Raw genomic sequence first — 72,089 nt, forward strand, 5'->3', positions numbered from 1 at the left:
GGACACCTCGCTGTGCGAAGAACATGGTTTGTCTCAAGCACCCTCAGCTCCGAGTTGCTGAACTGAGTGCCTGGGTTGAAGCATCACAGATTATCAGGGAAGGGGGACAGTTACTGTATATGCTGCTCAAGGAGGTAGTCACAGGCCTAGTATCAAGACTGATTGGTCAATTATTTGGAACAGGAAGTTGTGACAAATTTGGGCAATCACAGTGTACAGAGATTGAGGAACCTTGACCCTTGCCTTTACCCAGACTGTGCTAAGTACTTGCCTCCTGGGCGTATGAAGACAAATACTTCAGGGTGGATGGACAAACTGACAATGGCACCAGGGTGCAGGAGACCATTGAAGTGTGCAGAGTGTAAAGGTGTGGCTGGGAGGCAGTATAGACCAGAGGATAGAGCAGTAGTGAGCAGGAGTTATGTAGGTTTGAATACTTTCCCAGATCCAGGATTAGAGACACCTCCTTGAGGCTGAAGGTGAGCGTGAAGTGAGAAGTGAAGAACCCATTATCATGATACATGCAGGAGTCAACAGGGGTGATGTTGTGCTATGAGGTTTTCAAGGGTTGGGGACATTGGGAACCTCAAAGGTAATAGACCTGGTGTTGTTGTGTGAAATATACACCAACATGGCAGATTAGAGAATTAAATCCATGGCAGAAAGAATGGTTTGACTCAAGGCATGCTGGCATCAATACCACAGAGAGAAAGAGCTCTCCCAGTGGGAAGTAGTTTACATAAACTGCTCTGGGATCAATGAGATGCTAATCATGGTGAATCACAAAAAGCTGTGTGGCATGGTGATTCAGTGGTTTAGCGTTGCTGCCTCACAGCACCAGGGACCTGGATTCGATTCCAGCCTCGGGTGACCGTCTGTGTGGAGTTTGCACATTCTCCCCGTGGGTCTGCGTGGGTTTCCTCCGGGTGCTATAGATTCCTCCCACAATCCAAAGATGTGCAGGTCAGGTGAATTGGCCATGCTAATTTGCCCATAGTGTTAGGTGCAATAGTCAGGGCAATGGGTCTGGGTGGGTTACTCTTCGGAGGGTCAGTGTGGACTTGTTGGGCCAAATGGCCTGTTTCTACACAGCAGGGAATCTAATCTAATCTAAGCTGTGGGTGGAGCTTTGATTGAAAAGAGAGGTGAGAGTGGCAGATAAGCAGCAAGTCTGATATCTAAAAGGTAAACTCAAGGAGGGAGAAATATTTTGAGTAAAGTCAAGATAAATTGGAAATGAGAAGGCAGAGAGTTCAATAATAAGTAGTGCATCAGTGATTAATGGTTGTGAAAAGATTACATAAGGCCTGTTAATGTGAATGACCATCAGCAATCTGCTTCATATAGAGATAAGTAGTTTTGATCTCATCTCTGCTGAGGAGATGTGGTTACAAGGTGACCAAGTATGGGAAATAAATATTCCAGGGAAGACAAAATTTTGAAAAGACAAGCAGCATTAAAAAAACAAGGAGGCAAATCCCTGATGGTAAAGGATGAAGTTGCAATATTCGTGTATGAGCAATCTCTCGCTCTGCCCTGGCAGTTGTTATATTATTGGTTAGAGCATTACAAACAGGGAAGAGTTTACAGCAATGACAATGCAGTTACTATGGGGGACCTTACTCTTCATAATTAATTGGGAAATGTACTGGAATTTGTAGCATGCTTTCATGAAACAGTTTCTTGAAATAATACATTGTGGAACCATTTACACATAAAGATGTTTTAGATTTACTAGGTGCAGTGAGATAGAGATTTAATTAATAACATCATAGTAAAGGACAATCGAATAATACCAATGACACATTTGAATTCCATATCAGTTTTGTAAGTGGTGTGTGTTATGATTCCAGCTGGTGTCACTACTGGATATGTCAGATCCCAGAACAAGATCTAGTTTGATAGATAATATTTTGATTTTTATTAACATGCCAATCTTTCAGTGTACCACAGGTAGACAAGGCTGCAGTTCTATTTGTAACAATAACAATAAATTTATTATACAAAAAGAAATAAAAACAAACTAAGGCATCTAAATCTAACACAGTTTGAAAAATTTCAATGGAGGTCATGGCCAAATAAAATCCCACTACTCCCCAGCGCTTTATAGTTCATCAAAAACTAGAGACATTTCTATGCAATGTTTACTTGAGTTTTCTTACTTGGATCCTTACACACCTGAGGGTTTCAGTTCTCTCAGTCTTTTAATGACTTACATAATTCTACTGAACTTACCTGGTATGGATGTTTTACAAACAACATTCACCTGTAGTGAACTATCCCCTTAACTCTTTTCTAGGGGAGAAGGTGTTTGCTTCTGACCTCAGTCAGGACTCCTTCAAATGGCCCAAAAATGTTTTGAACTGAATTTTTAAAAAGTGAAATAATTAGATAAAATAAAAAAGTGCCCATTCTAGTTAGAATTTGTGTTATTGTCACATGTACTCAAGTACAGAAGTACAGGAATACAGTGAAAAGCTTACAGTGTCTCCCCATGTTGCACCATCTTAGGTACAAAGTACCCAGGCACAGATCTTTGTTACAAACCAGAGAAATAAAGAAAATAACTTACATTACCTACACAGTTATTCATAGTACAAGTTAGAAAAATAGGAAAAGTGTTAAACAGGTAACCATTACAGTTGAAAGAAATGGCTTAATGTTTTCTCTCAGGTTGTAAGCCACCACAATATGGAACAAGAAATCCCATTAACACTCCAAGAGGCAAAAATTGGTTTCAAGACTGACCAACGTTTTTTTAAACCTGTTCATAAAAATGGACCAACATCCATATGTCACGAGTTTAAAACTGTAAAAAGGAGAACATATAAAAACCACACACCTTATAAAGCTAAATACCTAGAGATGAACAAGATGGCTAAGGTAATTTTAATAGAGACAGGAATAAATGATTTTAACTAAAGAGTGGTACTCAATTAAAGGAACACTTCAAAATGCTCAAATTTTAAAATTATTTTTAAATATTCAAAAATCTAATTCCTTTAGAAATCAAAAGCTCATTTATGCTTACCAGGAAATTTCAGGTCAGAAGTCACACGACACCAGGTTTTAATCCAACAGGTTTATTTGAAATCACAAGCTTTCAGAGCGCGGCTCCTTCATTGAGTGAAGTGAAGGGGAGCACACAGGCATAGAATTTATCGGCAGAGAGATCAAAAGATCATACAAATGGTGTGAGTGGAGTATCTGCAGGTGATCAAAGGTGTCAGACAGTGTGAGTAAAGTGAATAGCAAGTGAAAGGATGACCTATAATCCGATTAACAGAGAAATAATTGCAAACAATTAAAAATAAGATGGTGCTGGAGACGAACTGAATAGCTGGAATAACATGATAGGTGTAAGACTTACATGATGAGGGTCTAGCCAAATTAACAAGTACAGTGGTGACCCCGGAATCCAAACAATCCGAACAAGTTGTTCGAACAACTTGGAATCCAAACAATTATTTCGAGAAAATTTTGCCCTAAAATCCAAACACATTTTCAGAATCCGAACACCACGTACTGTTCAGGTCGCATATTGTTTGTTCAGTTCATCCCGGGAAGTAGTCGTGAAAGTATCTCTCGTGTGTCCATCACTAGTTTACCTCGTGTTTCCACCTTGATTTGTGCTGGGTTTTTTTTTATTATCACCCTTGTTCATTCACCATGGCACCCAAGAAGAGCAGTGAAGCAAATAAGTGCATTCACCATTAGCACTCCTCACTAAGGTAAATGAAGTTATTTTCATGTTAGTACATTTATTTCTTGCTTTTATTATTATTACTTGATATTTAGGTCATTTACTCATCTTATTTCACCTTAACCATGTATATTTGCAGTTAAAAGTGTCTTGAAAAATTTTTTTTGGGTCCAGAAACGGATTAATTCACTTTCCATTATTTCTTCTGGGGAAAATAGTTTCAGGATCTGAACTTTTCGCAATCCGAACAGCCTCCTGGAATGAATTAAAATCGGATTCCGAGTCACCACTGTAATCCAAAACAAGGTGGACAGGAAATTTAAGGGTAGTAGTAAGTTAAACAAAGAGGCTTATTATATTGTTACAATTCACTAGAGGAATGCGCTGAAAATCAAATCGCTTTGTCACAAAGGTTAAAGATTCCATTAAAAGGACTTAAAATTCCCTAATTTACCTGGTTTTTAGACACATGAAAACAGAAAGAACATAACACATACTTAACGAGAATAGCAATTTATTACTATAGTCAATCCTAGCTCCAGCTGAGTGTTTAGGAACAATTAACATATAACTCTGCAAGTTAAAGCTCAAACAGACAAGTGGTCTCAACTCCACAGACCAAGCAGCTACTTGTCGCTGGCCGTATTGTCTTTTGCGCACAACACCAGGCTCTACTTTGTCTGCAGTAACCTCCCTTCCCTTCCCCACCAGCTTGAACAAGCAGCACTTACAATGGGTGGCAGGTTACTGCTTTGGAAAATGTCAGCAGTCCCTCAAAAATCCTTGGCTTTTCGAACAGTCACTTGCCCATTTCAGCCATGATCAAACACACGGAAAAATAAAGCACAGTTTTTTGGTGTTCTAAAAAATAACTGTCATTTTGTGGATTCAGAAAGTTTTAGAAAGCAGAAGAAAGATTACCAAAAGTGGTTGAAAAGGTGAAAAAAATGAGCTAGAATTTTTTTTAAAAGTCTGATTGCAGCTAGATGCTTAGCTGTTTAAAACCTTTATTGAAAACTTGGACAAAATGAAAGAGAAATAATGTATCTACGTTTGCTGATGATACAATATTTGGTGGGAACGTAAGCTGTGAGGAGGACACAAATCAGCTAAAACAGGTAAACACCAGGCAAGTGAATGGGCAACAATACAGCAGATAGAGAATAATATAGGAATTAAGTCTGAGTTTTGTTTTGTTTTGGGAATAAGAAGGGAAAATTAAAATTGGTTTTAGAAGGCATGAAACATAAATGTTGATGCTCAGAGAGAAGAGCAAAGAGACCTTGTGGTGCAGGTGCATGGTTCCTTGAAAGTGGAGTCCCAGGTAGACAGAATGGTGAGGAAGGCGTGTGGTACATATGCTTTAATTGGTCAGAACAATGGTTATAGAAGTGGAGATGTCATATTGTGCCTGCATAGGACATTGGTGAGCACACATTTGGAACACTGTGTTCAATTCTGGTCTCCTTGCTGTAGGAAAGATGTTGTTAAACTTGAAAGGGCTCAGATAAAGGATGTTGCTGGGGTTGGAAGGTTTGAGCTATAGGGAGAGGCTGAATAGGCTGGGGCTGTTTTCCCTGGAGCATTGGAGGTTGAGGGGTGACGTTATAGAGGTTTATAAAATCATGAGGGGCACGAATGGCATAAATACACAAAGTCTTCTTCTTGGGTTGAGGGAGCCCAGAACAAGAAGGCATAGGTTTAAGGTGAGAGGGGAAAGATATAAAAGAGACCTAAGGGGCAACGTTTTCACACAGAGGGTGGTGCATGTGTGGAATGAGCTGCCAGATAAAGTGGTGGATGCTGGTACAATGACAGCATTTAAAAGGCATCTGATGGGGATATGAATAGGAAGGGTTTAGAGGGATATGGGCCAAATGCTGGCAAATGGGAGTGAAGGGTTTGTTTCCAGGCTGTATTTCTCTAAGACTATGACTCTGAGTGTATTTACTCATACAAGGGACACTACCAGCTAATGTGCAAGTACAGCAGGTAGTTTCTGCAAGGGAACATTGAGTTCAAAAATATCCCTGCAATTGAATAAAGCATTGATGAGTATCATGTGCTGTTTGGTCTCTGTGCTTAAGAAAGAGTATATTTGTAGGAGAGGTCTTTCAAAGAGTGGTTCCTAAAATGCTAAGATTATTCTATGATCAGAGGCTCGGTAAAATGAGTTTACATTCTCTGCACTTCAGAAGAATGAGGGTGACCTGACTGACACATACAGGATCCTGAAGGAGTTTGACAGGATGATCTTTCTCTGGGTGGGGAACCGAGAGCTCAACAGCACAGGCTCAGAAGAAGGGAGTGATCATTCAGTACTGAGATGAGGAGAAATTTATTCATTCAAAGGCCTGTGAAGCTGTGACACTCGCAACAGCAGAGAGCTGTGGATGCTCCGTTATAGAGGACATTTAAAATTCTGATCGATAAGTTCTTGATTTCTCAGGGTATAGAGGAATACAGGGACTGGGAAGGAAAAGGAAAGTTGATGCACAAGGTTAGCCATAAGAACATAAGAACTAGGAGCAGGAGTAGGCCATGAGGCCCTTCGAGCCTGCTCCGCCATTCAATAAGATCATGGCTGATCTTTTCATGCCTCAGCTCCACTGACCCACCCTCTCACCATAACCTTTAATTCCTTTACTGTTCAAAAAACTATTAATCTTTGCCTTAAAAACATTAAACGAAGGTAGCCTCAACAACTTCACTGGGCAGGGAATTCCACAGGTTCACAGACCTTTGGGTGAAGAAATTCCTCCTCAATTCAGTCCTAAATCTGCTCCCCCTTATTTTGAGGCTATGGCCCCTAGTTCTAGTTTCACCCACAAGTAGAAACAACCTCCCTGCTTCTATCTGATCCGTTCACATCATAACTTTATGTGTTGCAATAAGATGCCCCCCCCATTCTTATTGAAAGGTGGTGCAGGTCTGAGGGACTGAATGCTTCTATTTCTTCCATTTATATGTTCTCAACTGGCCTGGAAATGATGGGCTGAATGGTCTCTTCCAATGCAATATAACTCTGTGGCGTTATGAAACGCAATGATTGAAAAGAGAAGGACAGTTGCAGCAGCGATGCTATTAAAAAATGTTTTATATTGATCTGGAGTTACTTCAAAGTGCAAACTGATCTTTGTTTCATATCGCCAGAGCATTGTGGCCATGGAATCACTGCTGATAACTGGCCTGAGTTATCACTACAATGTTTTCACCTCTAACTGATGCCAAGTGGCCGTGCTTCCTGCAGAGTGATCTACTCACAGCGTGCTGGGATTTTTCATCCTGGAGACAGAACGGCTGCTTTCAAAGAGACGTTCGGTAAGAGATCAACTCTGCATCACATCACGTGTAGGAGCCTCAGGGTTTTATCTCCCTTCCCTTTGCTCCCAGGTTTGCTGAGCGTCCACCTTCATTCCACTGTCTCCAACATGAGCTCTGAGCCAGTCGAACACCAATACCTGCCCTACCACCTGTTCCTGACCCACCAATGTTGGAGTCGTCACTCTCCAAATTTGGAAACATATCGCCATTTCCGTCATTGTCGCTGAGTCAAAATCCTAGGCACTGTGGGTCAACCTACAGCACGTGGACTGCAGCAGTTCAAGAAGGTAGCTCACCACGACCTTCTCAAGAGGCAACTGGACAGGCACTGTGGGGCCCAGCCAGTGATACCCACGTCCCACGAATGAATAAAGACACACTGTGGCCCAGTGCGATACATGTTCTTTACTGGTGACTGACTGGCTGTCATAGAATCATAGAGTCATAGAGTCATACCGCATGGAAACAGACCCTTCGGTCCAACTCATCCATGCTGACCAGATATCCTAACCTCAGCTAGTCCCATTTGCCAGCACTTGGCCCATATCCCTCTAAACCATTCTGATTTGTCTACCCACCCAGCTGCCTTTTAAATGTTGTAATTGTACCAGCCTCCACCACATCCTCTGGCAGCTCATTCCAGACACGCACCATCCCCCTTAGGTCCCTTTGAAACCTTTCCCCTCTCATCTTAAAACTATACCCTGGCACTTGGCACTCCAGTGTGGAATGTAAGCAGAGAAGAAATTGCATTGGCACAGCAGGTGGGCATGGTGTGGAATGCACTGCCTGTGGTGGAGGCAGTTCAATTGATATACTCAAGGGGAACAGTGGAATACTTGGATAGAAATAATGTGTAGGGATATCGGGAAAAGGCAGGAGACTGGCACCAGCCATTGATGATCTGGTGCAGGCACGATGGGCTGAATAGTCTCCATCTGCTCAGTAACTATTCTGTAAATCAGTTATAACACAATCTTCGGGTTGGGTGTAGAGGATGGGGTGCAGAAATGGAAGACAAGCTTTTCTGTCACTATTTGCTGTTTCTCTCTGAGTGGAATAATAAATATATATTTGGGAATAATTTCCTGTTGGGCGTGTAAATTGAGAAACAAAATGGTGACCCCCAAGGAAGGGTGAAAGTGGGAGTGTCCATGTATGGGGATGGGGTTGTTGGGGAGGAAGGGTCAGCAAAATGGTATGGTCCAAAAGTCTCCAGCTTTGAGTCTCAGACCTCATTGCCATGGAGCTGGAATGATGACACAGGCCACCACTACAGAGAGGCCCTCAGGTAAGTGAGGTCAGTGTTCAGTGAGGAACAGACAATAGAATACAGGGCTTGGCATTAGGCTACTAAATGATGCCTCATGTTTGCAAATATCCAATATGGCGGATGGTGCTTTTCCTAAAGCAATTGAATGGCTTCTCTCCTGCTTACATTTTGGAACCATAGTTGGCCTCAGAGTGCCTTGGAGTTGCTGGTCCGTTCACCAAGCTAGTTCATTGCTTTGCAAACTTTTCATCCCCCCAATTGGGTGACATCTTCAGTGCTGTGTTGCCTTCAGATTAAGCACTCTTGTGCCTGTAACTACATGTTGCACTTCCCTGGTTGTGTCTGAGCCCAGAACATAGGGATTGCATTCATCAGACAGGCACAAACATGGCAAACACATAATTTAAGAGAAACATCTTCTCACAGAGAATGCCAAGAATGTGGAACTCATAAATACAAGGCTGTCATACATGAGAGGGAGGCTTAAAGCATGAATGAGAGAGGAAGCGAATAGAGGGGCAGAATGGAAAGAGGTCATGAGTCTGGGAGGACCCTCATGGAGAGAACAAACAGCAGCAATAATGTGCATTGAGAATGTGTCCATCACAAGCAAAGCCATCATATAGTGCTCCATAGAAGCATTAGCCAGTAGAAGTGGAGACTAGCAACACCATGTTGATATTAGGGACAAATAGCAAACAACTTGATAAAGAGGTACATTGGAAGATTAATTAAAGGAGTGAAGCTCATGCAGAGACAGGGAACTGAGTGATAGAATTCCTAGCCTTAGGTCTAGCCAACTGAAGACACAGCCTCATGGTGCTGTGATTTGAATTGCCGATACACGAGAGGCCAGAGGTAGAGGAGAGCAAATATCTCAGAGCATTGTAGGGCTGATGGAGAATACAGACATTGGGAAGGTCATTGGTGTCGAAGGAGATTACAGTGAGAGGGAGTGCTGTTGGTGCTGAGGAGGTTACAAACATAAAGATTGTTGCATGAGGTTGCAGAGATGGGAGGGGTGGAGGAGCTTAAAGACATTGAAGAGATGGAAATAATTGTATGAGGATAGAGAGATAGGGAGGGGTGTGGGGGTTGGTGAAGGTGACAGAGAGAGGGAGGGTTGTAGGGGCTGGAGGAGGAGACAGATATAGGGAGGGATGTAGGGGCTGGAGGATGGTATGGAGAAAGAGAGCGGTGTAGGGGCTGGAAGGGGTTGCAGAGATAGGAGGGGTGTAGGATCTGAGGGGGTGTTAACGAGATTGGGTGGGGTGTAGGGCTGGAAGAGGTTACAGAGATAGGAGGGGAATATTGGCTGGTGGGGGTTACGGAGATAGGGAGGGGTATAAGGGCTGGAGGACATTACAGAGATAGGGAGGAGTGTAGGGGCTAGAGGAGGTTACAGAAATAGGGAGGAGTGTAGGGGCTGGAGGAGGTTACCGAGATAGGGCGAGGTGTAGGGGTGGAGGAGTTTACAGAGATAGGGAGAGGTGTAGGGGCTGGAGGAGGTGACAGTAATAGGGAGGGATGTAGGGGCTGGAGGTGGTTACAGAGGTAGGGAGAGGTGTAGGGGTGGAGGAGGTGACAGCAATAGGGAGGGATGTAGGGGCTGGAGGAGGTGACAGCAATAGGGAGGGATGTAGGGGTGGAGGAGGTGACAGAGATAGGGAGGGGTTGCAGGGTCTGAAGGAGGTGATAGAAATCCAAATGGTTGATACAACTGTTATGGCTTGGAGAATTTCTTTAAGACATTGTACCTGATTCAGGCTCTTACCCATTGCACAGACAGTGTTTAGGCAGTGATTACTCTTAAACCGAATCTGGATCTCCAGTTAAACAGAGGACACTTCTAGAACTATGGGTACAGTGGTTGGATGGTAAGATTAATTGGAGAGGTCTATCAATGAACTAACTTATGCAGGCCGAATGGCCTCTGCCTGCACTGTTAGATACCATGAGTATTGTGTGCAGTGTTGGTCACTTTTCAGGAAAGGTGCACTGTTTATGGAGGGAGTGCTGCAGAGACTGATCCCTGGCCTAGTGAACTGTCCTGCGGGGAGAGTATGAGGAGACTGGGCCCACATCCACTAAGAGTTGAAAGGAATGAGAGACAACCTCAGTGAAGCAGCCAACATCCTTCAAAGGCCGGGCAGGATTCATGCAAGAAGGATGGTTCCCCTGATGGGCCTTTCTGGATGAGATGAAGAGAAATTATCTTCACTAGAGAGTTTGGTGGATCTATGGTACACTGTACCCCAGGGTGCCATGGAAACTCAATCATTCAATATGGTTAAGACAGAAATTGATCGTGTTCTGGTACTAAAGGACATTGTGAGCTGAAATGGCAATGGGGTAGGTGATCTAAAATGTTTGAGGGACCAAATGGCCTCATCTTGCTCCCATGATTATCATTACAGCAAGAATCGTATTGCTCTCTCTGCTTTCCTCTTATTCTATCGCATTCTCCATCTCTCTCCCTTATCCCTCCCTTTGAATTGAATTAGCCTTATTGTCACATATCTCTCTTTCTCCCCCTCTCCACATTTTCTTTGTCTTCTCCTCCCGAGCCTCTCCCCTTTCTCCTTCCTCTCCTCTCTCTCTGTCTCTGTCTCCAGGGCTGGATTTCTCTGCAACCTGGAACCTTTCTCTCTCTCTCACACACACACACACTCAAACGTTGTCGCTCCAGTGACTGAGCTCAAAGCGTTAGGACAGCAAATGATTTGTTGGCTGTGTGTAGGAAAGTGTTAACCCGTGGACCATGAAACACCGAGGGGCAACAACAAGAGAGCCAGAGCAGGATATTGAAAGTTGACCAGTTTCTCTTTGTTCCACATGGTGAAGCCTGGGGCAGTGTATCCTGGGCTGGGGGTAGTCTCGCCTGCTGTCCTGTATCCCCCCGGGATTGATTTCCTCCCTTTGGTTTCTCCAGATCAGCTTTTTAACCTGGCAGGTGGTTCATAATGTGACGCTCCCAGCTCTCTCGGTGTGGGAGGGTAATTGCTATTAACAGATAGGATTACTACAAGAGGGAGGGACTGTTAGCGAGAAGGAGAGAGAGTTTCCTGTCTGCGTGAACTGCCTGAACTCAAACCCTGCAGTAAACTCCGCAAGATGCGGACGTGTTAAGCTGCCTCCCAATCTTCTACAGAGACAGAGAGCTGCATTATCCTGGCCCCGGCAACAATACCTTGGTGCTTTTATCTGACAGCTTATGTGGAGATGAATTTCTTCACCCTCTCCGTCCTGGTGCTAACACTCCAGCCGCCTCTCACTCCAGAAGGTAAGTCCTAACAGCTTTGCAATCTCTACCTTCCGGGAGCGAGAGGGGATCGTAATCGGGAGGGAGGGTCGCAATAGATGCAACTGTCCCCTCAGCCCTCAAGATAGACAGAGTGAAGGTGACACCAGCGGCAGAGCATTGCCTCAACCTGAGATTACATAACACACGCACACACAAACATAAATACAAGAAATGTTGTAGAAGGAATAGGTGCTGACATTATTTTCTGCTTCAGCTTTAACAGATTATCCATATGTGTATATACCAGAATGCAGGTGTTTATGTCAGCCCACCACCTTTTCAATTGACTCTTCCATCTGCTTGACTATATTTTTAAAAATCTACCTTTTTTTAAAAATCTTTTAATTAAACTTCAGTTCGTTTACGTTAAAGTACCTTCTGGTTCCCTTGAGCACAGGAGTAAAGATTTCTGCATCCCCCTCTCCACCCCCATCCCCTTGGAACAAGATATATCTCAAACAGCAGGCAGCTGCAGGGGGAGCTTTCAAAGCCGTCAGTACCAGAGATGAAAAGCTGATCGTGTTTCCTCAACAGGTGAAACTACTTCATTACCATTCCACATAACCTCAGGAATGTGACTGGGAGAGACAGCTCCTGGCATGGACTAGCTGCTTTGGTCAGTGTGGGATCTGCTGCCTGCAGTACTCTGGAACGACGCCCCTGATATAGTGACCAGTGTGCCTGTCAAATGGTCAAACAGAAATAGCACACTGTCATTGAGAGGGTGAGAACATGCTGTGGACAGTATGTTTCACAAAGGCGCTGCTGATCAAATCTACTGTGTGCACTGTCTGTTGGCCCCAGTTTCTTCCTAATTCACTCACGAGGTGTCAGAGCCAATGATAAGCCCAACATTGGTTGCCTATTGCTTTGAGAAGGTGGTGGTGAGCTGCCTTCTTGAATCCCTGTACTGTAGATACACCCACAATTCTGTTAGGGAGGGAGTCTTGACCCAGCCACACTGAAGGAATGGGGATATATTTCCAAGTCAGGATGATAAGTGGCATGGAGGGGATCTTGCATGTGGTGATGTTCCCATCTATCTGCTGTCCGTTCCCTTACAGATGATAGAGGATATGGATTTGCTGTATGCAGACCCTTTCAGATGGTACACACTGTGCATCTCTGGTTGAGGGAATGGATGTTGAGGGAACTGGATTAGATGCCAATAAAGTGGGCAGCTTGGTATTGAGCTTCTTGAGTGTTGCTGAAGTTGCAATCATTCAGAAAAGTGGACAATATAGCACCACACCATCATTACCATCTTCCAGCTGGTGGACTGGCTTTGGGGAGTCAGTAGGGTGTGTTAATCACACCAGGTTCCTAGCCTCTCACCAGTTTTCATGGCCACAGTGTTTACATGGCTAATCCATTTGCATTTCTGGTCAATGGTAATCCCAAAGATGCTGATAGAGAGAGGTTCAGTGATGGGAATGTCAATGGGAGATGGATAGATTCTGTTTTATTGGAGAGGCCCATTGCATGGCACACATATGGCACGAATATTCATTGACACCTAGCAACCCATGGTTGCTTATTTCAGTAAGGCATTTGATTAGATTCCCCATGGTAAGCTCATTCAGAAAGTTAGGAGGAATGGGATACAGGGAAATTAAGCTGTGTGGGTTTAAAATTAGCTGGCTGAAAGAAGACAGAATGGTAGTGGATGGAAAGTATTCCACTTGGAGGGCGCTGACCAGTGGTGTCCTGCAGATATCGGTTCTTGGGCCTCTGCTCTTTGCAGTTTTTATAAATGACTTGGATGAAGAAGTGGAAGGGTGGGTTAGTAAGTTTGCCGATGACACAACGGTCAATGGTGTTGTAGATAGTGTAGATAGTGTCGAGGGCTGTTGCAGGCTACAACATGACATTGACAGGATGCAGAGCTGGGCTGAGAAGTGGCAGATGGAGTTCAACCTGGATAAATGCAAAGTGATTCATTTTGGAAGGTCAAATTTGAATGCTGAATACAGGGTTAATGACAGGATTCTTGGCAGTGTGGAGGAACAGCGGGATCTTGGAGTCCATGTATATATATCCCTCAAAGTAGCCACCCAAATTGATAGGGTTGTTAAGAACGTGTATGGTGTTTTGGCTTTCATTAACAGTGGGATTGAGTTTAAGAGCTATGAGGTTTTGCTACCTGGTTACATCACGTTTGGAATATTATATCCAATTTTGGTTGCCTCATTATAGGAACGATGTAGCTGCTTTCGAGAGCATGCACAGGAGATTTACCAGGATGCTGCCTGAATTGGAGAGCTTGTCTTATGAAGTGAGGTTAAGTGAGCTAGGGCTTTTCATACTGGAGAGAAGGAAGAGAGGCGACTTGATAGAGGTGTACAAGGTAATGAGAGGCACAGAGAGAGTAGATAGCCAGAGACCTTTCCCCAGGGCAGAAATGGATGTCACGAGGGGTTGTAATTTTAAGGTGATTGGAGGAAGGTGTAGGGACGATGTCAGAGGTAGATTCTTTACGCAGAGAGTGGTGGGGCATGGAATGTACTGCCAGCGGTGGGAGTAGAGTCAGAGATATTAGGGACATCTAAGTGACTGCTGGACAAGAACATGGACAGAAGTAAATTGAGGGGGGTGTAGGTTAAGTTGATCTTAGACTAAGACAAATGCTCGGGACAACATCGTGGGCCAAAGGGCCTGTACTGTGCTGTTCTATGTACTGTGTAACCCAAACCTGTATGTTGTCCATATCTTGTTGCGTGGATAGACGGTTGGAGTATCTGATGAGTTTTGAATGATAGAGTACACTGTAAAACTTTGAGCAAATCTTTCTATTTCTGATCTAATGATGGAGCAAAGGTCACTGTTTGCGATGATTGGATGTAGAACATTATACCGAGTGGTTCTGGCAGAACCTAAACTGAGCATCAGTGAGCAGGTTAACACTGGGTCACTCTACTTGATAGCAGTGTTGATAACACCCGCCATCACTTTGCTGATGACTGAGAGTGAACCGTTGAGGTAGTAATTGGTTGGACATGATTTGCCTGTTTTTTTTACGGTTAGGGCATACTTATACAATTTTCCACATTGCCGGCAGATGTCTGTGTCCTAGATGTATTGCAACAGCTTGCCTATAAGATATGGCCAGTTCTGGGGTACAAGTCTTCAGTAATACAGCCAGAATGTTCTGAGACTCATCTGTTCCTATGTTGCAACAACAATTACATTTCATTGAGATGTACCAAGGACATAACAAAAGATATTCTATAACTGCTTATTGTTCGTCAGAAGAGGAAATATGATAATGTGTCTGTGTTCAATGTTACTCCGAAGATTACTTCTTTATTACAGTGCAGTTACTAACAGACTGAATACCAGAGACATAAGAACAGAGACGGGAGTGGACTTATTAGTTCCACTGTTTGGTTAGATCATGGCTGACCTGTGTGGTATTCACTGGTCTTAATGTAGTCTCAGTACAATGAGGAGAGAAAATGACCATAAGACATAGGAGCAGAAATTAGGCCATTCAGCCCATCGAGTCTGCTCTGCCATTCAATCATGGCTGAGAAGTTTCTCATACCCATTCTCCTGCTTTCCCTCCATAACCCTTGATCCCCTTGTCAATCAAGAACCTATCTATCTCTGTCCTAAGTATACTCAATGACCTGGCCTCCGCAGCCTTCTGTGGTGTTGTTATCCTGAACTTCCAGATGCCTGTCACTTTAATTCTCACCTTGAGGATCACTCTGACACCTCTGACCTGTTGCACTGTTGTTGTGAACTTCAACGTAATGAGGTACTTGACAACCTTTTGAGGACTCAGCATTAAATTCAGCAATTTCAGACCACAATTCCCAAGTTCCTGGTTTGTTTTCCTTTTGTTGCTTGTTTAGTTTTTCTTTGCTACCTGCTCCAGCCACTGCCTGTTTTGTCTTCTCTTGCCTCACTGCCATTCTCTTTAGCCCTGGAAGACTGACTCTTGGGTCACTCAAGCCTCTCCTAACTTTCACCCTATCACACCCTTTCCTTTTGTCCTTGACTCACCCCTGCCCCCCCCCGCCACTCAAAACTTTCCAAACTTATGCCATTTCTGAAGAAAGGGCACAGACCTGAAATGTTAACTCTGTTTCTCTTTCAATGCTGTTAAGCATAGCAATCATTTTCTGCTTTTATTTCTGATCTCCAGACCATGACGAAGCAATGAAACCATTAAGCCAGAAACTCAGTTAACGTTCTGGGGACCTGGGTTTGAGTGCCCCCCACCCCGCCCCATGGCAGATAGTGGAACTTGAATTCAACAAAACAAAATCTAGTATTACGAATCTACTGATGACTATGAAACCATTATCAGTAAGAACCCATTTGGCTCCCAAGTATCCTTCAGGGAAAGAAATCAGTCATTCTTACCCTGGTCTGGCCTACATGTGACTTGAGACCTTAGCAATGTGTTTGACTCTCAACTGCCCTCTGAAATAGCCAGGAAAGCCACTTAGTTCAAGGGCAGCTAGGGACGGGCAATGAACACTGGGCAGCCAGCCATGCTCAAGTTCCACAAGTGAATAATAAAAAAATCCACTGCATCCTGCTTTTCGATTAGTGTATCTCAACTCCATTAATATTCCTTTAGTTTCCTAACCCTCGACACCCCTACCTAACAAATATCTGTCCCCTCAGTCTTTCAAGCTCCAATTGTTTCCCAGGTTCTGTCGAGTTTTGGCAAGAATCCCAGATTTCCACAGACATTAATGTGAAGAAGTGATCAATAAATAATGTGATCAATTAATGTGATCAATAAATAACCTTGTTCTAATCACCAGAATCTATCCTCTGGCTCTGAGCTCCATCTGCTGAGGGGATTGTTTCTCCCTGACCACATTGCTCAGTCTACTTAACATGGAGTGGTTGGTAACAGTGATCTTGTTATAAAAGAATCTTTGCACCTCCCTCCTGTTCTACTGCGTGTGTCAACCTACGTTAAACAAAAATAAGGAATGGCTCTTACAACTGGCAAGGGAGCTTAAGACTAATTAAGCATTTGCAATAATGCATAGCATTCTGTGAGGGTTAGGTTGGAGAGAAGGGGCCTGATGTTGTTTGACCTGGGATGTTGGGAGGTGGAGAGAACTCTAGCAAAAATTCTAAAGCATCAGCCATTGTTCAGTCAGTAACATTCTGAGCCTTAAGTCAGAAGGTCATGGGTCCAAAGGTGAAGCACATCATCAGGCATCTCTGTGGCAGTACAAAGGGGTCGCTGCACTGTCAGAGGCAATATCTTTCAAACAATAGACTAAGCCCTCTCAGGTGGGCATAAAACGCTGAGGGTGTTCAGAGCTTGAGACTTCTCTGCCATGTCCAGCCCTTTGTTTGTGGGACCATTTACTTTATCCACTCAAGGAGTAAGGCGTTCAACAAGGTTCCCCATGGGAGACTGATTAGCAAGGTTAGACCTCACGGAATACAGGGAGAACTAGCCATTTAGATACAGAACTGGCTCAAAGGTAGAAGACAGAGGGTGGTGGTGGAGGGTTGTTTTTCAGACTGGAGGCCTGTGACCAGTGGAGTGCCACAAGGATTGGTCCTCTACTTTTTGTCATTTATATAAATGATTTGGATACGAGCATAATAGGTACAGTTAGTAAGTTTGCAGATGACACCAAAATTAGAGGTGTAGTGGACAGCGAAGAGGGTTACTTCAGATTACAACAAGATCTTGACCAGATGGGCCAATGGGCTGAGAAGTGGCAGATGGAGTTTAATTCAGATAAATGCAAGGTGCTGCATTTTGGGAAAGCAAATCTTAATACACTTAATGGTAAGGTCCTAGGGAGTGTTGCTGAACAAAGAGACCTTGGAATGCAGGTTCATAGCTCCTTGAAAGTGGAGTCGCAGGTAGATAGGATAGTGAAGAAGGTGTTTGGTATGCTTTCCTTTATTGGTCAGAGTATTGAGTACAGGAGTTAGGAGGTCATGTTGCGGCTATACAGGACATTGGTTAGGCCACTGTTGGAATATTGCATGCAATTCTAGTCTCCTTTCTATCGGAAGGATGTTGTGAAACTTGAAAGGGTTCAAAAAAGATTTACAAGGATGTTGCCAGGGTTGGAAGATTTGAGCGATAGGGAGAGGCTGAACAGGCTGGGGCTTTTTTCCCTGGAACATCGGAGGCTGAGGGGTGACTTCATAGAGCTTTACAAAATTATGAGGGGCATGGATAGGGTAAATAGACAAAGTCTCTTCCTTGGGGTGGGGGAGTCCAGAACTAGAGGACATAGGTTTAGGGTGAGAGGGGAAAAATATAAAAGAGACCTAAGGGGCAACTGTTTCACGCAGAGGGTGGTACGTGTATGGAATGAGCTGCCAGATGATGTGGCAGAGGCTAGTACAATTGCAACATTTAAAAGGCATCTGGATGAGTATATGAATAGGACGGGTTTGGAGGGATATGGGCCGGGTGCTGGCAGGTGGGGCTAGATTGGGTTGTTATATCTGGTCAGCATGGATGGGTTGGACCAAAGGGTCTGTTTCCATGCTGTCCATCTCTATGACTCTATGACTGTAAGTGCCGCTGGCTGGGCCTCCTTTTATTGTCCGTCTTTAGTTGTCCTTGAGATGGTGATGGTGAGCTGCGTTGAACCGCTGCAGTCCACGTGCTGGAGGTAGACCCACAATACTGTTAGGGAGGAACTTCCAGGATTTTGACTCAACGACACCGAAGGAACGGCGATATATTTCCAAGTCAGGTTGGTGAGGTGCTTGGAGGGGAACCTGCAGATGGTAACATTCCCATGTATCTGCTGCCTTTGTCCTTCCAGGTGGAAGGGGTCATGAGTTTGGAAGATGCTTTGTTGAATATTTCTAGATCTTGTGAAAAATGCCACTGAGCTTTGGTGGTGGAAGGCATGGATGTGGAGCCAGTCAAGTTATCTGCTTTGTCCTGGATGGTGTCGAGTTTCTTGAGTGTTGTGGAGCTGCACCCATCCAGACAATAGAGGAGTATTTCATCACACTCCTGACTTGTATCTTGTAGATAGTGGACAGGTTTTGGAGAGTCAGGAGGTGAGTCATTCACTGTGGTATTCCTAGTCTCTGACCTGTTCGTGTAGCTGTGTTATTTATGTGGTGAGTCCAATTCTGCTTCTGGTCAATGGTAACCAGAAAATAAACTTAGTGTAGAAATTGGCTTCAGGACATTACAACAGCAACTGCCTTTCAGATGTGACTACAAAACATTTTGGGATGTCGAATTGAATCTCCTGTCCCGTTATTAATAACACAGGAAGAGAGGAGAGTTTTCAGCATGGATCATTCTTATATTATGGAACATGTGGCAAATTGGCAATTAATCAGAGACAGCCTCGAGCAGTGAATGCTGTGTCAGTTTTCATTGGACAATTGGTGTCATTTCACTTTTCTACTGCTGCTGGAACACAAGAGTTAGTTGCTCGAGAAGAATAAAGGTTACATTATGCTTCAATCAGGAGTCAAACTATCCTGTGTAAATCTGTGTACTTCACCCCATCTCTGCAAGACAATGGGCTGGTCAGGGAAAGGCTCAAACTCAGAAGGCTGCCTGGACAGTTTCCATTTAGTTTATGCAGATGCCGATTATTATTTCTGTATCTTTGCACTCTCTTCCCTCGTAGAGGAGCGTGAGCTAATGGGAGCATTCACAGACTGCCAGGCTGCTGCATCAACATTCCTGCCATGTCTGTAACCACTGAACCATAATCTCCTGCCCTCCTACATTCCAGCCCTGGGACGTTCCTATTCTGCAGCGGCAGCCTGTGGCAGTACCTGTGAACAATGCAGAACCCACTACCAAAGTGAGTTATTGTGGTAAATAGTGTTTGTTGTGTTTAGAGGGAGGTTGGGTAAGTGCACGACAGAGAAAGGAATAGAACGGTGTGTTGGCTGGATCTGATAAAAAGCAGGAGGAAGGTAGTCGTAGAGTCATAGAGATGTACAGCACAGAAACAGAGTCTTCAGTCCAACTTTTCCAAGCTGACCAGATGTCCTAAATAATTCTAGTTCCATTTGCCAGCATTTGGCCCATATCCCTCTAAACCCTTCCTATTCATATACCCATCCTGATGCCTTTTAAATGCTGCAATTGTACCAGCCTCCACCACTTCCTCTGGCAGCCCATTCCATACACGTACCACTCTCTGTGTCAAAAGATTGCTCCTTAGGTCCTTTTTAATTTTTCCCTTTTCACCATAAGCCTATGCTCTCCGGTTTTGGACTCTCCCTACCCCAGGAAAAAGATCTTGTCTATTTACCCTATCCATGCTCTTCATGCTTTTATAGAACTCTATAAGTCACCTCTCAGCCTTCGACGCTCCAGGGAAAATACTGCGGAGTATAGATGCCAGTAGATACTAGTTGAAAGTTTGTGCGAAGATTTGTAGCTCGGGTGCTCGTTGCTGTGGTTCTGTTCGCCGAGCTGGAAGTTTTTAATTCGACTGGGACAACACTACTATCATAGGGCAAGCCAGACAGAGAACAGCCAGGGAATTCCTAGAGGCATGGCATTCATCCACAAACTCCATCAACAAACACATCGACCTGGACCCAATATACCAACCACTACAGTGGACAGCTGAAACTGACAACCGGAAGCAGCAGGGACAGACCACTATAAACACCGGAGGAAATATCAAAGAAGCGCTTCGCAGGAGGCTCCCAAGCACTGATGATGTCGCCTAGCCGGGGGACGAAATGTTTGCAACAAAAACTTCCAGCTCGGCGAACAGAACCACAGCAGATACTGGTTGAGCTAAATGGCCTGTCTTTGTGCCATAAACTCAATATAATCCTTACACCCAGCCAATAGAATGGGTTGATGGGTTATCCTGTGTGTTGGATTCAGGATTGGAATTAAGTGAGCAAGCAAAGCCCCTTCATTGAAGGAATGAATTTCTGCAGTAATTGGAGGGAATAGAGTTTTGTCACATGGCTCTTTCTGTCAACACCTGTCCTTGTGCCAACCAGAAGGGGTCCACTCCAGTTAAACGTAAATTTCCTCACCTGATTAGCCAGCCGGTTTCATCCAATATCTAAACCTTCCTTTCAGAATCACAGTCAATGTGGCTCCATACAGATAACTGATGCCATTTTAAAGTCACTCCTGACTGCAGGGTTGATCACGTAACTGTTAATTTTAACACCACACCTGCTTTACTAATGTCCTTTCGGAAAGGAAATCTGCCATCCTTACCTGGTCTGGCCTACATGTGACTCCGGACCCACAGCAATGGGGTCGACTCTTTAACTGCCCTCTGGGCAATAAATGCTGGCTTAGTCAGTGATACCCACATCCTGTGAATCAATAATTTAAAAAAAAAGATACTGGCCATTCGGCCCAACCGACCCATGCAACTCCCCTTGAGTGTCCTTCAGTCTTTCCTCATCTCAATCCATTATTTTACCATCTATTCCCTCTTCCCTCATTTCTTTATTTTGCTTCCCCTTAAATACAACTGTTCTATGAAATTTAACCTCTCTTTGTGGTAATGAGTTCCATACTTTTAATCCCTCTTTGGCTAAGGACCTTTCTTCCAGAATCCCTTTGGGTGTTTTGATGACTACATTGATGGTCTGTATTAATGCTTTTCCCCACAAGAGGAAACATCCTCTCGGTATCCAATTTATCAAAATATTTCATCATTGTAAAGGTTTCTGTTTTATGAAGCTCCTCAATTTCTGTTTTTCCAAAAGAGAAACAATGCCAGCCCAACAATCTTTTCCTGATATGTTCATCCACCCATCTCTGGGATCATTCTTGTACATCTGCTCTGGTCCCTCTCCAGTGGCTTCACACTACTTTTACAATGTAGCAACCAGACCTGCATTTAGTATCTATGCGTGATTTAACAAACATGCATTACCAGTTTTACACAATGTTTTCCCCTACCTTTCAATCCTATCCCTCTAGAAATAAACCCAGTGGTTGGTTTGTTTTGTGAAATGATCTTGTTTACCTGTGACATAACTTCTGGTCATTCATGTTTCTGTATTGTGAGATCCCATTGGTTATTTATCTGATTTAAGACTTTCACCTGATTAATGACCTCCCTATTCTTCCTTCCAAAATGCATCACCTCATATTTGTCTGTGCTGAACTTCATTTTCCAAAGATTTACCCTTTCTTCAGGTTTATTCAAGCTTTGTTGTAATTAATTGCAGACCCTCTTTACCTGGTTTGGTGTTGCTTCCAAATGTAGAAATGCTAGCCCAGATATAGGGAGGGGATGGAGTGGTGGGGATGTTATTGGGCTAGAAATCCAGAGATCCAGGCTGACATTCTGGGGATACAGGTTTGAGGCAGATTTGTGAAATTTTAAATTCAGTAAAAATCTGGTGTAATGATGACCACTATTGAATAATTGTCAATTGTTATAAAATCCTACCTGGTTTGCTAATGCCCCTTTAAGGAAGGAAATCCTGGCGGATGGTGAAATTTGAATCACCAAAAGAAAATCTGGAATTAAGAATCTACTGATGAAATCTACTCTGAAACGATTGCCAATAATCTGGCTCACCAATGTCCTTCAGGGAAGGAAATCTGCCATCCTTATTTGGTCTGGCCTGCATGTGACTTCAGACCCATAGTAATGTGGCTGATTCTTAACTACCTGCTGGAATGGCCTAGCAAGCCATTCACTTCAAGGGTCAATCAGGGATGACGGACAAACTTTGACCTTGCTCTTGATACCTACATCCTATGAAAGAATAAAAGTTAACCACATCGAGGCCTAACAGAATCTGACATGTTTCAATGAGAAGTCCACTCATTCTACAATACTCCAATTTACCCGGTCTCCCATCACAGCGCAACCCTCATCCTGGAGCTCCATTGAGTGAAACTTTGCTATACTGCCGTTTCTTTGACTAATACTGCAGGGTTTGGACTGGATAGCTTCTTAATATGACAATGTTTGCTTTGGTATGGTTTTACCTCATTCTAGGCATACTGACAGATTGGTTCCCTGGCCTTAGAACCCACACAATGTTCTTCCCTGTCTGGCGGCGTCTCGGAGAGAGCGAAGGCTGAGGATTGAACTGATTGAGGGTGCTCTCTTTGATAATGCCGAGGAGATGTTTTCATTTCTGGGGAAGCCATTAATATACAATAGTCACTCGAACACTCAATAGTGATTTCAGGAGAAATGTCTTTACCCAGAGAATGTGGAACTTGTGACGACATGGAGTGATACATTTCAGGGGAAACTAAACAAAGGAGAAAGGGGATGGATGGTTTTAATGTTAGTGGGAGATAAATAGGGGGAGGTTCATGTTGAACATAAACACTGATCCGCTTCACTGCTGTAAACTGGGGCTTTGGGTCTCCATCCCGCACAAGTGGAAATATCCCTAATCCACCAAGTCCTCTCCTCATTTGAAACATCCTGATCAGTTCATCCTGCACCACAGGAAACATCTGATCCGGATGCATCACAGCGTGATATGGCAACTGCTCTTACCAAGAAACTACAGAGAGTCGTGAACACAGCCCAGTCCATCACGCAAACCAGCCGCCCATCCGTTGACTCCATCCATACTTCCAGCTGCCTTGGGAAAAGAACCAACATAATCAAAGATCCCTCCCACCCCAGTTATACTCTCTTCCACCCTCTTCTGTCAGGCCGAAGATATAAAAGTTGTATACACGTACAAACGGATTCAAGAACAGCTTCTTCCCCGCTGTTATCAGACTTTTGAATGGACCTCTTAAATATTAATTCTGATCACTCTCTCTCTGCACCTTCACTGCTGCTGTAACACTGTATTCTGCACTCTGTTCTGCTACCCTGATGCACCTTGTATGGTACAATCTGCTTGTAAAGCACGCAGGACAACACTTTTCACTGTATCTCGGTACATGTGACCACAATGAATGAATGAATGAATCAATCAATCCCGTTCCTGGTGAAAAAAATAATTTTAAGACTCTCTGACTCTATCTTTGGTGGTGGTGTAAATCAGAACGAGCAGATAGCTGCCTCAAATAAGTATTTTGTGTAACATTTATAGTTTTTGCTACCACTTTGTTCAGTTTCTATCTCTTAGGAAGACATTGAATGTTTGGTGTGAGCACCACATTCCATGTCCCAAATGATATGGTTTAGCTTATTAGATAATGGGCTAGGCTCAAGGGGCTGATTGGTCTACTCTTGATCCTAATTTGTGCTTATGTATGTTCACTACTCTTAATTGAAGCACTAATGTATATTGTTGGTAATGTATGGTGGTACAGCAGTTACCTTAATGGACTAATAGAGCGGAAGGTTGAACCTGGAGTCCTGAATTCAAATTTAAAATGACAATTGGGAATTAGTTTCTTGTTGTTAAAGAAATTTGGGAATAAAAATCTGAAATTGATTGGGGTGACCATGAAACTGCCAGACTGTATGTGAAAAGTTGCCCGGTCACTTTAGCGAAGGAGATCTGTGGGCATTAACCTTTCCGGTCTATGTGTGACTCCAGATCCACAGCAAAGTGGCTGACTCTTAACTGCCCTGTGAGATCACCCAGCAAGCTGCATAGCCATATTGGGATACGCAAACGATGTTGGCCATAAGTCAGCTGTAGCTGGATGCTGTGAATGAACATGGACGAAATTGAAATGAAAGCTCCCAAGTCTATTTTAAATCCTCCCTCATGCTTTATTTTTTGTTGCCACAGGGAGTTCTGAGCCGCTTGCTGGAGCCTTGGCTGGATCAGAGATAGACAGCGATCAGGGACTAAGGGAGGTCCACTCATCCCTACACAGAGAGAAACGTTGTTCCTGCAGCAACATGCAAGACACAGAGTGTGTTTACTTCTGCCATGTAGGCATTGTATGGGTCAACACACCAGGGTAAGCAGTCTCTGCAGCCAATTAATTTGGCAGAATTTCTTTTTGTTTTACTCTGATTTTAGGAAGTTTCTGGTGGCATATAATTTGAATATTCCAGTGTTTTCCTGGTCCGCCTCCCATCTTCCATCTTCTGGATGCCTTGGCTTGCTCCAAATCCTGTTCATTCATCCCCTCCACGCTCAGTGATTGACATCTGGGCTTCCCAGTCCCAATTTGAAACTCGCTAACTTTCAAATCTTTCCATGCCCTCACCACTTTCAATCTCTATAAACTCCAGAGCCGACTAGGATCTCTGCGCTTCTCCAATTCTGACATTCCCTGTGCATTCGCCATTTCCAACGTTGCATCACTGGCAGCTGCACCAGGAATTCAGGAATCCCCCTCTCCGTCACCTCCTTTAGGATGCTTCTAAAACCCACCTCTTTGACTGAACTCTTAGTTTTCTGACCCGATGACTTTTGTTGAGTCTCACTATCAAACTGCACTTGATGCACAACCTGCAAAACCTCCTGGGGCGTGTTCACTTCTGCAGAGATGGAAGTTTTGCAGCTGCAGGTGATTTCCTGCTTCTGCTTTTGATTTTGATTTCCTTGCAAACAAAAGTGCTGTGTTTGCTTTTGGGTCAACGATCTACAAAGTGGGGAAGTTGTGCTAAACCTTTATAAAACACCCGTTAGGTTCCAGCAGGAGCACTGTGTCCAGTTCTGAGCATCAGATTGTTGGGAGGATGTTGAGATCTTCATCTAGATCATCTAGATCTAGGGACCAGTGTTCCCGAATAAGGGGTCATCCACATCAGACAAAGACGGAGGAGAGTCTTTGGAACTCTCTTCCTCAAAAGGCAACAGAAGCCAAATCCATGAATACTTTCAAGACAGAGATAGAAGGTAAGGAAGGGGATGGAAGGTTGATATGGGTAGGCAGGAACGTGGATTGATTGGAACAGCCATGATCTTAGTGAATGACAGAACAGACTCAAGGAAACGAGTGGCCTAATCCTGCCTCTAATTCCTATGTTTGTCTAACTTGTGGAAAGTGCAGAAGAGATGTGTGCTATCAATCATGTGGAGAGATTGGATAATCTCGAGTAATGAAGGTTAAAGTGAAATTGAATGAAGCTGTGTATGTGTAAAGTTGCGATAACCTTATCAGAAACACAGTAAATTCTGATTGTTTAAAAAAGAAATTGTTTCCACTTGGAGGAGGCGTAGTAATAAACTGGGAAAAGAAACAGAGGTGAGGTGAAAAGAACTGTTTTTTTTACTCGGTAAGTTGCGATGGTCTGGAATACACTGACTAATAGAGCGATAGAAACAGATTCATTTTTAGCTCTCAGATGGGAATTGGACCCTACAGTGCGTAAGTAGACCATTTTGCCCATCAAATAAACACTGACCCTCCAAAGCCCAACCTACTAAGATCAACCCCCCCTTCCATGTTTCCCATTGGCTAACCTAGCTCGCCTGCATATCCCAGGACACCACGGGCAATGTTTCATGGTCAATCCACCCAAACCTGCTCACCTTTGGACTGTGGGAGGAAACCCATGCAGACACCGGGGGAATATGCAAACTCCACACAAACAGATACCCAAGGCTAGAATCGGACCACAGATCCCTGGCACTGTGAGGCAGTGGTACTAACCACCGAGGCACTGTGCCACCCCCTAATATTTAAAAAGAACAAAAGTGTTGGCTGCTTCATGAGGGAATAATTTGTAGATGCCGGTGTTGGACTGGGGTGTACAAAGTTAAAAATCACACAACACCAGGTTATAGTCCAACAGGTTTAATTGGAATCACTAGCTTTCGGAGCGTCACTCCTTCATCAGGTGGTAATGGAGGGCGCAATCCTAACACAGAATTTATAGCAAAAATGTGTCGTGTGATGTAACTGAAATTATACATTGAAAAATTGATTGTCTGTTAAGCCTTTCATCTGTCAGAATACAGTGATAGTGTCACTTCTTTCATGTGTAAATCACAAAACCCTTTTTTTTTTAAAAAGTTGTATTCTCGGGTTAGCTGTTAACAATGGTGATAGTGAGACAATATGTGGGAATAACAGGGAAATGGGACTTATGGAGAACCCTTCTCAAAGAAGTCTGAGTGGAAAGGCCATGACCTAGTGGTATTTTTGCAGAAACGTTAATCCTAAGAATAAAAGCCGAAAGAACTGTGGATGCTGGATATCAGAAACAAAAACAGAAATTGCTGGAGAAGCTCAGCGAGTCTGTCAGCATCTATGGTGAGAAATCAGAGTTAACGTTTTGGGTCCAGTCACTCGACCAGAAACGTTAACTCTGATTTCTCTCCACAGATGCTGCCAGATCCGCTGAACTTTTCCAGCAATTTCAGTTTTTGTTATTAATCCCGAAACCCAGGTAATGTTCTGGGGACCTAGGTTTAAATCCTACCGGGATGGGGTTGGTGGAATATCAGTTCAATTAATGATGACCGTGAAGTTGTTGTTGACTGTTTTTAAAAAAAAATTGAAAATCCTATCTGGTTCATTAATGTCCTTGAGGGAAGGAAATCTGCCATCCTGACCTGGTCTGACCTACATGTGGCTCCAGACCTACAGCAACATGGTTGACTCTTAACTACCCCCTGGGCAATTAGGGATGGGCAATAAATGCTGGCAATTCCTATAAAAGTCTATGCTTGGTGCTTCTGACAATGTTATAGGAACTTTACACGTGTACCCGGTCCCTACCCAATGCATTCCTAAAACTGAGCGCACTGCCAGTATCATACTCCCATCTGTGAAGGTGCTTCTCAGAATCCTCACAATTCTCCAATGTTGGCAAAAGTGAGGACTGCAGAACTGGAAACCAGAGTTTTAGATCAGAGTGGTGCTGGAAAAGCACAGCAGGTCAGGCAGCATCCGAGGAGCAGGAAAATCGACGTTTCGGGCAAAAGCCCTTCATCAGGAATGGAGGCAGGAAGCCTGCAAGGTGGAGAGATTTATCCTGCCTCCATTCCTGGTGAAGGGCTTTTGCCCGAAACGTCGATTTTCCTGCTCCTCGGATGCTGCCTGACCTGCTGTGCTTTTCCAGCACCACTCTGATCTAAATTCTCCAATGTTGTACACTAAAGACTAAATACTTTTAGAAAATGCCCAAGCGTACACTTTCTAGTTTTATTTTGAACAATCACAGGGTCAAAAAGCAGCCCTTGACCTGACCTTTGCCACCTCTCCTCTTCTCCAACTTCTAGCTGACTGTGTTTACATTTGATTGCCCTGTTGGAAAAACTGGACCAAATTAGTAAGTACCTCAAGCAATGCATACAGCTGAGAAAGGAGTATCAAATTAAATTGTCATAAGCAGTGAAAACTGAACCCCCATCCTCAATATAATTTGATATTTTTTTTAATCAACCTGTTATTACACAACTCTGGAGTAAGGAGCACTTGAACTTAAGCCTCCGAGGCAAAAGTGGGGACTACAGATGCTGGTGATCAGAGTCAAGGGTCTGGTGCTGGAAGAGCACAGCAGGTCAGGCAGCATCCAAGGAGCAGAGAATCAGCATTTTGGGCAAAAGCCCTTCATCAGGAATGAGGATGAAGGGCTTTTGCCTGAAATGTTGATTCTCCTAAATCACCTGGCCCAGACCTAGGGGCACTACCACGACACTTCTATGCATTTTGGTGGGTGTTTCTCCAACACATGTTTGGAGATTCTATTACACACCTCTAGAGCAGATGGGACTACAATCTGTGCCTCCTGGCTTAGAGGCAGAGATGCTACCACTTCCCCACAATAGCCCTTAATGCATTTTGATACAATTCACTCACACAATTTATGAATTAGCTCTGACCCAACTTTCTGTTTTGTTGTCTTTGATTCTGAGGTAATTAATGTTTTATGGCCTGTAAATATTTAGGCATTAACAATCAGCTGAAATGGTCCAGTTTTATGTTAAATGGAAGCTAACCACAATCTTAATTTTAAAACAAAAAGTTACCAGAAATAATACTCATTCAACAGTGTCCTTTTTACCAGCTCAGTGTTTACAGCTTTATGAATGGAATATTTGAATGTACAACTTGCAAATCACAGGTTTTGCATGAGTGATATTTTCAGATCTAACATTCTCAGACTGACGTTTACGGTGTGACAGTGCGTGGAGTGACATATTCAGGTGTATTTACGGGTATCAAAATATGAAATACTAGAAACTGCAGAACAGTTCTGAGAGGGTCACGGGACCCGAAATGTTAATGCTGATTTCTCTCTGCAGATACTGCCAGACCTGCTGAGCTTTTCCAGCAATTTCTGTTTTTGTTTCTGATTAACAGCATCCTCAGTTCTTTTTATTTGGTATTTACAGGTGTGGCAATTTCAGATTTAATGTTCACGCCATTCTGAAAAAACGTTTTTCAACTAAAGAAAAATTGTGGCTTAATTTTCAAACTCATGATGTAAATCTTTGGACTGTATTTGGAGCGATTTAATTTTGTTAAAAAACATGCTGCAGTAATTTAAGTATGAAAGACTCCGGTGGTCAACCTGGGAATGGATGCAGACTCCTAATTAGAAAGGAGATCAAGTTCAAAAGACAGAACAATATCTTATATTTATAAAACACCTTTCACAATTTCAGGAGTGCTCTATAGCCTTTGATGTTTTTGCACAATAATAAATTGCAAAGTTATGAAAATGTTAGCTCCTGTACATAATCACATCTCTTTCCACCCCTCATCTGTCTCTAAATTACATTTACTTACAGTGTGGAAACAGGCCCTTCGGCCCAACAAGTCCACACTGACCCTCCGAAGAGCAACCCACTCAGACCCATTCCCCGACATTTACCCTTTCACCTAACACTATGGGCAATTTAGCATGGCCAATTCACCTAACCTGCACATTTTGGGACTGTGGAAGGAAACCGGAGCACCCGGAGGAAACCCACGCAGACACGGGGGGAATGTGCAAACACCACACTGACAGTCGCCTGAGGTGGGGATTGAATCCGGGTCTCTGGCGCTGTGAGGCAGCAGTGCTAACCACTGTGCCGTCGTGCTGCCCACAATATCCTTCCAAAACGTGCCGCCCACAATATCCTTCCAAACCTTTCCTATTCATGAACTTAACCAAATGTCTTTTAACCATTGTAACAAAACACACATCCACCACTTCCTCTGGAAGTTCATTCTACACACAAACCACTCTCTGTGTAAAAAAGAAAGTTGTCCCTCATGTCCATTTTAAATCTTTCTCCTCTCACCTTGAAAATATGCTCCCTCGCTTTGAACTTCCTCCACCCTAGGGAAAAGGCTTTTGTGATTCACCTTATCTGTGCCCCTCATAATTTCATAAACCTCGCCACAGTTACCCCTCAGCCTCGCCATGGTTACCCCTCAGCCTCCTACGGTCCAGTGCAAAAAGGTCCCAGCCTATTTTTATGACTCGAATCCTCCATTCCCTTGACCCTACCTCTGCCATACTCTCAAGCAGTACATTCTGGGCCTGAGCCACTCCCTGTATGAGTTGCATATACTGTCACGTTGTGTTTGCTTCCTTTGCCAGTTACTTGAAATCTGTGTCCTGTCAGCCATTCCTATGGCTGGAAAAGATGTCAGCCATTTTGAAAGTGTAGCAGGGAATACTACCTGTGTAATTATCCATTCCCCGCCATTAACCTGATTGCTGTTTGTAGGAACATGCTGCTGTCCGCAAGTAAACTTCTGAACTTTATAAATACTCAACAATCTGTGAGGTGCTTTAAGAGGTTCTAGGTTTGTAGAAGCTGCTATATCAATGGGAATTCTTTTTTTTTGGCAAGATGAGTCATAGAGATATACAGCACGGAAACAGACCATTCGGTCCAACTTGTTCATACTGATCAGATATCCTAAATTAATCTGGTCCCATTTGCCATCACTTGGCCCCTATTCCTCTGAACTAATCCTATTCATAGATCCATCCAGATGCCTTTTAAATGTTGCAATTGTCAGACTTACTGCTCCATTTCTTCACCTCCCACATTGTATCTGCTTTGTCTTTCTTCCTCCCTTTTTCTTAAAGTGCTGTTGTGTTGAACTTTTTTCAAAGTTCCAAAACAATGCAACAGCTTATAAAACAGTAATTACTGTGCCAAATATTCAAGGAAATCAGCTCCGATACTGAAAATATGGACATATGAAGATATATGGATCCATTACAGGTAATGAGCTTCTGCATTTTAACTTCTTTATAGACTCAAATACACATGCGTTTATAAAATATGCACATACATAAATAAACCTGCAGTCAAGGATGAACACTTATGTACATCAATCTCATACTGTTTGCGACAATGTTTTGCAGGGTGGGGTGTTTTGTCTGTGGACTTTATTTAAAATCATAAATCAACTTTCCTTGTATTGAGGTATTTTTGTGATGGTCTAATTATATCCTTTGAGCAGCCAGGCATCTGTGGAAGACCACAGAAATATCGCTGCAAGGTACAAATTGTACAGTCTGTTATTACAGTGAAAGTGGGGAGAGAGGAAGAGTGCAGATGCTATGAGTATTCATTCATTTGTTCGTTCAGTCAATCCACGGGGTTTCTGCATAATATCAAACCTGATGCAATAGAGAGGGGAATTGATTTCTCATCTTTCAGAGAGACTGAGGGAGGAAGTCTAATGAGTGAGACCTCTTGTCCTTTACAAAACTTATGCACTTTCTCCGATTGAAAACAAATTTTGTATTCAACCGGAGAAGTTTGTAAACTCAGGACAACGTAAAGCACTTCACATCCCACATTTGAAAGTTCCGTCACAGTGGTTAAACGTTTAAGACTCTTACAGGCCTCGACAGGGTAGATGCTCGATGACTTGAAAGGTTATCGAAAGATATTGATTCTGAAAAAGTTAATTACAATTTTCCATTAACTCTTCACAGTCTGGTGATGGCGAAATGGTAAGTCCCAAACCAGCCTTTGCAGGGAGTTGGTGTGTTTTATACAGCTCTTGAGAGTCCTAGTAATTATGCCTGACTAATATAATTTATACTTATGGCTAGAATGCAATCAGCTGTCTCATTAATAAGACATGTGCCCCTTCTAATTAGATTCCCCAGTGATCTACCTTCAGACTATTAGACATGCCCAAGGATAGGTTATGTTGAGAAATTAAACAAATTAGGCCTGTTTTTTTCTAGAGATAAGCAGTTGAGGAATGATCTGATTGAAGTCTTCAACGTTTTGGCAGGATAGATAATGATAAACTATCTCCACTGATTTAGATTCTAGAACTGAAGGGATAGTCTGAAAATTAGAGCCAGACTATTCAGGCAATAGTAACAAAGAGGATTGATGAGAGCAGAATGGTAGATGTGATCTATATGGACTACAGTAAGGCATTCGACAAGGTTCCCCATTGGAGACTGGTTAGCAAGGTTAGATCGCACGGAATACAGGGAGAACTAGTCATTTGGATACAGAACTGACTCAAAGGTAGAAGATAGAGAGTGGTGGTGGAGGGTTGTTTTTCAGACTGGAGGCCTGTGACCAGTGGAGTGCCACAAGGATCGGTGCTGGGTCCTCTACTTTTTGTTATTTACATAAATGATTTGGATGCGAGCATAATAGGTACAGTTAGTAAGTTTGCAGATGACACCAAAATTGGAGGTGTAGTGGACAGCGAAGAAGGTTACCTCAGATTACAACAGGATCTTGACCAGATGGGCCAATGGGCTGAGAAGTGGCAGATGGAGTTTAATTCAGATAAATGCGAGGTGCTGCATTTTGGGAAAGCAAATCTTAGCAGGATTTATACACTTAGTGGTAAGGTCCTGGGGAGTGTTGCTGAACAAAGAGACCTTAGAATGCAGGTTCATAGCTCCTTGAAAGTGGAGTCTCAGGTGGATAGGATAGTGAAGAAGGTATTTGGTATGCTTTCCTTTATTGGTCAGAGTATTGAGTACAGGAGATGGGAGGTCATGTTGCGGCTGTACAGGACATTGGTTAGGCCACTGTTGGAATATTGCATGCAATTCTGGTCTCCTTCCTATTGGAAAGATGTTGTGAAACTTGAAAGGGTTCAGAAAAGATTTACAAGGATGTTGCCAGGGTTGGAGGAGCTATAGGGGGATGTTGAATGGGCTGAGGCTGTTTTCCCTGGAGCGTCGGAGGCTGAGGGGTGACCTTATAGAGGTTTACAAAATTATGAGGGGCATGGATAGGGTAAATAGGCAAAGTCTTTTCCCTGGGGTGGGGGAGTCCAGAACTAGAAGGCATAGGTTTTAGGTGAGAGGGGAAAGATATAAAAGGGACCTAAGGGGCAACCTTTTCACAGAGAGGGTGGTACATGTCTGGAATGAGCTGTCAGAGGAAGTGGTGGAGACTGGTACAATTACAACATTTAAGAGGCACTTGGATGGGTATATGAATAGGAAGGGTTTGGAGGGATATCGGCCGGGTGCTGGCAGGTGAGACTGGATCGGGTTGGGATATCTGGTTGGCATGGACGAGTTGGACCGAAGGGTCTGTTTCCGTGGTGTACATCTCTGACTGTAAAGCATTTCGATATGAAAATGGTGACGGATGTTTGGAACTCCCTTCCACAAACAGCAGTTGATCCATTATTAACTTTAATCCTGAGATTGAGAAAATTGTGTTAAACAAAGGTAGTAAGGGATAAGGGCCAAAGGCAAGTGAATTGAGTTAGGCCACAGATCAGCCAGGATCTCATTGAATCGTGGAACAGGATCAAGGCGCTGAATGGCCTCCACCTGTGTTTGTCTTTTCCTGTTGTTATCCTGAAGGCTGTGATCAGATCACCCTTTAACCTTCTAAATTCTAGAGAATAATTTATTGAATAATTCCTTGTAATTTAACCGAGGCCATGTTGAAGGTAGATTACTGTGCAGACTAAACAGAAGAGGATACTCCCATATTGCTGTGACCTCGACACAGCATACAGAGAAGAGAATTGGTCGTGTGAATGACTTCACCAACCCTTACCCTCGGCCAGGTTGGCACAAACCATGAAGTGCCAGCACTACCAATCAGGACAAGTGCCTCAAAGTCCACCTGAGACAATTAGCTTGGCTTTATTGAGTTACCAAATATCCAAAAGCAGCACCTGGTCCTGTGGCAAGGGAAGGTGCCTCAGCAATTTACTGGAATTATTGGAGGAAATGGGGACAATGCAGTTATTTGCATTGACTTGGATAATCTGATCTGTGGATCCTCGGAAGGTCAGCTTTTATGAGGCTATCACCATTGGGCTAAGGAGGTGGCAGGGGCGGGGAATATTTGTAGAAGACCTAACATTAATCAGAATAGTTGACTGCCAGGATAACTGTAACAAATGTCAGGGCAATGCAGTAAATATACATCAGAAGACGTTTCGTGAGGAGGAATGGGAGGTGATGCATTTCGGAAGGGTGAATGAGAAAGCGACATCGTTTCAGGATTTGTAGGACTTTTCAAAAGTTACCAAAAGTGACGGAACCACGAGGCACGTGGGACAGGTGATCGACAGTGAAGAGTATTTGAGAATAGTTTTTACCTGAGGTTGTGGATGACCTTGTTGACTTCAGGGATGAGCTGGTAAGTTTGTTTGCAGCTGTTTCATCACTGTGCTGGGTAACCTTCAACAGAGGCACACTGATGATGTTACCTAGAATGGGGGCAAAACATCAGCAAACTAACTTACCAGCTCAGCGAGCAAGTCAACGACCTTGATCAACAGTCTCCATCCGTAATCAGTGGGAATTAAAGGTTGGGAAAACAGCGTTGGACTGAAGCTAAATGAAAAGGAGTAAAGAAGAGGGAGTTAGGGATTCGGGAACATACTCTTTTGAAAGAGAGCTATTGGTTTAGCGACAATTTGAACCAACAGCAAAGGAGGTATTGGCATAAAGTTACCACAGTTCTGACCATTGTTGCCCTGATTTTCCAGCAATAATCCAAAAACAGAAAGTGCTTAGCCATCTAACATTATTTGCCGTGATGCGGATGATTGTCATGGGGATTACAGTGGCCATAGCAATGATGGTGGTCATCATGATGATGGTGACTGAGAGTGTGGTGGAGATGGACATGGTGAAATTGGTAGGCATGGTGATTATAATAGCTATGGTTTTTATGGTGGTCATGGCGACGGTGGTGAACAGTGTAACAGTAGTGGCCATTGTAAAAATGATGGCAGTCATGGTAATGATGGTGGCAATCATGATTACCCTGATTATGGGGATGATGGAGCAAGGCTGGTGGCCATGGTGATGGTGATGCACAGCAGGTCCGGCAGCATGTGAGGAACAGGAAAATCAATGTTTCGGGAAAAAGCCCTTCATCAGGGCTTCCTGATGAAGGGCTTTTGCCCGAAACATTGTTTTCCTGCTCCTCGGATGCTGCCTGACCTGCTGTGCTTTTCCAGCACCACTCTAATCTAGACTCTGATCTCCAGCATCTGCAGTCCTCACTTTCACCTTTTGATGATGGTGATGACAATAGCAATGATGGCGACAATTCACAGGACCTTTGGAATGAGATTAGTAAGTGAAGTATATGCACTGTACACATGGGTCTGGTGCACCAGGAGACAACCGACACGACACCTAATTGGGACCTTATTGCAGTCATGTAACTGAAGAGATTGACAAATCAACATGCAACTCACTGGCCTTTGTGAATCCCTCAAAGGTTTAGTTGTAAATGTTTCCAAGATGATGCAGAGAAATCCCCCAATTCTCAACCATCGTGTCCAGACCACAGACACAACTGGCATGAATCCTTTCCGTTCCATTATTATTCAACATTTCTGATGCTGAATCCAAAGTTAATTCCAAATCTTGACTATTAATCACTCTGCAAAGCTGTGGTGACCCAGCCAACTACTGAATGACTGAAATAATTATCACTTTAAAAAGAAACCTCCCATTTTACATCATGTGCATCATAAACTGTGTTATGATGATGTTATTTGAAGCACAGTTTTTTAAAATTCATCTGTTGGCTCCTTCTAAATGATTTGAATTATAAGTTCAGCGTTGCAGAGATGAACTTTGTACTTTTTTTAAATTCACGGATGGAATGTGGGTCACTGGCTTGGCCCAGCATTTATGGTCTGTCCATAGTTGCCCTGGAGTAGGTGGTTTTCAGCTGTCTCCTTGAATCACTGCAGTTGGGTGGCTCAGTGGTTAGCACTGCCGCCTCACAGCACCAGTGACCCGGGTTCAATTCCTGCCTGAGGCAACTGTCTGTGTGGAGTTTGCATATTCTCCCCGTGTCTGCGTGGGTTTCCTCCCGCAATCCAAAAATGTTCAGGTCAGATGGATTGGCCATGCTAAATTGCCCCGTAGTGTTCATGGATGTGTAGATTAGGGGCATTAGTTGGGGGAAATGTAGAGTAACAGGGTAGGAGCATGGGTTTGGGTGGGGGGGGACGATGTGGACTTGTTGGGCCAAATGGCCTGTTTCCACACTGTAGGGATTCTGAGCGTCCATATGCTGTAGATAGACCTACAATATCATTGGAGAGGGAATTCCTGGATTCTGTCCTAGCGACAGTGAAGAAATGGTTATATATTTCTAAGTCAGGATGGTGAGTGGCCGGGAGGGAACTTGAAGGTGGTGGTGTTCCCACGTATCTGCAGGCCTTCTCCTTTTGGATGGGAATGGTCATGGATTTGGAAGTTGCTGTCAAAGGGTCTTTGGAAAATTTTTTCAAGTTTTGAAGATTCAAAGTGGAAATGGACAGACAGATCTTTAGGCAGTAGGGGCATTGAGGGTTATGGGGAAAGGGCAAGGAAGTGGAGTTGACAATTATCAGATCAGCTGTGATTTCACTGAATAGCAGGACAGACTCAATGGGCTGAATGGTCTACTGCACCATATCTTATGGCCTGGTGAATTAACTGATTAAAGTTTAGAATAATTAAGAGGTGTGATAGGACCTTAATCATCTTAAAGACATCAGTTATATTGTGATTACTCTTCAATATTTTGAGGAACTGCAAACCTAGCCCAGCAGGGTCTGGGAGAGTGAGGTGCATCAGGTCCCAATAACTGGGATCTTGGACTTGAGGAACATATTGTGCACATGTGGAGCTGCTGTGTTCAGCTCCCAGGCCAGTGAGCCAGGCCCAGGGTATCACCATGAACTATGATTTCTGTCCAGGCACCTCTCTCTCAGCCCCTGTAACATTTCAGGTAATTAAAAGTGTCCTTCTCGCTATTGTTACCTACAACAAAGACAGATCGCTAATCACCAGACTGCAGCCCGAAACCTCGATTCTCCTGCTCCTTGGATGCTGCCTGATCTGCTGTGCTTTTCCAGCACCACACTACGACTGGAAAAGATATCAGGTATAAGGCACCAAAATCAAATGGGATTTGCCAAAGTAAATGGGGTAAGTTTCTAGGTTTCTGAGAGGGTGTTACAGTTTACTCAAGGTGTCCAGGTTGCTGTGGGATCAAACATCTCGCAGCCTGAAACCATCGGCAGTGGCAGTGCCAGCTTGAACTTTCTGACCATCTCCCAGTTGGCCAGGAATCTCTCCTGTTCTTACAGCGATGTGCTACTCATGTACGTTTGGCCCTCAGTGCATTTGGCTGTGATTCTGAACACACCTTTCTTTTGGTCATCATGTCCTGGTGAGGGGTTCAATCTGTCTTTGTGACTACACCACAAGTTCCCGTCCGAGTCACCGACTAGAGAGCAACAATTTCAACTTCGCATCGAGAGAAGGAAAGAAAAGGGGAGGAGGGGAGATGTTGTGTGACACAGAGTTTCTGATCAGAAACAGCTGAAAATTCATTCCCGTAAATAGATTTTTTCAAGACAGCTGCATAACTGTTTGAAAGTGGAAAACATTAATAAAACGAAGATTAAAGAAGGACTTGCATATACATCACACCTCTCATGGCCTCGGGACAATACGGAGAGCTTCAGAGTCAATGAAATGCTTTGAAGTATAGTCACTGTTGACAGATCCACAAATGTAGGGTCATTAGTCGGCCATTCAGCCCGTTGAGCCTGCTCTGTCATTCAATTGGATCATGGCTGATCCGATAACCCTCAACTCTACATTCTTGTGTTTTCCCCCATAGCTCTCGATTCTCTCACTGATTGAAAATCATCTCTCTCAGCCTTGAATACGCTGTAATGATCTAGCCACAACAGATTCCTGTGAGAGAAGAAAGCGCTCCTCATCTCAGTACAACCTCTTATTCTAAGATGATACCTTTATCTCCTAGATTCTCCCACAATGGGAAACAACTTCTTAACATCTGCCCCGTCTACTCCCCTAAGAGACTTACATGTTTCATTCAGATCATTTATCATTCTTCTGAACTCCAATGAGTACAGGCCCAACCTACACAACCTCGCTTCATAAGAAAATCCCTCCATACCTGGAAAAAATGAACCCTCTCTGAACTGTACCCAGTGGCAGTGTACCTTTCCCTAGAAGAGGGGGGTTAGAAAGCGTGGTGCTGAAAGAGCAAATCCCTGATGAAGGGCCTATGCTCTCAAAATCGACTCTTTCAGAAAGCGCCACACTTTCTGACTTTGATCTCCAGCATCTGCCGTCCTCACCCTCTCTGTGAAGAGAAGAGCAAAGCTGTATTCTAGCTGTGGCCTTACTAGTGCCTTGTATAGTTTCAGCAAGACCATCCCTCTTTTTACACTCCTTTCCCTTTGAAATAGAGGTCAATATACATTGTCGACATTTTATAGAATGGGGGCAAACATGCATCCTTGAAAATCAGGCCCAAAATGTGGTAAATTAGTGAAACCTTGCGTCTGAATCTTCACCACCTCATTATGAGTAAGTGACAGGTCTTAGTAGGTGCATGTCAGACAATATTTCTTGAGGCAATGTTGATCAAGGCTGTGTGTTGTGGTCACATATGGTTTTAATTTTCTGGGGTTAACATTGAATGTTTGAAAACAGATTTGCACTCTGGGCACTGAGTCAGAGAGTAAATTCAGGCCAGTCTGCCAAAACATAATACACTGTATAGAAACATAACGACCATCTTGCTTCATTAGGACCTGTTAGATGATGGATGCTGTAGAATCCTAAACAAGGAATGAATCAATGCCTCTCTGCTCAAGGGCAATGGTAATGTAAGCATAAGTGTTTGTTAAGACTTGTTCAATCGTAGAATCCCTACAGTGTGGAATGAGACCATTCAGCCAATTGGGTCTGCACCAATCCTTGGAAAAGCGTCCCACCTAGACCCTTATACCTCACATTCCCCATGGCTAACCCACCCATCTCTGAACACTATGGAACAATTTAGCATGGCCAATCCACCTGACCTGCACATCTTTGGACTGTGGGAGGAAACCCACACTGACACAAGGAGAATGTGCAAACTCCACACAGACAGTCTCCCGAGGTGAAATCAAATTCTGGTCCCTGGCACTGTGGGGCAGCAATGCTAACCACTGAACCACCCCTCTTACTGTGTTGTCTTTCTGCAGTCACTATCAAGGTGACCTACAATCACTGATGTGTGTTCTCCACACCTTTCCCCAGCTTCTCAATGTTCTTTGCGCTGAAATATCATCAAACCAAAGGCAAGTAGGGATTGGTGATTCAACCCAATGTAAATTCAGCTGATTTCTTTTGGAAAGAAAGGTGTTAAAACCTACCCCATGAGTGATAATGATATGTGGCACGTGTAACTTAGGATGAATGAGTGGCTCTGGATCCATGCTTCCTGAAATTCCTCATCAGTGGGTGTTTACCAACACTTCATGTTGTTCACTTTTTGATAGAGATTGACCAGTGGGATTGGTTAGTCAACAATCCTATTATTGGAAAATGTCGAAGAGTGTGGTGCTGGAAAAGCACAGCTGGTCAGGAAACATCTGAGGAGCAGGACAATCAATGTTTCAGGCATAAGCCCTTCATCAGGAACAAGGCTGATCAAGGGCTTATGCCTGAAACGTCGATTCTCCTGCTCCTCAGATGCTACCGGACCTGCTGTGCTTTTCCAGCACCACACTCTTCGACTCTGATCTCCAGCAGCTGCAGTCCTCCCTTTCTCCTATTAGTGGAAAATGGTAAAGAAGGTGGACAGCCAGTGGTCCCACAATCCTTTGCTTTACCCAACCAACTAATAACAAGTTTCACTTCCAACAATTTCTATCTTTGTAATGTTGACGCCTTAGCCTTCGGGTTTTTCATACCATAGTGTTCTCCGGAACATGTTCCAAGGTGGCAGGACTCCCTTTTCAAAAGGCCTGGCCTTGCTAACGCAGGACGAGGTGAGAGAATTTAAGACGTCTGGGGATATCAGTCCAATTCCAGGTCCTGCGTTCAGGTCGGCCTGGGTGAGTAGACAGAGCAGATGGTGAAACCAATGTCCCACCCAATCTCACATTTTGCACTGGGAAGAAAGCACAAATTCTTTCCCTCACTCAACTTGCAAGGCCAGCGATTTTGAGCCAGAGATGTGTTCTGTGCATATTTTCTTGCCTGTTTCGACATGCATTGCCTTGGTTAAAGATCATGCTAAGAACTAAGTAAGCCTTACTCTTGTAGAGCGCTTGTCATAACCTGAATCTGTCTCAAAGAACTTTGTCGGTGATGAGTTTTTTGACAGGGTGAGCGGTCACGGTTGTAATGTGGGAAATGCAGCAGCCATTTGGGTGGTGGGGGGGGAGCGCACAGCAAGATCCCATAATTAGCAACATAATTGAAGGCTAGACTGCTCATTCTGGTGATGGTAATTTGTGTGTTTGTATTTCTACTTCAAAATAATGTCGATGACACACGACCAATTCTGTCCACTGGAGAAGGCCAACAAGCACTCATTCCCATCTGAAGTGGCATCTCCAACAGCGCAGCACTCCATGAGTACAGCATCAGCATGTCACCTTCATACTCAGGTGATAGACTGTAGCCCACTGAGACCATATCTGGTATCCCAGTCAGAACCTCCACCTGGGTATGCTCCAGTATTCATTGCTGTCACTTGTATACTTACAAACCTAACCGTGATTTTCATTGTCACAGACAGGTTGTTCCATACGGGTTGGGGAATGCCGCGAAACTTCGGAAGCGGGAACTGACTCGATGTTTCTGCACCAAGGGCAAGGATGCAGAGTGCAGGACCTTCTGCCAGTCACCAAGCAGAGTGCCACGGTATGTTTCAGAATCAAGAACAGTCAACTCAATCAGGCTGCAGTGGGCTGTGCACTGATCAAAGCTGTGGGAAACAATGCACTCTCACCCCACCCACATTATCGCAAAACCCTAGTTCACTACTTGTTGGTGCTGGAGAGTCTTAAAGTGGGCACACACACACACGCATACACACACACACACGCATACACACACACACACGCATACACACACTCTCCCACATCCATGCATATGCACGCATACATACACACAGACTCTCACGCACTCACACGTGCACACACAGTCACACATGCATGCACACACTCACATGTGCATACACACTCATGCATACATACACACGCACTCACTCTCACACATGCACGCATATACACATTCTCACATTCTCTCACACACATACATACACACACTCTCCCTCACAGGTATACATGCACAAACACTCTCTCTCACTCACTCACACTCACACACACACTCACACACACACTCACACACACACTCTCACACACACTCTCACACACACTCTCACACACACTCTCACACACACTCACACACACACTCACACACACACACACACTCACGCATGCACGTATATACAAACTCACACGCATACATACACACGTGCCCTCTCTCACACATGCATATACACACATACTCACACGTGCAGCCATACACACACTCACACGTGCATACACACGCTCTCCTACACATGCATATGCAAACACACACTCACACACATGCACACTTTCTCACACACACACATTCTCTCACTCACATACACACTCACACACACTCACACACGCATACACCAGCATACACACACACTCTCTCTCTCTCTCTCTCTCTCCCTCACACACAAATACTGTTTCTATCACTCACATACACACTCTCTCACTCACGCATACATGTGCACATTCACACACTCTCACATGCATATATACACTCTCACACGCATGCACACACACTCACTCACACGTGCATACGCACTCTCACAAACGCATACATACGCTCTCTCTCACGTACATGCATACACCCTCACATGCACAAACATATACACACAGTCTCTCATGTGCATACATACACACATACCTGTTCACATGTGCATACACACACTCGCACACATGCATACACACACAGACTCTCACAAGCATATACACACACACTATCTCACATGCGCGCGCACACACACTCATGTGCAAGCATACATATACACTCTCACACGCATGCACACACCTGTGCGCTTACATGCACATACACTCGTGCGTGTGCATACACATGCACACACGCACTCTCTCTCACACACTCTCTCAAATATGCACATTCTCTGTCTCACACACGTATGGACATGCACACACAAGCACCAGAACTGTGCAACAAACATAGTCCATTCAGCTCACTCTAACCTCATGTACTGTTCAGCTGGTTCCCATCATTTATTGACTTTTAGGGGCTCATGATCAGAGTTATCGTGTGAAAACAGTATATCAAATAACTGTAAGCAATGTTCAGATTCTTTATCAGGTTTGTGAAGAAGGAGCAGCTTCAATATGGTACATTAGTTAATGAGACAAAGGAAGGAAATATATTATTGGCACAGCTGAGAACATTTCACTGATTGTAAATCCATTCTGTTCAACTGAGGAGCAGGAACAGAGGGTTCTTATGGTTTTGGGGGGTAGAGTGTTCATCCCTTAGTTAACTCCAGCTTTGGCTATTCCAACATATTTGTACCATCTTCCATCTTCAAAGCTCCATAAACCAGAGGCCAATGAAAACTCTGCTGCCCTGTACCTTAACTCCCATCAAGTCCTGCCCACCTATCCCTTCCACTCTTGCTGGCTCCCGGTAAGACTAAGAAACAGGAACAGGCTGTTTGGCTCCGTCAGCCTGCACCACGATTCAATTGGATCACAGCCTATCTGACATTCCTCATGTTCCACTTTCCTGCCATTTCCCTGTAACCCTCAACTCCCCAACTGATCTAAAATCTATCTCCGCCTCAAATATACACAAAGACTCTGCCCCCACAGCTCTCTCTGTGGCAAGGAGTTCTAAAGACACTCAACCCTCTGAGAGAAGAAATTCCTCCTCATCTCAGTCTTAAATTGGTGCCTCTTCATTCTGAGGCTGTACTGTCTGGTCCTAGACTCTCCCATGAGGGGAAACATCCTCTCAGCATTGACCCTGTTAAGCTCCTTAAGAATCTGATATGTTTCAATGAGATCGCCTCTAATTCTTCTGAACACCAATGAGCAGAGTCCCAATCTGCTTAATGTTTGCTCATAAGACAATCTCTCCATACCAGGGATCAATGTAGTGAAGCATCTCTGAATTGTCTCCCATGAAATAATATCTTTCTTGAATAAGGGGACCAGAACTGCTCACAGTACGTCAGACATGGTTCAGTTGCAGTAAGACTCTTATACTCCAACACTCCCTGAGATAAGGGCCAACCTTCCATTAGCCTTCCTGATTACCTGCTGTACCTGTGTGCTAGCGTTCTGTGTTCTGTACACTTGTGCAGGTGTTTAGTTTGTCTTGCAGCTTTCTGCAGTATTTCTTCATTTAAATAATATTCTGTTCTTTTGTTCTCCTTTCCAAAATGAATAACTTCAAATTTTCTCACATTATACTCCATTTGCCAATTTTTTGCCCATGTACTTAATCTACCAATATTTACATACCTCTCACAAACTGCCTTTCCCATCTATTTTTGTGTCAGGCAATGCCTCAATTTTAAAATTCTCACCCTGTCAATCCCAGTATGGCTTTAATTGCTTCCCATCTTTAATGTCCAGTAGCCCCACAATCCTGAGAGATCTCTGAATTCCTCCTTTCACGCATTCATGGTTTTAATTGCTTTCCCATAGAATAGGATCATAGAATCCCCACACTGTGGAAGCAGGCCATTCAGCCCATTGAGTCTACACTGACCCTCTGAATAACAACCCGCCCACCTTATCCTATCTCTGTAACCCTGCATATACCATGGCCAATCCACCTCGCCTACACATCCCTGGCCACAATGGAGTAATTTAGTCAATCCATCTAACCTGCCCACCAGAAACCGGTGCACACGTACGCCGCAAATGTGCAAACTCTACACAGGGCAGAATTGAACCCAAGGCCCTGGCACTGTGAGGCAGCAGTGCTAACCACTGATCCACTGTGCTGTTCATTGGTGATCCTGCCTCCAACCTTTGGAATTCCTACCCTAACCCCATCCCCTCTTCTCTACCCCAACTAAGATGTTTCTCCCTCTCTGTCCAACCTTTGGTTTGGTTTATTCATGTGGCACACTTTGGGAGATTTTTATGTATGTTCGTGACACTGCAGAAAAATAGGTAGAGACTTGCATTTTTATAAAGCGCGCCAGTGATTTGAGGACCAAACGTAAGTAATTGTTGTCGTTGTTCTCACTGCAGCAGACACGTTGGAGATGTGGGTGTTGGAATTTCCCGGAAAGCAACTGGAAAGAGCATGAGGAGAGCACGGAGTGAGAAAGGGCAAAGAGCGCCCTTGCAGGAGTGGGAAAGCTAGAGGAGAAATGATACAGCGATTGGAAAGGCCTGGGGGCAGAGGGAGGGGATGGGGGGAGGGGTTGCAGGGATATTTCAAGCCAAAGCAGCAACCCTAGTGACGCGGCTTGGGCAGGAGAAGCACCCAGCCCTTCCTCAACCTCCTTGCCACACTGCCAGGATGGACTTCAGTGCTCTGTGGATGGCATCTTAGAGAATGACATAGCAATACTATGTGCCCAGAATGGACAGGCATGACAAAGACTCTCTCCTCCATACTCCTCACGGCCAGAGCATGACAATTAGACACGCGCTCTGAACATCTCCTGCAGAACAAACCTCAGTACAGCACCCCAAATCAGGAAGGGGCCTTCATAGCACAATGTGAGGACCATAAATACCATGTGGTTCAATGCTAGCATACGCCAAGGATGCAACACCACGTGGTGAGGAAACAAAGCCATGACATGCATCACGCCAAGCCATCAACCAGAGTCAAATTTAGTCTGTACACTCTCATGCAAATCGCCTTGGGGAACTGCGCTAAGTTACAGGTCAATTATGTAAATTGTGACTTGGCTCTATATATCCTGAGCTTGCTTCTGGCCCAGGGGTTATGGCTTTCAAAAGAGGTAAATCTTTACTCAAGTCTTTTTAACTGGGTTATAAATATGAAACTGTATGTGTTTTTTGTCAGCACAGTCTGGATGTAATGTAGTGTCACTGTTTGAATCCCAACATTCATATTATAATTGACCTCTGTTGTACTTTTGTGCAATTTCAGTGCACAGACACCCCAAAGGTCATGAAGCAGGATTCTTTATTCCACTGGCATTGGGTCTTTGCAAACATGAAGGGGAAGTAAGGTTAACATAGTATTTGCATGGAATTAAGCCTGTTGTTCACATCTGGCTGAGCAAATCCTTTGACTGTCTCTCCCTCTCTCCATCAAATCTCATTCCCCCAATGGCACCATTCCCTCAACAGAGGGTCTGCTTCATGGCTTGAGATTCCCTCACTATCGCCACCTGCTGTTGGGGATCTGTGACCCAGCATAAAGAAAGGAGTTGCCATTCTCATCAATCCATCCTTACAGTTGGAATCCCAGTCTTGTTGCTTATTTCCAAAAAGATAGTATCTTGCCCTCCAATTAGGTTGTAGAGAAGGGGTCATTTTTAGTTTTTTTCCAATAGTTTTGCTTTTCCCCCATACATATACATGCACATGAACTGACAGACATACACATGCACGGAGACTCAAACACGCAAATGCACGCAACACCCACACACACAGGCATGCAAATAGACACACACATGCAATGCACAAACAGACACACACGCACACAGAACAGCATGCATACCGGATAGAACACACAGATGCATATACACAGACACACACAAGCATGCAGATACGCAGACCCACATGCACACAGATACATAGACACACACGCACACATATACACAGACACACACACGCAGGTACACAGACAAACACTGACACGTATATACAGATACATGCAGACAGGTACACAGGCACACACAGATGCATATACACAGACACACACAAGCATGCAGATACGCAGACCCACATGCACACAGACACACACCGACACATAGACACACGCACGCAGGTACACAGACAAACACCAACACATATGCACAGACACACGCAGGCAGGTACACAGACACACACACATGCATAGAAACAGATACATGCAGGCAGGTATACAGACACACACCGACACATATGCACAGACACACGCAGGCAGGTACACAGACACATATACACAGACACACGCAGATAGACATGCATATACACATGCACGTGGCTGGTTTCTGGTTGTTGTCCTCTCACTGAAGCCGAACTGAGGGTGGGGATATTGGTGAGAACTCCTGGGCAGAGGGTTTTATTTTCCTCATTCACCACTGGCCAAATATACCATACCATTCCACACTGTGCTCCCACCATAATCACACCTGTTGCTGCTTATCAAATTAATTAATGGTGAGGATATGACAGGAGTGTAAATTGTAGGTGCAAGTTTCATTGTATTGGTCTCATTCAGAAGAACCCACATGTTCCCTTTGAAGTCATGCACCATCATGACTTGGAAATGTGTTCCTGTTCCTTTACTGTTGCGAGGTTAATATTCACCAGAAACTACACAGCCCAGTCCATTACAAAAACCAGCCTTCCATCCATTGATTCCATCTACACTTCCCATTGTTTGGGGATACAGCCAACATTATCAAAGACCCCTCCCACCCCAGTTAAACTCTCTTCCACCCTCTTCCATTGGGCAGAAGATACAAAAGTTTGAAACACGTACCACCAGATTCAAGAACAGCTTCTTCCCCACTGTTATCAGACTTTTGAACCCCTCATATATCAGAGTTGATCTTTCTCTGTACCTGTAACACTATATTCTGCATTCTGTTTTATTACCCTGATGTACTTATTAAGGTAGGATCTGCCTGTTTAGCACACAAAACAATATTTTTCACTGTATCTTGGGTTATGTGACATTGGTAAGTCAACTCAAATCCTGGAATTCCCTCCCTAAGGACATTGTGGGTTTACCTACAGCACATGGACTGCAGCAGTTCACGAAGGCAGCTTAGCCCACCTTATCAAGGGGCAACTAGGTACGGGCAATAAATGCTGGGCCCAGCCAGTGGCATTCACATCCTCCGAATCAATCAGTAGAAAGTAAGCAAAAACCTGCCTTTCGATCAGTAAAGTGATTTTGAAATTAGAAAGATGCCATTTTGCGTTGAATGTTTGTGCTACTTCAATATAAACTGTGTGCGATCCTAATTAGTTGATAATGCCTCCAAGGGGAGTAGAGGGGAGTCTAACAGAAGTTGAACCCACTTGGGGGGCGAACCATAAAATGTTTCACAGCTTACAATTCAGGGAAAAGTGTATCATTTTCTGCAAAGCATTTTGGGACGTGTTATAATAGGCTGTATAAAAATGCAAGTCTTTCTGTGACTGTGAAGCAAAATCCTTAATGTCATTAGCTATGCTGTTGGGTGAGATACCTCTTCCCAAGAAGTGGCCTGGGTGGAACCTGGAACATTCTTAGTCAGTATGCCTGAGGTGTGGCATCAAATCCTCATTAGGGGCACACTCACTCCAACCCGACTGTTCAGATGGACTCATGCAATGGCCTGTCCATACGTTGCGAGGAAGTCAAAGGCATTATTTGTGTCAATGGAAATATACAGCAACGCGTGTATTGGCCATACCCACCGTCCCAACACTGTCCATCACCCCACCTAGGGTGACATGCTTCCTAAACAGGTAGATATTGAGCTGGGAGGGGGTGCTGAGGGGGTTGGGGGGGGTGGGGGGGGTGGGGGAGGTGGGTACCACCCCCAAAGGCGTTGAGCACTAAACGGCCAGCTCCATGTCTTCAGTGGCAAGTGTCTGACTGAGAATCAAAGGGTTTTATATAGGGGCAGCTTTTCATTATTGAGTGGACATTTTCCAAGCTAAATACCACCACTAGATGCCACATCCCAAGTTATAGGGCAACTCAGTAGTGCTATGAAACCACTGTTTACAATGCAAACTTATCTTATTTGTACAAAGCCTTATTTTTTTTCCCATTGTACTTGTTAATTATATTTGTAATTCCTGGATGAAATGGTGATTAAAGTATCTATGTAAACAAAGGGACTATTTATTTATCGGATGTAGACACTCGATCAGGGCAAAGGTCTTTCTATGTCTTTGACTATTTCTTTCTGATTCCCCAAGTGCTGCATTGCTGGACGTGCTGTTTGTTAGATCAGATGTTACACAGGAGCTGACTTAGACCTTGCAGGTATTTGCAAACAAATCACACAAATTGTTTCTGAAGGAGCTGGGAGAGAGTTTGCCTAATAGTTAGTTGAATCAACTTGCTGGATTTCCTGAAGCACACCTCAAGGACAAATGGAGCTTGAACCTGGCCACTCTCACTCAGTGGGAAAGACGCAACAGCATAAGACACTTTAGAGTGTGCCTTGTGTTCTCGCCAGTGCAGGTGGAAGCATTATTCAAAATGCTTAGGACCAGCTGTTTTTTGGAATTCAGATCTTTTCAGTTTTCAGAATAAGTGACAGTTTATTGGTGAAATTTTTGAACATCTTACCGGAGGAGCAGGTAAGAACATGCTTGGCCACACCTTCCCACCCCAACGTTGCACCTGAGTGACACGCATCTCGAGGGTGTTGGCTTGGGTTAACTGTTTGCTCGTGAAACAACCTTCTTAATGAGAAGAAAAACACTTCACAAAAAGACCTTTGGATTTTGGAGCTTAACGGTTTTTGGATGTTTGAATAAAGAATCTTCTACCTGTATTAACTCTCGAACCAACACTGTGAGAGACAGAGATTGTTCATCTCATTTACTTGCTGTGCACATATAATTAGAAACCAACAGTGGCTACACTTTATAACACATTTGCCAATGGTCATTTGCTGAGGATGTGAAAGTTGCTATATAAATGCAACTTCTCCTTTCTTAATATCTTTAAAATTCTTTTACATTTGACCAGCAACTTCAAAAATAGATCGGTTCTTTAGAAGTCTCCCTGCATATGTTGAAGGCGCAATATGGAAAAAGGGATGAGAAATACAGAGGCAATGTGACGAGACTTCCCACCTAGCAACTTGAACCTATAATCTGTTGACAAGAATTCCAACCCCTCCGATAGTAAAGAAATGGAATTTCAGTTAGTTCAGTGTAGAACAGTTACGGAAAGTTGCCACAGTCTCAGAGAACCATTCGTCTGCTTCCTCGTTAGACGACTGGTGGTGGTTTAATCAGAAGGTCACCACACCTCAGGTGAGGGGCAAGGTGGACAATGGGGAATCTTCATGGTAACTTCAGCTGAAGCAGAAATTGAACCAGTGCTGTTGGTATTGCTCTGCATTATGGATAATACAGAAAAATGAGTTGGTCTCAGCAATGCTGAGCATGGATGTAGCAATTTTGTGTTTAAAACCCATCTGGTATCATCATGCCTTTTGGGGAATGAAATCTGCCATTTTTACCTGGTCTGGCCTAACTCCAGACAAGTGTGGTCAGTTCTTGACTGCCCCCTAAAATGTTCTAACAAACCACTTCCTTATGGGGGTGGTGCGGTGGCTCAGTGTATAGCACTGCTACCTCACAGTGCCAGGGACCCGGGTTCAATTCCTGCCTTGGGCAACTGTCTGTGTGGAGTTTGCACATTCTCTCCATGTCTGCGTGGGTCCGGTCTGGTTTCCTCCTGCAGTCCAAAAGATGTGCAGGTTCAGTGAATTGACTGTGTTAAATTGCCCATAGTGTTAAGTAGATTAGTCAGGGGTAAATGTAGGGGAAGTGGTGTGGGTGGATTGCTCTTCAGAGGGTTGGTGTGGACTTGTTGGGCTGAAGAGCCTGTTTCCACACATAGGGAATCTAATCATGGAGAGCCAATTTATTACCACCTGCCCAAAGACAGTCAAGGATGAACCATAAATGACTTTGTCAGCAATATTGATGTTAGCAAAAATAATGGCCTTACAAGATGGAAGCAGTAATCTGGCAGAATACATTGCCTTCCTAATATGGAAGACATCTAAGTTCCATATGTCATGCCTGAATACTTATAGAAATTTAAAAGAAAACAGACACAATGATTGGATTGATTGTCTTTCTCCAGTAACCTTTTGGAGGGGATCCTGAGGGACAGGATTTACATATATTTGGAAAGGCAAAAACTGACTAGGGATACAGGAAGTCCCTGGGTTATGAACGCTCAACTTACGAACATCTCGTACTTAGGGACCAACCTCTGGCTTCTCAGTTTTAGAAATTATTTTTAAAAATCCGAGTTACTTACGATGGTCCGTCCTAACGAATGGGCAGACTAATTAGCCCATATGTGTTGCGACTTACGCATAAATTTGACTCACAACCAATGAAGAAAATGGAACTCGTAACCTAGGACTTCCTGTAGTCAGCATGGCTTTGTGCTTGGGAAATCATGTCTCACTAACTTTATTGAGTTTTTTGAAGAAGTAATGAAGAGGATTGATGAGGGCAGAGCAGTGGATGTGATCTATATGGACTTCAGTAAGGCGTTCAACAAGGTTCCTCATGGGAAAGAAGTTAGCAAGATTAGATCTCATGGGATACAGGGAGAACTAGCCATTTGGATACAGAACTGGCTCAAAGGTAGAAGACAGAAGGTGGTGGTGGAGCGTTGTTTTTCAGACTGGAAACCTGTGACCAGTTGTGTGCCACAAGGATCAGTGCTGGGTTCACAGCTTTTCATCATTTATGGAAATGGGTTGGATGTGAACATAAGAAGTACAGTTAGTAAGTTTGTAGGTGATGCCAAAATGTGTCATGGGCAATGCAGAAGGTTACCTCAGATTAAAATGGGATCTTGATCAGATGGGCCAACGTGCTGAGGAGTGATAGATGGACTTTAATTTAGATAAATGCGAGGTGCTGCATTTTGGAAAGGCAAATCAGGGCAGGACTTATACACTTAATGGTAAAGTCCTAGGGAGTGTTGCTGAACAAAGAGACCTTGGAGTGCAGGTTCATAGCTCCTTGAAAGTGGAGTCTCAGATAGACATGTTAATGAAGAAAATGTTTGGTATGCTTTCCTTTATTGGTCAGTACATTGAGTGTAGGAGTTCTGAAGTCATGTTGTAGCTGTACAGGACATTGGTTAGGCCACTTTTGGAGTATTGCATGCAATTCTGGTCTCCCTGCTATAGGAGGGGTGTTGTGAAACTTAAAAGGGTTCAGAAAATATTTACAAGGGTATTGCCAGGGTTGAGGGTTTGAGGTATAGAGAGACGCTGAATAGGCTGGGGTTGTTTTCTCTGGAGCGTCGGAGGCTGAGGGGTGATAGAGGTTTATAAAATAATGAAGGGCAATTACAACATTTAAAAGGCATTTGGATAGGAAGGCTTTAGGGGGATGTGGGCCACATGCTAGTAAATGGGACCAGGTTGGGTTGGGATTCCTGGTCAGCATGGTTGGGATGGACTGAAGGGTCTCTTTCGTGCTGTACATTTCTATGACTCTATGACTCAGTTGAGGGTTTGTTGGGGTAAGTAATGAGAAATTATTCTTTTCAGATGCCCTGAGTAATGGAGCTGTTGGTCAACATTAAAGCTTGGGTATTCAGGGGCAATATCAAGGACTTCCTCATACAAAGGAGAACGAAGGCTGTCACCTTCTATGCACTTTGAGAAGAGGTGAAAGGTGGACAATTGAACATTTCAGAGATGGGATTGATACGTTTTTGTTAGATCAGGGTGTGAAGAATTTTGAAACCAAAGTAGATGGAATTAATATTGGATATTCCAGGGTTTAGATGTTTCAAAATCAATAGTGGGAAAGGTAAAAGAGGTGGAGAATTGGCATTGCTAATCAGGGATAGTATCATAGCTGCAGAAAAGGAGGTCGTCAAAGAGGGTTTGGTTACAGAAGCAGTACAGGTGGAAGTCAGAAACAGGAAAGGAGCAGGCGCTTTATTGGGAGTTTTCTATAGCCCCCTCAATAGCAACAGAGACACTAAGGAGCAAATTGGGAAGCAGATTTTGGAAAGGTGCACAGGTTTGTTGTCATGGGTGATGTTAACTTCCCCAATATTGATTGGAACCCCCTTCATTAAAATAGTTTGGATGGAGCAGTTTTTGTCAGGTGTGCCCAGGAAGGATTCCTGACTCAATACGTAGATAGGTCAACTAGCGTGGAGGCCATATTGGATTTGGTGTTTGGCAATGAACCAGACCAGATGTCAGATCTTTCGGTGGAAGAGCATTTCAGTGATAGTGATCACAACTCCCTGACCTTTACTACAGTCATGAAGAGGGAAAGGAGCAGACAGTATGAGAAAGTATTTAATTGGCGGGGAAGGGGGCTGAATTACAATGCTATTAGGCAGAAACTGGGATGCCTAAATTAGGAACTCGTTCTCAGGGAAATGCATAACAGAAATGTGGAGATTGTTTAGGGAGCACTTGCTGAGAGTGCTGGATTGATTTGTTCCACTGAGGCAAGGAAGGGATGGGGTGATGAAGGAACCTTGGGTGACAAGAGATGTGGAACATCTAGTCCAGAGGAAGAAGGAAGCTTACTTAAGGTTGAGGAGGCAAGGATCAGAGAGGGCTCTAGAGGGTTACAAGGTAGCCAAGGAAGGAACATAAAGTCATAGAGTCATAGAAATGTACAGCACAGAAACAGACCCTTCAGTCTAACCTGTCCATGCCGACCAGATATCCCAACCCTATCTAGTCCCAACTGCCAGCACCCGGCCCATATCCCTCCAAACCCTTCCTATTCATATACCCATCAAAATGCCTCTTAAATGTTGCAATTGTACCAGCCTCCATCACATCCTCTGGCAGCTCATTCCATACATGCACCACCCTCTGCGTGAAAACGTTGCCACTGAGGTCTCTTTTATATCTTTCCCCTCTCACCCTAAACCTATTCCCATAGTTCTGGACTCCCCGACCCCAGGGAAAATATTTTATATTTACCCTATCCATGCCCCTCATAATTTTGAACACCTCTAAAAGGTCACCCCTCAGCCTCCGACACTCCAGGGAAAACAGCCCCAGCCTGTTCAGCCTCTCCCTATAGTTCAAATCCTCCAACCCTGGCAACATCCTTGTAAATCTTTTCTAAAACCTTTCAAGTTTCACAACATCTTTCCGATAGGAAGGAGACCAGAATTGCATGCAATATTCCAACAGTGGCCGAACTAATCTTCCGTATAGCCGTAACATGACCTCCCGACTCCTGTACTCAATACTCTGACCAATAAAGGAAAGCATACCAAATGCCTTCTTCACTATCCTATCTACCTGCAACTCCACTTTCAAGGAGCTATGAACCTGCACTCCAAGGTCTCTCTGTTCAGCAACACTCCCTTGGACCTTATCATTAAGTGTATAAGTCCTGCTAAGATTTGCTTTCCCAAAATGCAGCACCTCGCATTTATCTGAATTAAACTCCATCTGCCACTTCTCAGTCCATTGGCCCCTCTGGTCCAGATCCTGTTGTAATCTGAGGTAACCCTCTTCGCTGTCCACTACACCTCCAATTTTGGTGTCATCTGCAAATTTACTAACTGTGCCTCTTATGCTCGCATCCAAATCATTTATGTAAATGACAAAAGGTAGAGGACCTAGCACTGATCCTTGTCTCACTCCACTGGTCACAGGCCTCCAGTCTGAAAAACAACCCTCCAACACCACCCTCTGTCTTCTACCTTTGAGCCAGTTTTGTATCCAAATGGCTAGTTCTCCCTGTATTCCATGAGATCTAACCATGCTAATTAGTCTCCCCTGGGGAACCTTGTCGAACGCCTTACTGAAGTCCATATAGATCACATCTACTGCAATGCCCTCATCAATCTTCTTTGTTACTTCTTCAAAAAACTCAATCGATTTGTGAGACATGATTTCCCATGCACAAAGCCGTGTTGACTATCCCGAATCAGTCCTTGCCTTTCCAAATACATGTACATCCTGTCTCTCAGGATTCCCTCCAACAACTTGCCCACCACTGAGGTCAGGCTCACTGGTCTATAGTTCCCTGGCTTGTCTTTACCGCCCTTCTTAAACAGTGGCACCATGTTTGCCAACTTCCAGTCATCTGACACCTCACCTGTGATTATCGATGATACAAGTATCTCAGCAAGAGGCCCAGCAATCACTTCTCTGGCTTCCCACAGAGTTCTCGGGTACATCTGATCAAGTCCTGGGGATTTATCCACCTTTAAACCTTTCAAGACATCCAACACTTCCTCCTCTGTAATCTGGACATTTTGCAAGATGTCACCATCTATTTCCCCACATTCTATATCTTCCTTGTCCTTTTCCACAGTAAATACTGATGCAAAATATTCATTTAGTATCTCCCCCATTTTCTGTGACTTCACACAAAGGCCACCTTGCTGATTTATGAGGGGCTCTATTCTCTCCCTAGTTACCCTTTTGTTCTTAATATATTTGTAAAAACCCTTTGGATTCTTCTTAATCCTATTTGCCAAAGCTATCTCATGTCCCCGTTTTGCCCTCCTGATTTCCCTCTTAAGTATACTCCTACTTCCTTTCTACTCTTCTAAGGATTCACTCGATCTATCCTGTCTATACCTGACATATGCTTCCTTCTTTTTCTTAACCAAACCCTCAATTTCTTTTGTCATTAAGCATTCCCTATACCTACCAGCCTTCCCTTTCACCCTGACAGAAATATACTTTGTCTGGATTCTTGTTATCTCATTTCTGAAGGCTTCCCATTTTCCAGCTGTCCCTTTACCTGCGAACATCTGCCTCCAATCAGCTTTCAAAAGTTTTTGCCTAATACCGTCAAAATTGGCCTTTCTCCAATTTTGACCTTCAACTTTTGGATCTGGTCTATCCTTTTCCATCACTATTTTAAAACTAATAGAATTATGGTCGCTGGCCCCAAAGTGCTCCCCCACTGACACCTCAGTCACCTGCCCTGCCTTACTTCCCAAGAGTAGGTCAAGTTTTGCACCTTCTCTAGTAGGTACATCCACATACTGAATCAAAAAATTGTCTTGTACACACTTAAGAAATTCCTCTCCATCTAAACCTTTAACACTGTGGCAGTCCCAGTCGATGTTTAGAGGAAAGATAGAAGGGGGCATGAAAAGGCTTTTGTGGTTAAGATTAAGGAAAATCCCAAGGCATCTCACACTTATGTGAGGAACAAGAGGATGACCAGAATGATGGTAGGGTCAATCAGGGATAGTGAAGGGAACTTGCGCTTCTGAGAAGGACCTTGTCGTTTGTGAGGACAGCGTGAAACAGACTGATATGCTGCAACAGGTTGATGCTAGGAAGGAGGATGTGCTTAAAATTTTGAAAAACATAAGGATAGATAAATCCTCTGAGCCAGATGGGATATACCCTAGGTTACTAAGGAAGTGAGGGAAGAGATTGCTGCACCTTTAGCAATAATCTTTGCATCCTCACTGTCCACTGGAGTAGTACCAGATGGCTGGAGGGTGGCAAATGTTTTTCTCTTGTTCAAGAAAGGGAATAGGTATAATCCTGGGAATTACAGACCAGTCAGTCTTACGTTTGGATGGGCAAATTATTGGAGAGGACTCTAAGAGACAGGATTTATGATTACTTGGAAAACCATAGTGTGATTAGAGATAGTCAGCACATCCTGCCTCACAAGCCTTATTGAATTATTTAAGAATGTGACAATACACATTTATGAAGGTGCATATGGTGTACATGGATTTTAACAAGGCATTTGTTAAGGTTCCTCATGTTTGGCTCATTCAGAAAGTAAAGAAGCATAAGATACAGAGAAATCTGGCTGCCTGGATACAGAATTGGCTGGCCCATATAAGACAGAGGGTGTTAGTAGATGGAAAGTATTCAGCCTGAAGCTCAGGTGACCATTGGTGTTCTGCAGGGATCGGTTCTGGGACCTTGGCTCTTTGTGATTTTTATAAATGACTTGGACGAGGAAGCGGAAGGATAGGTTAGTAAGTTTGCCGATGACATGAAGGTTGATGGAGTGATGGATAATGTGGAGGGCTGTTGTAAGTTGCAATGGGACATTGACAGGATGCAAAGCTGATAACTCGGAGATGGAGCTTAACCTGGAAAAGTGTGAAATGATTCATTTTGAAAGGTTGAATTTAATTACACAATACGGGGTTAAAGACAGGATTCTTGGCAGTGTGGAGGAACAGAGGGATCTTAGAGTCCATGTCCATAACTCCCTCAAAATTGCAACCCAGGTTGATAGGGTTGTAAAGAAGGCATATGGTGTAATAGCGGACATTAGCAGGGGAATTGAGTTTAAGAGCCGTGAGATTATGCTGCAGCTCTCTGGAGCCATGGTTAGACCACACTTAGAATATTGTGTTCAGTTCTGGTCACCTCATTATAGGAAGGGTGTGGAAGCTTTAGAGAGGGTGTAGAGGAAATTTACCAGGTTGATTCCTGGGCTGGAGGGCATGTCTTATGAAGAAAGGTTGAGGGAGCTAGGGCTGTTCTCATTGGAGTGAAGAAAGATGAGAGGTGACTTGATAGAGGTGTACAAGATAATGTGAGGCATAGAGTGAAGAGTCAAAGACATTTTCCCTAGGCGGAATTGTCTATCATGAGGGTGTCTAATATTAAGGAGATTGGAGGAATATTTAGAGGAGATGTCAGAGGTAGGTTCTTTACACAGAGAGTGGTGGGTGTATGGAATGCACTGCCAGCAGTGGCAGAAGAGTCAGAGACATGAGGGACATTTAAGCGACTTTGGATAGGCATATGGATGATAGTAAAATGAAGGGTATGTAGGCTAGCTTGATTTTAGGGTAGGATAAAAGGTCAGCACAACATTGAGGGCCAAAGGGCCTGTACTATACTGTTCTGTGTTCTAATACACAGATCAGCCACAATCAAAATAAAAATAAATTGACAAGCACATTTCAGGTGTTACAGCTCTCCCTTCCTCACTAATCCTCGATTGACCTTCTCAAGGGAGCTGGGATTGGCAACAAATGTCTTGCCAGCATTGTAACAACACATGAAGGATTATCTAAAAAAATTCCATGCTGTAACTCATACCAGGAAACTAACCATGCAAAGTTTTAACCTTGCTACTCATTGCCGGCTGATCACTTGACCGTGAAAATGATAGATCCAAACCCAATTTCTTTTCTGCATCCAACAACAACTCACATTGGCCAGGGAGGGATTGACACAAAGATAATGGAGAACAGGACTCTTGCATCAGATGGGAATGGAACTGAGTCAGAGGTAGGATACAAGAATTAAGGAAGGGGGATTTAGGAGGATGGTGAAGCTTGGTATGACAATACTATGGCTTTAAGAGGTCTATTTTTTTCTTTCAAAGACAGAGTCACCGAAATGTCTAATGAAAATTTGTAAACAGTTTGTGAGGCCTTGGGGTATTTTAAAAGTTGGAACAATAAAGGCAGCCTGAATTGGCGTGATCAAGCTCGCACAGAACCAGGATTTCAAGTTTCTTAGTTGTTTGAATAGCAGTTGTTGCTGGGACTGCTGCTGCAGTATATCTCTCCCTCCTACACTCTCTCTGAGTACTCTTGATGCTCTTATCCCTGCGTGGTGTATGTCAGACAATCTGTTTTCTGTATTTGCATTTTGCCAAGGCTGTATTTATAGGATGTTACTATATTAGAACAATTACCATTTAGTAACGAACTAATCTATTATTCTGAGTTTTCTAACTGAGTTACAGCTAAGCCAATTTTTAAAAGTTCTTTCTTTTGGTTTATTTTAACTATGCTGTCATTTTTTCTATAACATGGTGACTGTGTTCTTGTGTGACCCCATGCTATATAAAAATCACGCAATAAAATAGCACTTAAAGGATTGATAATGTAATCGCATTGTAGCCAACACATACTTTAAAAGTTTACGCTTTAGAAATAGCGTCTCCAATTCGTTGTTCGCATTACAGTCAATTTGTTTTGACGAAATGTGCATTATAGCAGAATGACCTGTAGCGTATGAATAAATTATGTTTTGCTTAATGTCAAGTAGTTTGACCAATTGAATTGCATCCGGAACTCAACACCTCACATTTATCTTTAAAATAAGAAAAAGTTTGGGTCTCGGCTCCCTTCTTAATGTATTCAGAGGGGATCTGGTCTGGGCTGTAACACTGGCACTGAGCAAGTGGGCTCCTCCTTAGCCACACATTCGAGCAGGGTTAACGAATAGAACATAGAACAGGAACAGGCCCTTTGACCCACAGCGTTGTGCTGAACATGACACCAAATTAAACTCATCCCTTCTGCCTGCACCTGGTCCATAGCCCTCCAATCCTTGCATATTTATGGGCTTATGCAAAAGCTCCTTAAATGCCCCTAATACACCCATCTCCACCATCACCCCTGACTTACGTTCCAGACACCTACCGTTCTCGATGGAAAAAACCTGCCCCTCGTATCTCCTTTGAACGTCCCCCCCACCTCACCTTAAATGCATGCTCCTTAAATGAAGGGTAACTAGGTGCTGAAATCCTGATCAACGTTCCCTTCCCTTCCCCAGTGCCGTGCAGTGCAGAAGGCTGATTGTACGCTGTTAGTGCAGTAACTGAGAGCAATAAACTCAAGCCGCCAAATGGATATCAAATCATGGACTTCACTCATCTGCTTGGCCCAGTCACTTGTTCTCTAACCTTCCTAAACTATTAGGGAGGGAAACTGCTTTGTCATTCAACACCCAATGTTCACTCTTGTCTCTTTGGAAAGGAAACTCACCGTTATCACTGGATGTGGGCTTAGACTTATCACCAATTCAATGCCAACGTGGTCAGCTGCTCTCTGAAGTGACTGCTGTCTTGTGTTCCTGGAGACATCCAGGAAATCACAGGTTGGCACAACATCGAGGACCAAAGGGCCTGTACTGTGCTTTAATCTTCTATGTTCTATGTAATGAGACAGTTCAGAGAACGTTCACCAGCTTAATTTCAGAGATGAAAGCTTGTTTTATGAGAAGGGAGTGAGCAGTTTAGACTTGTGGAGTTTAGCAGAATGAGAGGAGATCTAATTGAGGTACAGAAGATGCTAAAGTGAATTGTGTTGGGCTGGGAGTTGCGGTTGCAGGGGACTGCTGCGTGTAGAACCCTCCACCCCAGATCCCCGAGAGAAAGGGGGAGGACTCCCGCCTAGAGAGCCCTCCCCTGGGGATCCCCACCGCCTGGTGGCAAATGGGCACGCCAAGGCGTGTCTGGACGGTGGATGAGAGAGATGAGGTGGACGGTGTGCAGCAGCAGTCTATACAGGGCCTGCCTTTTTACCCCCTGGAAGGGAACAAAATTAAAATTTCGGAGGCGGCTCAGGTTGTGGGGCACAGGCTCCCGCGGGAAGTACGGGACCTTGGGGCCAATGTGAAATTCCGTCCGAGCTGCGGTGAGCGCGGATGGGATCCCAACGCACACCTGAGCGTCCTCCAACTGGTGCACTACGTCGGGTCCGAGCACCACCGTTTTACGGCGTCGGATGGCGGTGGCCAAGTACCGGACGTCTACCGCTGTCCTGCTTGCTATGTCCTACGGCAGTGTCCAGCCCAGGCCCCCGGCACCCGGCACGTCCCCGACCCTGGTCACCCTCGCCGCCATGGCCCTCCCCTCCGACAGCCACTCGAACCCGCGAGTACGGAGGTGCGGATTCCGGAGCAACGGCTCCCTGACGACAGCCGCTACTCCAGCCGTAGGGTAGGCGCGGCGCGATTCGACCATGTTCCAGACGGTGATCAGGTCCTGGTAAAAGGCAGGCAACGTCTTGAGGGCGACCTCCAAACCGTCACGGTCGACGAACAGGAACTGCGTGTCGTAGTTGAGGTTACGCACCTGGCGGAAAAAATACGTCGCCAGGGCGCACCACCTAGGAGGAGGCTCGACGTAAAGGTATCGCCGCAAGGTCTGAAGGCGGAACGTCGTGACCTGGGTGCGGATGCACACCAGCGACTGACCGCCCTCCTCAATAGGGAGACTCCGAACCTGCGCAGTGACCCAGTGCATCTTTTTGTCCCAGAAGAAAATCGACCAACGTTCTCTGGATGTCAGCGACAAAGCCAGGAGGAAGGACCAAAGTGACCAGCCGGTACCACAGCATGGCGGCCACCAGCTGGCTTATGACCAGCACTCGACTCCTGTAAGATAGCACTCGGAGCAATCCTGTCCAGCGGCCTAGGTGAGCCGAGACTTTGGCCTCCAGCTTCTGCCAGTTGGCCAGCCAGGATTCCTCAGCCGGGCTGAGGTAGACCCCCAGGTAGAGGAGATGGGTGGTACTCCAGCTGAACCCCCGTAACTCCTCCGGCAGAGAGTCCACCCGCCACAGACCGACCAGTAGTCTGGAACATTTGGCCCAGTTGATCCTGGCGGAAGACACTGCTGAGTACACGGCCTGGCACTCACGCATCCTCCCCAGGTCAGCTGGGTCGGTGAAAGTGAGGAGCAGGTCGTCGGCGTAGGCCGAGAGGACCACCCCTGTGCCCGCGCCGTGCAGAACCAGCCCCGACAACCTCCTCCGCAAGAGGCACAGGAAAGGCTCCACGCACAGGGAATACAGCTGGCCGGACAGGGGGCAGCCTTGACGCACTCCTCTCCCGAAGCGAAGGGGCGCCGTCAGGGACCCGTTAACTTTAACCAGACACTCTGCGGCGGCGTACAAAAGTTGGATCCGGGCGACGAACTGCATCACGAACCCGAATGCCCGCAGAGTCCCGAGCAGGTACTTGTGATCGACCCTGTCGAACACCTTCTCCTGGTCGAGAGACAGGAAGGCGCTTGGCAGACCAGCCCGTCGACAGAAATGGATCAGGTCCCGGACGGTGGACGTTGTTGTGTATCCTCCAGCCCGGGACCGTGTAGGACTGGTCCGGGTGAATCGTGTGGGCCAGCATGGAGGCCAGGCGAGACGACAACACCCTGGCGAAGGTTTTGTAGTCCGTGCTGAGGAGGGAGACCGGACGCCAGTTCTTCAAAGAAGAAGGTCCCCCTTCTTTGGCAGCAGGACGATGACCGCCATGCGCCAAGAAAGGGGCAGCTCTCTGGCATTTATATATTCGCCCAGGACCTGTGCGTAGTCGCTCTCCAGGATGTCCCACAACATCCTGAAGAACTCCACAGTCAGCCCGTCCAGCCCCTGGGACTTGCCCCTTGAGAGCTGGTCGAGGGCGCCGGTCAGCTCCTCTAAAGGTGGCGGGAGCGCCGAGCAAACTGAGGCACGACTCCAGGTTGAGTATCTCCCCCTCCAACTCCTCGATCCTGGATTTCCGCCTCTTCGTCGACCCCCTCGGGTACTCCTGACAGCCTTGCCCACGTCCCACCATAGCCTCAGGGAGGGGAAGCTTCCCCGCTTCCTTCTCCAGCCGGCCCAGAAACGACAAAACAAGGCCCGGAACCGCTCGTCCTCCAGCAGCAGGTTGTTAAAGTGCCAGTACGCGGAGCCGAGCCTGGCGCCGAACGGAAGGAGTTCCGCCCACACCAGGTGATGGTCCGTGCACGACACCTGCCGCATGGAGGCCGTAGGAAAACAGGAGACGTACGCCCGCGAAACGTACAGGCGGTTGATTCTGGACGCTCCGACCCCAGGCCTCACGAAGGGGAGGGAGATGGAGTCGGGATGGAGATTCTGCCAGACGTCCACCAGGTCGAAGGACTTGACCAAGTCCCCCAATCTCCACCCCAATGCCTGATGGGTGCAGGCACTGCCATGGTCCCTGTCCTCAAGGACGCAGTTAAAATCTCCCCCGAGGACGACGCACTGGCTCTCGATGGAGGGGAGATGAGCGGACACTTCTTCGAAGAAGCTCGCTTGCCTCGGCCCGGCCAGGGGAGCGTAGACGTTCACCAAGTGAAGCACCTTGCCCCCCCAGCCGAACCGTCCGGTGAAGCAAACGGCCTGGCACTGGCTCCCTGACCCCCAAGATCTCCGCTGAAAATGCGGGGCAAACAAGATAGCCACCCCGCCAGATCTGCGGGTGAGGTGACTCATGTAGACCCCCCCCCCCCCAACACTTGCCACTCCAGGAGCCAGGTGGCTTCGTCTCCCGGGGTAGTGTGGGTTTCTTGCAGGAAACACACCGCATACCTCCCGTCCCGGAGGACCGAGAGGGTCTGGAATCTGCGCTGCGACTCCCTGCTGCCGTTGATGTTGAGGCTGGCTATAGTTGTCTCCATGTCGGAAGCATTGTGCAACCACACCAGTACAGTTAATTAAAACTATATACATTTAGTGGGAGGACAAGGGAGGGGCACTGAAGTCCCTCGCCCTCACCAGGAGAGCCCCCAGGAAGTTCCTGACTCGCTTTCGCTCGTTCATGTTGAGCCCAGGCGCCTGGCGAGCAGCGTGGGCCGACCAGCAAACTCTTTCAAAGGAGCTCTAACGGTCGAGCGCCAGTTGGGCTCTATCCCAGCGACTCAGAGTTTCCTCAACAAATTCCCAGAGTTCCTCGAGGGGGAGGTTGGTGGGGGGCACCTGGGACGCAAAAATGTCGCTAGAAACAGACTTTGCGTTGTCCCCAGTGTCCACCACCGATCCTGCACCCTCCTCCGGGAAGTCGCCCTCGGTCACCGACCCCTCCCCCAGCGTGGGGGCTGGTCCGGCGCCGCCATCTGGCCTCAAACCCCTGGCGACCCCACCCCAGGGTCACTGGTGGTACCTTCCTCAGCGCACCCCTTCCCGGAATGCCCCAAGTTCGGGTCGCCGGGCGGCAGAGGCTCAGGGCCCAACTCCTCTCCCGACACCAGGGACACCAGCTCCTCAGGGAAAAGGTCCTCCCCCAGGGCCAGGGCTCCCGGAAAAACAGTCTGGGAGGGAGGAGCGAGGATAACACCTTCCTCCCCTCCACGACCCAGCGGACAGTTCGCTGTTGTCACCCGCACATCGGCCCGTGTGGCTTTTAAAGTCCTCCCCAGGGGCCGGTGGAATTACAGGAGCCGAAGGGCCTGCTGCAGCCCCGGGGGGGGTCGGCCAGGTCAGGCCACGGTGTGGGACATGCAGGAGACACCGTAGGCTCATCCCCTGGAGAGGCAGCGCCACTGGCACACTGCTGGAATATCTCTCCTCTCCAATGGCTGGTGCCTCTTCCCCAGAGAGGGGAGCGGGGGAGTTTATGGGCCTTCCCCTCTCTGCCCGCCTTAGTGGTCATGGGGCCCGAGGCTCCCCCCCAGCCTTTCCCAGAATACTATTGGCTGGGGGAAGGCAAGGGGCATGGCCAGGGTGGGGAGGACCAGCTGTGTCACTTCCTGCCCTGCCCCAGTTTATCAGGTGATGGTGGGTACGGGCCCAGAGACACAGCTGCTGCAGGTGGTGAGGCAGTAGTGGTTCCCCGCAGGTTAGTACCAGGGTGTGGCAGGGCTCGGGCTCAAGGGGCCCCCGGGCCAGGAGCAGGCGTTGAAGCACAAGGGGTTTCTGTAACGGGGCGGGGGTTGGGTGTGGAATCAGTGGGTGCAGCTGGGCCAGGATCAGGTACGTGTGTGGGGGTCAGGGTTCCCGCGCCGGGGCGACGCTGGAACAGCCGCGGTGACATTGTCGTGCCGGAGCGGGCCAGGTCGTGGGCTAGTTATAGGGGAAGGTGACAGGGTAGTCTCCATGTGGGCGGGCCTGGCGCGTTGCATCTTCCTGAGCGCTTTCCGTCCAGCTGGACACTCACCCCACTCCCTGCCAGAGGCTGAGGCATTGGAAGCCTCTGGCTTAGCCCCCACTGCTGGGACTTGTGTTGACTTCGGGGGAGGGGGAGTGGGTGCGGCGGCACCACCCTCAGCAGTTGGTGCGGGCTGGGCAGCCTTCTGGGTGGGGCAGTTTTTTCTTATGTGCCCCACCTCACGGCACAGGTGGCACCACATGCCGTCCGCCGTCCAGAAGACACAGTAGGCTGCGGCCTCATGGAGGAGGGTAAAAGAGCCCTCGGTGACCTCCTTCTGGGCCAGACAAATGAACGCCTGGCGTCGGAAGGAGTAAATGTGCTGGAGGGCAGGGTCCTCGAGACCGAGCAGGAGCGATTGGACACCCGACCGGATCTCCGCCAAGGTGCTGAGGTGGGGAAGAAGGAGCTCACTGGCAATGAAGGGCAGGACGTTGGCGATCACGACCCTCTGGGCCTTAACTTCCAAAGGGTCAACGGGCAGATGTGTCCCGCCCACACTGAGCCCCCTCTCCATTGCCAGGTGGACCGCTTGCTCAGTCTTTAGGAAAAAGACGGCCTCCCCGTACATCCGGGCCGCAGCGACGATGGCCAGTGGCCCGACCACACTAGCCATGGCCTTACTGCAGGCCTCGATGTTCATGTTGGGGTGGGTATAGGCCTCGACCCCCAGGCGTTTAGTCAGGTGCCTAAAAGGTGGTTGTGGTTGCAGCCGGGGTTGGAGCAGCCGAGCCGAAGGCAGCGGCTACCTCAGCGTAGGTGCGGCTGGGCCCTGCGACCTTCGGGCTCGCCATGCTTTTGCTGTCTGCCGGTGGTGGAAACAGGCCCCAGGGAACAGGAATGACAAGAGTCCAGTAGGGGCCCCAGGCAGCAGTAGCGGTGGAGGAAGGCCTCAGACAAGTCCCAGGCAGCACCAAAGAGGGTCCCAGGTAGGCCCCTGGTCGCAGCCATGGAGGCAGGCCTCAATCAACAGCGGCAGTGGAGGCAGGCCTCAGGCAAGTCCCAGGCAGCAGCAGAGTGAGCCCCAGGGAGGCCCTTGGTCGCAGCGGTGGGGGCAGGCCTCTGGTCACAGCAGTGGAGGCAGGCCTGTTGGGGAGGGTCCCCAAGGCAAGCCCCAGGCAGCTCCAAAATGAGCCCCAGGCAGTAGGGATGGAGGTAGGCCTCCAGCAGTAGCAGTGGTGGAGGTCCTGGGAGGGGCTCAAGGCAAGTCCCAGGCATCAGCAGTGAGGCAGGCCCCAAGCAGTAGCAGCTGAGGCAGGTCTAGGTGGGGTCCCAGAGACCAGCAATGGGAGTGGGCCCCAGGCAGCTGCAACACTCCCTTGACCCAGGTGAGGCCCAGGCTTCAGCACCAAAAGTAGGCCCAGGACTCAGAGCTCTCACCTTTCTGCCTCCTCCTCTTTCTTCCCTTCCTTCCTCCTTCGACTACACTGGATGTGGGGCAGCTGGTCCAGGGACAGTCCCCTTCCCCTCAGATGCAGTAAAGGAGGAGAGTCCTTTACTGCAATACACACACACTGATCCAGCTTCCACAGAGAGCTCTCAATGAGCAGAACATCTGACACTCCTGCTTTTCTTTGTTTTTTTTTTCTTTCCCCCACACTACCGCCTAACTGTGGTAGTGCTTATTTTTCCCCAGCACCCATCTTGTGTCTCACAGCTGCACATGCAGAACGTGCACGAATCTTTCAGTTTCCACCACCAGGAAGAAAGGAAACACCCGAGTGGCCAGTGACAAGCAGTGCCCTTCACATCAAAGGGCAGTGCTGTGTGATCAAACAGTGAAGGGGAGGGCAGGGATTAAATCAAAATAGAGTTGGAGGGGGAAATGATGCACTCCACTCCCTGCGGCGCCCACCTCTCCCTGAACAACTCCAGGGTGAAGGTAGACACCGCGTGCTCCTTCTCCAAGGACACCCGGGCTCTAACGTAACCGCGGAAGAGGGGCAGGCAATCAGCCCTAACGACCGTCTCCACGGCCCGCTGCCTGGACCGGTTTATGGCCAGGCCCAGGAGCAGACCCATGAGGTCTTTAGACCTGCCCTCCCCCATCTGTACCGGCTGCCTGAAGATCAGGAGCGTGGGACTGAAGTGCAACCAAAAGCAGAGAAGGAGGTTTGAGAAAAATCAAAAAGGGAGTGCAAACACCCACACCCAATATACACATGGTCCACAGTGCCACAGAACAAGCAGCTGGGCTGGGAGTCCATGAACCACCATAAGCCGTGGTTGCAGGGGACCGCTATGTGCAGCACCCTCCACCCCAGATCCCTGAGAGGCAGGGGGAAAAGGACTTCTATGTGGATAGCCCTCCACTGGGGATCTCTGCCACCTGGTGGCAAATATCACTCCTGTATTTTTCTTACCCCCCCACACCACTGCCGAACTGCAGTAGTGCTTATTATTCACCCAGCACCTATGTTGTGTGCAAGTGTGAGACACTGAAAGACACAGGGTGCACAAATCTTTATTCAAATTTGCACCACCTGGAAAAGGAGACACCTGTGTGTAGTGACAAGCAGTGCCTGTCACATCAAAGGGGATCCTCCTGTGTTTCTGTAAACTATTTTGTAAAAAAAAAAGTTAACATTTACAGCTGTACACAACAGCAAGTTTACAAGGTAGGGGGAAAAACAGCAAAGCTAGGCCCCATACCCTACTGTTCAACCAGTTTACAGGGAATTGAGGACACACTACAAGTCACAGTTCTACATAAGACAGCAACAATGACATTTGTTGCTAAAACAATCCAATTACATAAGTGCATGCAATACAGACCCAGCAAGCCCCGTCCCTCCCACCTTCCGACTATGCCAAGGCAGCCTGCCCCTACTCACCTTCTGGTTCTTGGTCCACGCCATGCCCCTTCCAGTTCTCAAGCAGTCCTGACACCTTTTGACCTTTAGGACAGCCTGCCCCAGTGCCCACCCACAGTGACAGCAGTCAGGACAGCCTACCCACCTTCTGGCTTCACTAACCACCTTCAGCACCTTTCAGCCACCTCTGGGGCAGCCCGCCTCGCTACCTGCCCGGGGTGACAGTGCTGAGGACGGCTACCCACCTTCTGGCTCTCAATCTGCCCCTCCGTACCATTGGGCGCTCACCCACCCCGTTGCACCTCCGACCAGTGGGCTAGCCTAGCACACCTTCTGGCCACCTCTAGGACAGCCCGTCCCCTTCCCTAGGACGACAGCGTGTAGGGTAGCCCACAAGCCTTCCGGATCTCAGCCCGCCCCTACGTGCCTTCTGGCTCTCGGCTGCTCTGACACCTTTTGACCACCTCTAGGACAGCCCATCCCGATTACCCCTTCTTGGGACAACAGTGCTCAGAACAGCCTACCCACCATCTGGCTCTCGGGGCGACTGGCATCAGGGTGGCCTACCCACCCTCCGGCTTTCAGGACAGCCTACCAACCTTCAGGTTCACAGGATGGCCTACCCACCCTCCGGCTCTCGGGGTGACAGCTTTCAGGACACCCCATGAGCCTCCCAGCTCACAGCAAGGCCTGCCAGACCCAGGGACACACAAGACAGTGCAGGTGATAGACCCAGGAAAACAGAGTCCTTTCTGGTACACAGTCCAAATCTATAGTCTTCTAGATATAGAATCCACTTCCAGGAAGAGTCCACTCCAGTATACAACGTGCAATGTCAGAAATAGCGTCCGCTCCAAACTGCAGAGTCCATTGCTAAAAACAGAGTCCACAACCAAGGGCAGAGTCCACTCCTGAAGGCAGCAAATGCACACCCCACAGCACACAGGTGTTCAGTCTCGATAGAGTCCTGGCCCAGCCTTGAAAAACTAGGCCCACTCACAGGAACAGTACATAGTACAGCTGCAGTTAACTCAGAGGTTTGGTCCACTCCTAAAGGAAAGGAGTTCACCCAAACTCCAGGATACAAGAAGTGCTCACCTCCCAGCACACATACAGGTGTTCAATCTTCAGAGGCCCAGTCTCAGCGCTAGGCCTCCCCACAGGAACAGCTCCTCTGGTAAAATGTATGTCTTCCACAAGGGCTCAGTCCAAACACCAATAAAAAGTGAAGACACATACAAGCCCCACCACAAAATTAACATTGTCCTTTTCTCAAAAGGAAAGTGAAAAGAGTAACACACAGGCTGTAACCAGCCAATGAAACAACAATCCCCTAATGAGAACTGAGTTACACCTGAAACACATTATGTGCATCAGGAGTTTAACAATCATCAGTCCTCACTAAAAGGAATGCCAGTTAACAAACTGGCTAAATAATTCAACCAGTTCAGTAATCAGGTTTTCCCCCTCTAAAGAGGGGAGCAGAAACTCACAGTAAGATACTGACTGTAGTACTAGCCAGCACAGAGTCAGTCCTTTAAACTGAGAAGGTTCTGAATTTCCTGTTCTTATGTCAGTCAGGGCTCCCTGATTGGACCAGATTAACAGGCCCAATCAGGGAACTCATGAGGTCCACCTGGCTGACCTCATTGCCATCACTACGGTCTTCAGTCTGAGAAATACCCATCCATACCTACCCTCTGTTTTCTATCCTTTAGCCACCTTCTAATCTATGCTGTCAAAGTCCATCAATCCCAAACATTTCTAATTTTCTAACTAAACTACCATATGGCACCAAATGCTTTCTGAAAACCCAAACATGCAACATTTACGGTACTCCCCTCACCTACTGCAGTGTCTCCTTGTTAAAACACTCAACTGAATTTGTCAGACATGATGTGCCCTTGACAAAACCATGTTGACTATCTCATGTCCTCTTTTTTCTTCTCTAAGTTTATATATACCTCATCCGGCATTATGTCTCCATTAGATTTCCTGTTATTGACGTCAAGCTGACAAGTCCGTAGTTTCCTGGGTTATCCTTTGCCTCTTTCTTAAACAAGTGTCACATTTGCAATCCTCCAGTTCCCCAGGAGTAATCCTGTATTCAAACAGGCCTGGAAAATTGCTGTCAATGGCTCCATATAAATGGTGTTAAACCATCTTCATGAACAGCTGTAATCCAGTTGGTGCAAATATACCCACAATACCTGGAAATCCAGGATTTTGACCCAGCGGCACTGAAGGAACAACAATATTTCTCCAAGTCAGGATGGTGTTCGGCTTGGAGGGGAGATTGCAGGTCATGGTGTTCCCATAACATTCGCTGGCTGACCAAGTGAGTTGTTTTACTGCATCTTGTAAATGGGAGACACTAAATCCATGATGAAGTCAGTGAATGTTTTAAGTGGTCAATATAGTGCCAATCAACTGGGCTGCTTTGTCCTGGATGGTATCAGGATTCTTGAGTGTTGTTGGAGCTGCACCCATCCAGGCAAGTGGGGAGTATTCCATCACACACCTGACTTGTGGCTTGTAGATGGTGGACAGGCTTTGGGGAGTCAGGAGGTGAGTTACTCACATTAGGATTCCTAGCTTCTGACCTGTTTCTGTAGCCACAGTATTTATATGGCTACTCTGTTTCACTTTCTGGTCAACAGTAACACTCAGGGTATTGGTTAGGATTGGATAACGATGTTGACTTGCTGACAATACCTTCACAGACAAGTAACAAACATCAAAAACAATAGTAAACAGAGAAAATCACAATTAACACAAACTTAATGGTGAAGCTCACAATATAAGGAGAAATGCTATTCAACAAAGTTATAATGATATCTTTCAGAAGTTCTAATGATTTGAGCAATAAAGTTAACTGAGAGAAGTAGTCACAGTTCTTGAAATGCTATGAAATGAACAAGTTGTCAAATAAGAAAAATGTTTTTTGAGTAAAGGGAGTTCTACACTTTTGCAAGCCAGCTATTTGGATGTTATAACGTCCCTGAAATGATATGCACCAATAAATGCTGTCTAATTTTAGTCAATTTGTAAATAATGACAACCTTTTTTTTTGGCAGCTTGCCAGTGCATTGGAGATGGATGATCTAGCTAAAGCTTTTGGACAAAGTACTGCCTGATGAAGCCCAGTTTGGAAAGTTCGCATTGTGTTGACTGGGGAAAATGAATGCAGAATATCCACAGCAAAAGAGGAGCACGAGCTAAAGCAGCAACAATGTGTATTTACATAGCACCTTTTCACACATGTTAACTCTATGTTATCGCACAGTTTTGAAAAACTAAAACCAGTGCATTAACTATCCTACCTTCCTCTTCAATAAGACCTGAGGATATCACCCGAGATATTTGTCAAAACAACAACCCTTAACAATTGGCTCAGTACCACTTCCCTGGTGATTGTATTTTTTTTCAGTGACTCATGGGATGTGGGTGTTGCTGGCTGGGCCAGTATTTATTGACAATTACTAGTTACTTCTTGAAAAAGTGGTGATGAGCTGGCTTCTTGAACCGCTGCAGTCCACCTACTGTAAGTTGACCCATGATGCCCTTATGCAGTGACATTAGAGGGGTGGCGATATATTTCCAAGTCAAGATAGCTTGAAGAGGAACTTGTTGCTCCCAAGTATTTGCTGCCCTTATCCTTCAAGATGGTAGTGGTTGTGGGATTGGAAGGTGCTGTCTACAAATCTTTGGTGAATTTCTGCAGTGCATCTTGTAGATTGTACATACAGCTGCTCCTGAGAGTTGGTGGTGGAGGGAGTGGATGTTTGTGGATGTGGTGCCAATCAAGTGGGCTGCTTTGTCCTGGATGGTGTCAAGCTTCTTGAATCTTGTTGGAACTGTACCCATCGTTTTCCATGTCATCAAGTTTAGATCAGAATGGATAGACACCCAGTCGTGATAACTGCAGGTGGGAAAGAGAGACAGAAGTCTGACAAAGCAGCAACAGGACTTTAAAGTTATTTGAAGTCAATAATAGTCAAAAGAAAAATATGTCAAATAAAAAAATATTTAGTCATAATTCTTGTTTGTAAGTAAAAGCAAACCATCTTCAATTCAGGTCTGCAGGTGGTTCCAACATTAATTTCACACTATGCTCTAAATCAAACGATTAGGAAAAGCACTCAATGTCTGCCCAGGGTATGGGCTAATCCACAGCAATAACCAATAAACAACATCAGCAACTGATTTTGTTTGGTGACAAGCATGCAAAAAGGACCAAGAAATATTTAATTTTCTGGATTCAATAATCTCAAACAATACAGATGCGTCCATCAACTTCCCATGTGACCAATTTGAGAATGCAAGCACCATTAATTGGCTATTTTTCTTCAGTGCAAGGAAAGCGTTAAACTTACATCCTTTTTGATTCATAGAAGTAACAGCCATGCAAGCTCCATGAAATGAAGTTTCACAGGTTCTAAAGTGAAATACATTCAAAATGTTTTCTTGTGTTGTTCTGTCCCATTTCCTGATGGATTTTTCTTTCTGGGATGTTACTTGTAACCTCTATAATGAAGAATTACACAAAATAATCTTCTTAATTCATCTGTCACGTCTTTTTTTTTCCACTTTTAGATTTTCCATAATTAATTCTCCAGTCTCATTTTCTCATGGATCAATGCTCACTTGGTCTTTACATATTTATAGAAACTTATAGTGTTTATTTTTAAATTTCTTTCTAACTTTCTTTCATACTCTCATTTTTCAATTCTAATTAAACTCTTAATCCTTTGTTGCTGCCTGTTATATTCTAATATTCTGATCTGCTTCCTACTTTTACACAATACATAGTTTTTCTTTAAGTTTGACTCAATCATTAATATTTGTCATAAACCACAAATGGTGAGTCAGTCTCTTGCAATTTTTCTTGCTTGTTGGAATGTTCCTATTTTGTTTGTTCTGAGTTAGCTCCTTAAATGTCTGCACGGTATCTTTAATCTAATTTTCCAATTCATTTTAGCCAATTCTGCTTTCATAACCTTTTAATTGCGGTCATTTAAGTTTAAAAATAGTCTTGGATCCATTCCTCTGTCTCTCCTAATATTCTTCAACCATATTATAGCTGAATAATGTAGCTATTATTCCCTACAATTTCATAGAGTCCCTACAGTGTGGAAGCAGGCCATTCGGCCTATCATGTCCACACTGAACCTCTGAGTAGATAGGAAGGAATGGCTTTCACAACCAGCATTGTCAATTATCAGAGGATAGCAACGTATGGTCATTGATGAAGTTGCGAGACAGGATGTGAGTGAAATGGTATTACACAGTGAGTTATTTTGATCTGGAAGCCACTCCCTGAAAGGAAGATGGAATTCTATTAAACAGTAACTACCAAAAAGGAATTAGACATCTTGATATCATCTAGAATTTCCCTGTTTACAGCATCTTGTAATATTAGATATGATTTATGATGTCTCGGGTAGATGAATGGTCAGCAAGATTGCACTGGAGATAACATTTGGGGAAGGACGTCCACTAAATATCTTTGGCAGAGGTTACGGCTCAATCTTGATAAACAGTAAATGGGTGAATCCATATTACTTAATAGCTGGTTGCATTATACCGAAGGTACTCAATGGAGTCTTGTGCGATGTTGGGCTCAATCAAAGATTATATTCAAATTATTACTTTAGCTGCATCTTGCTATCGTGAAGTACAGTAATTGCACACACTCTGGTGAAGACATGGAGAACTTGGAAGGTTTATAACACAACTCTAATTGGCTCTTCCCAGGAGGAAACCTTTATATCCCAATCCACTGAGCTTATAGAGTCATAGAGGTGTGCAGCATGGAAACAGAGCCCTTGGTCCAACTCATCCATTCCGACCAGATATCCTAAATTAATCTAGTCCCATTTGCCAGCGATTTGGTCCATATCCCTATAAACCATTCCTATTCATTTACCCATCCAGGTGCCTTTTAAATGTTGCCATTGTACCGGCCTCCACTACATCCTCTGCTAGATCATTCCATTCACACACCACCCTCTGCATGTAAAAGTTACCCCTTGGGTCCCTTTTAAATCTTTCCCCTCTCACCCT

At 45.4% G+C, this 72,089-nt stretch overlaps 1 protein-coding gene across 2 annotated transcripts; it reads left to right on the forward strand.

The window, feature by feature from the left end:
• The first annotated feature begins 11,068 nt into the window (after positions 1–11,068).
• On the forward strand, positions 11,069–44,096 carry LOC122553200 (endothelin-1). Of its 2 annotated transcripts, none has more exons than XM_043696798.2 (4): positions 11,069–11,583; positions 24,253–24,427; positions 40,398–40,526; positions 43,949–44,085. In XM_043696798.2, the coding sequence occupies exons 1-4, from the start codon at positions 11,523–11,525 to the stop codon at positions 44,058–44,060; spliced, it is 477 nt and encodes a 158-aa protein (XP_043552733.1). In that variant the 5' UTR covers positions 11,069–11,522; the 3' UTR covers positions 44,061–44,085. The 2 variants fall into 2 exon arrangements, with proteins under 2 accessions (XP_043552733.1, XP_043552732.1); XM_043696797.2 differs by having other exon boundaries at positions 11,154–11,583; positions 43,946–44,096.
• The last annotated feature ends 27,993 nt before the right edge of the window (positions 44,097–72,089 follow it).

This window comes from Chiloscyllium plagiosum, unplaced genomic scaffold (genome assembly GCF_037043375.1).
Source record: "Chiloscyllium plagiosum isolate Xiang-an unplaced genomic scaffold, Cpla_swu_hap1 HiC_scaffold_10, whole genome shotgun sequence".
NCBI lineage: Eukaryota > Metazoa > Chordata > Chondrichthyes > Orectolobiformes > Hemiscylliidae > Chiloscyllium > Chiloscyllium plagiosum.

What these genes read in the sequence shown, in the direction of transcription:
- LOC122553200 (XM_043696797.2), top strand. Translation starts at nt 11,523, where the DNA reads ATGAATTTCTTCACCCTCTCCGTCCTGGTGCTAACACTCCAGCCGCCT. An exon ending in GTATGGGTCAACACACCAGG is followed by an intron (nt 24,428 to 40,397) that starts GTAAGCAGTCTC and finishes TCATTGTCACAG; the next exon opens with ACAGGTTGTTCCATACGGGT. An exon ending in TCACCAAGCAGAGTGCCACG is followed by an intron (nt 40,527 to 43,945) that starts GTATGTTTCAGA and finishes TTCTCACTGCAG; the next exon opens with CAGACACGTTGGAGATGTGG.